At 41.2% G+C, this 72,089-nt stretch overlaps 2 protein-coding genes across 2 annotated transcripts; both read left to right on the plus strand.

Annotated features, from left to right (window-relative positions):
• The first annotated feature begins 18,384 nt into the window (after window positions 1-18,384).
• LOC127180795 (extracellular calcium-sensing receptor) lies at window positions 18,385-22,355 on the plus strand. Its single transcript, XM_051135102.1, has 6 exons — window positions 18,385-18,590; window positions 18,787-19,078; window positions 19,218-20,036; window positions 20,147-20,377; window positions 21,060-21,183; window positions 21,346-22,355. The coding sequence occupies exons 1-6, from the start codon at window positions 18,385-18,387 to the stop codon at window positions 22,242-22,244; spliced, it is 2,571 nt and encodes an 856-aa protein (XP_050991059.1). The 3' UTR covers window positions 22,245-22,355.
• A 15,042-nt stretch (window positions 22,356-37,397) lies between these two features.
• LOC127180792 (extracellular calcium-sensing receptor) lies at window positions 37,398-42,307 on the plus strand. The gene is made up of 6 exons (XM_051135099.1): window positions 37,398-37,615; window positions 37,841-38,132; window positions 38,570-39,388; window positions 39,510-39,740; window positions 40,576-40,699; window positions 41,409-42,307. The coding sequence occupies exons 1-6, from the start codon at window positions 37,398-37,400 to the stop codon at window positions 42,305-42,307; spliced, it is 2,583 nt and encodes an 860-aa protein (XP_050991056.1).
• Window positions 42,308-72,089: the final 29,782 nt, after the last annotated feature.

Consider the following 72,089-nt stretch of genomic DNA (forward strand, 5'->3'; position numbering starts at 1 on the left):
CTATATAGACAGAGTAAAAACGTAATCGTTCAGTCCGAGTGCTCAAATGTAGGCAAGTGAAAATGTATCCGTGCTGAAATTTCTTGTACACGTTTAACAAAAACACTGGCGAGTTAAATCTAACAATTTATTGGCCAATAGGTAACAGATATTATTTGTTGACTAGATTGAACGCACTTATGTTGCTGTCTGTTGTGCTGAAATGTCAATCACTTTTCATAGCTTCATTATGGCTTATAACTTTTGGCGTAATGTTAAGACACTTTATCATTTACATGACCAGAATAAGTTTAACTCTTTTTCCTAAATATCAGTAACGCTATCTGAATACTGAAAGAAATATAGTTAGCATTGCACCAAATCTGATCGCAAACTAACACTCAGTATGTGAACTGTCAGCTATTCTGTCCATTCAGTTTATTAGCAGAACAAATAAATCTCACATTGGACACGAAAATTATAGGTTTCGTTTGGATATTTACATATTTATCTGAGGAAAAACCAAAAGCAATACTCACGTATCCTGGCTTGAAGAAGAATAACGGCCCAGCGGTCTGTTCAGCTGTAAAATGCGCTTCAGAACAGTGACGAGTACATGTCGTACAGTGATTGTCCAGACAGCCTAAGCACAACCTTCAGCGATCCATGGTTGAATGACAACATTGTGACAATGCAGTAACAACCTTAACAACACAACGTAGAACCAACAACCATTTAGCCATGTTGTTACAACTGTGTTTGTTGGGTATAGCCTAGGCCATCTTTGTGGAGAGCAACAATTCTAATTCTCAAATCTTCAGAGAGTTCTTTCCCATGAGGTGCCTTGTTGAACATCCAGTGGTCAGTATGAGAGAATCGTACTCAAAGCACATACTCAAATTTTAACTGCTCTAATACAAGATACACAACTTTGTATGGTTCTGTCGACCAGACAAAAACATGAACATGATGAATAGGATATGTGGCTTTGCATGGTTAAATGACATAGTGCTGTTATCATGTTGCCAGCTATTTTGACAACAATAGCTGTATGTTGAGTTATGTTCAGGGGACAGTAAATATACACTGCTATACAAGCTGCACATTGACTACTCTAAAACACATCCAAGTTTAATTTCTATAACATTGTTCCTTAAGAAGATATACTAAAAGTTGCTGAAATGTGAGGGGTGTACTCAGTTTTGTGAGAATTATGAGGACTCTACCTTTTCTAGTGTCTTTGACAGAAAAGGGAGATTTGAGATTAATCTGCAATTAATTAATTTGTTGGGGTCAAGTTGTGGTTTTTAATGAGAGGCTTAATAACAGCCAGTTTAAAGGTTTTAGGGACATATCCTAATGACAATGATGAATTAATAATATTCAGAAGAGGACCTATGATACCTGGAAGCACCTCTTTTTTGTAGCATAGATGGAATAGGGTCTAACATACATGTTGTTGGTTTAAATGATTTAACAATTTTATACAATTTTTCCTCTCGTATAGTAGAGAATGAGTGGAATTGTTCCTCAAAAACTGCACTGTAAAAAATTGCACTGTAAAATAACAGTAATTTACTGGCAGCTGTGGTTGCCAGCATTATACTGTTATGTTATAGCTCTCTACCGTTAATTTACAGCTCTTGATTTTTACAGTATGTTACCCTTATTATACCATGTGGTAACTCATTTTATTTTGGAAACCAATTGCTTCAAACCATTTGAGTTTTAAAAAAACTATTGTTTATGTGGTGTTAGTACAGTGAACTTATTTAATTTGAGTCCACTAAGAAGAAATATTTCTTAATATAACCCCACAAACACTTAAAGTGTAATAAAGAAGCAATCGACTTTTACTCAAATCTTTATAGACTGTCATTAACTAACAATAGCACAAATTTGTGTAATAAAGTGCTTAGTAAAGAGATTGTCACTATATCAGCAATTCCACAATTACTGTCTTTAAATAAAGCAGCAAAACATCAGTGTTTGTGGCTCATCATTGCCTGAAGCACAAGCTCTACTCTCCAGCACAATGGTGACCCACAAAACTAAATTAAACTGACAGATCTCTCTTGTACAAAAACACATCAGTTAGGCACAATCAAATATTTACTCTCCCCACCAGTTAATGACTTTGCATAATTGTTTTTCTATGAACACTCACTAATATTTTAGTGAAAATAACTTGATTTGCTTGGTAAATTTGACAGTTATGTTTTACAGTATATTACTGTTTTTTCTTGAATTAACAGTAATCTACTGGCAGCTCGGTTGCCAGCATGTTACTGTTTTTCTACAGTGTGTTGCCGTAAATTAATTACAGTTTATTACTGTTAAATTACATATCATGCTGTTTTTTATTTTCTATCGTACATCTTTAACCCTTTAAAACCCACAGCAAAATCCTCAGTTTTAAATGAACACTTATAATGTGTCAACACTACAGAGTGTTTGAGTAATACTGAATTAGTGCTGAAGTTAATGAGATAATTATATGATTGATCACGTTCTGATTGAGCATTAGTGATGAACACCAGCTGTTAACAAACAAAATTGCTGAATGAAAGAATAACACAAGAACAACTGACTTCAGCCACAGCCTTAGATGACATCAACTGAAATAAAAGAAGACATTAAATCTCTCAAGATCTGATTAAACTCCTAAAACAGCATTACCAGCTTCAATTATTACCACACTGACTTTATTTCTGTCAGACGTCTACAGAAGAGAGTTGCAGAGGTTTAGGTTTTTTTTTTTTTTTCTTTTACTACCACGGTGGAGATCAGTGTTTACTTTAGTTGGGCTGTTGAACCGTGACATTTTAAGGTTAATTTTAGTTTAGTTGATATAATTGTGTATGTTTACAACATGCTTGTTATGAGAAAAAAAAATTAATGACTAAAAGAAATCTAGAATTATTTATGGTTTGGTAATAACACAGGTTTTATCCAGTGTCTTTTCTTTTATTGAATATTGATATGAAATTAAAAAAAAAAGAACTGGGTATGCAGATGTAAAAAAGACCACTCATTTAAAAAAAAAAAAAAAAAAAAAAAAAACTGTAGCATAACTTAGATACACACATCAAGAATCATCGTATGAATCTCAACAATGGTGAGAACAAGTCATAGGTGAGGTTTTGTAGTGTGCTGATACCCAGCATGCATTGCAGCATGAAGCTTTCGATTGTCACCATTGTTGAGATTCATATGCTGATTCTTCATGTCTCTATTTCCGTATAAATGCTACAGTAGTTTTAAATTATAACTATTAAATACTTAAATTTCTGGTTGCCACCTTATCAAAAGATCTCATGCTGTAACACACTTGGTAGAAAAAAATGCAACAGCAAACAAACACACTCAACAATAGACTCTTAATGAGTCTCACAAGACTCACAACCAGTTCAGTCAATGACATTCATGCGCAACTAGACATAGCTGACATCAACTGACCAGCATTGCTGTAACTAATGCATCATAAAAGCCCAGTTATAGCAAATATACCTATGTTTTAATGTCAAGAGTCAGGAGCCCAATTAAAGCAAACACTGATCTCCACAATGGTATCGTCAAACAAACAATAAAACATCATCATCTAAACATCTGTTCATTCTCAATAAGATCTTCTATAGACATCTGACAGAAATAAAATCAGTCTGGTTAGAAATGCATGAAGTTGGTAAAGCTGTGTGTTGAGTTGTTTTAAATTTTCAGTTGATTTCATCTAAGGCTGTGGCTGAAGTCAGTTATATAGTTCTTGTGTTTGTCTTGTTTCTCTTTCAATCAGTGATTCTGCTCATTAACAGCAGCTGTTCGTCAGTGTCTGACGTCACTCATTAGTTTTCATTATCTCTGTAAGGTGGACTATATTAGTAAACTCATGTAGGGAATAGTGAATGAGGGTGTAGAGTTTGATTTTAAACACAGTCTCTGAGTGTCGATTTTGAACACTGTTAATTCACGATACATAGCAGCAGGCTACTTTTTCGAAAATGACAAATAATACCCAGAATGCACTGTTTTAATGGAAAACAGCATGTTACTGTCAAAATTTGGCCATTTTTTTACAGCAATTTTTAACAGTGTGGCTGTTATAGCGCACTATCTGATGCGATACTGTAACTAACGGCTGCATGGTTACATTTTTTTTTTATCTCTAATAGTATCGATCTTGGAAGTAAAGTAGTTCATTGAAGTAAAGTAAGTCATTACTGCTATGCTGCTGGGAAAACGCCTGTTGTTTCTTTATTTTCCGTTAATTTAGACCTCTTGTTGGATGTCAAGAGGGTGAGTAAATTATCTGTAAATTTTTATTCTGGAAGTGAACTTATCCTTTAATACTTTCAGTTGACAGTTACTTCCATTTTGCCAGTGGCCTATTTGGGTTGTTCACACTGTGTGTTTTTAGCAATACAGCACCACCTCCTGGCTAGCTCACCAAAGTTTTGCTCACATGTAGTATCACTGTCAATAACAAACAGCGTTTAAACTTTGGGTTTAACACTTTGGTTGATATATGTGTATATAAACCAATCATGCACCAGCATAATAATGATTTAACATGAATTTCCTCCAAAATTAAATAGTAGGTCTTTTAAAAGAAAAACAACAATTAAATCAACAATAGGACAGCAAGTATCAACAAATAGATCATATTTGTTCAATGTAAAGAAAAATAAGAAATTCTTAAATTTCTCAGTTATTACTGGTTTACAGTCACCTGTTACCGTACAGTAATTTATACTATGAAAGTAAGAATCAGTCACTGATATCAGATTTTTTTTTTTCAGTCACTTATCTCAAATCCAACGATGCATCTGTCAAATCATAATTCCATCTGGGGGAAAAGAAAAGCATCCTTCCCAAGAAAGAAAACTTGACCTCAGTTTCTTCATCTTCTTGGTAACTTTATTCTCTTCCTTTCATAGTATTCGACTGGATAGCTCGGCATTAATGGAACTTACTGATGAATTCAACAAACCTGACCTAATAAAGTCAGAGATCAGAATACACCTGTTAGTTGTTTTCCTTGATTACTGCTTTATGTAACCGTAGCTTTCAGGGATTAGCAGATGTCATCAGGTGGTACCCAACCTTTCTTGAGTGTTTTGACCCTTAACCACAATACTTTCTAGGTGGTGGGTTGGAAGTGGTGGCCAAATCACTGCCAATCTTCTCCTGGCTTCCAGCTTTCTTTCTCTTCCTTGCACCATATCCAGCATTAAAGGGGTCATCGGATGCTAAGTTCACTTTTTCATGTTGTTTGAACATTAATGTGTGTTGGCAGTGTATGTACAAATCTATCCTATAATGATAAAAATCCATGCAGTGGTTTTTAATTAATCTGTAAAAATAATATGTTTTGATGCCAGAGCAGGGATGTAAGTTAGACAAGAATATCTCAGATTGAGCGACTGAGGTGTTGTGTTGCTGGATGTAATAATGAACATAGTGGTCGTCATTTACTCCCGACATCTGAGCCGCTGAACATGCAGTAGATTATGTTTGTTTGTGAATGGAATGTGCCTCCCGATCTACATATATCCGTCTATGTTCGCGCCAATCATTCATGATCCAGCTTCACTTACAGCAGAAGTGAATATAAGCATTTTTTTTAATGAATCTTTGCGATCGCCTTTCCTTATAACGCGGTAGTTAGGAAGTTTAGCGGCTAAACGCAGCTAATGTAAACAAGACCATCTTTCCACAGAGAGAAGAGAGGGGCGGGGTGAGCAGAGCTCATTTGCATTTAAAGGAACAACCCCTTAGAATGAGATGATTTTTGCAGAGCTGATTTTGGCAAGGTAAAAAGGGTGTTGTTTTACAAAACCACTGAGAATTTTTAATCAAAGTATATTAGAGACTTTGCATTAAGACCCTAAAGAATCATATTAACTTGTGGAAAATGGGCATCTGATGACCCCTTTAAGCTCACTTAGCCTCCTCTCCCCTCCTACAAGCAGCATGTTTCTTGCTCTTCTCTTCTATGCCTAAAGCTGACATCAGCCACCATACTGATTTGGCAGGAAAGCAAGCCTATTTTCGCACTGAACAGCCATGCCTGCCATCATTTGTCTTTACACTCCTGAACTAAAGGCTAATATTTCAAGGCCTTCCACCCGTGATTCTCCTCACCCTCACCCTCCTTAACCCTTGTGTGGTGTTCATATTTTTTTTTTTCAGCCAGTGGTCGTGGGTCTGGTGTTTTAGTTCAACACAATCAAACAATTTTATGTTAAAATACTCAACAGATCTTACTTCATCCCAATTACAAGCAATATAAACAGCGTATATGGTAAATATTTGCCCTTTACCTTAGTTTACCTTATCACATTTATGAATTAAAGTGCTATAACCTTGTGCAGGAACGGCAGGGGCAGAAACACAAAATTCCCACTTACACTCACACTCTCAAACACTGTCTCTCTCTTTCACACACGTTTGTTTTTGTGAATTGTGGGGACTTTCCATAGACTTCTATAGACTTTATACTGACCAAACGATATTGTCTATCCCCTAACCCAACCCTAACCCTAAACCTAGCCCTCACAGAAAACATGTTTGCATTGTTACACTTTCAGATAAACATCATTTACTATTTTTAATAATTTTTTAACATTGTGGGGACCGCAGGCCAGTCCCCACAATGTCAAAAATTTCAGGTTTTACTATCCTTGTGGGGACATTTGGTCCCCACAATGTAGCAAAAACAAGTACACACACACAGCAGGCCCAGACAGGAGGAGGACAGAGTGAAAGTACACAGTACCAACAATTTCCACACTTTTTTTATATTACATCCTGTATGTAATATAAATGTGTAGGGGGTGTACAGTGTGTGGTCATTGAAAATTTGTTTTGATATATGTTCTTCACAGAAGATGAGCCAAAGCCCAATGAGTCTGAGTTTTAAAAAATAATGAACTGTATAATTTTTATTTTGTTAAAAAATGAAAACAGGTCTCACAGACCCACACACCATACAAGGGCTAAAGGGCTAAAATGCCATCAGAATGCTGCCTTTTTGTTTTCTTTGCACACAAAAAGTTTTCTTGTAGCTTAATAAAATAACCTTTCAACCACTGATGTCACATGGACCATTTTAATGATGTCCATACTACATTTCTGGGCCTTGAACGTGGTAGTTGCATTGCTGTCTATGCAGGGTCAGAAAGCTCTCAGATTTCATCAAAAACATCTCTTATGGTCTTATTGGTTTGGAACGACATGAGGGTGAGTAATTAATTACATAATTTTTATTTTTTGTGAACTATCCCTTTAACTCAACAAATAAACTTACACAAAACAAAACAAAAACAACATGCAAACCAAATACAAATAACACATACATCTTACAATTTCAATAAACATTTGGAGTTAACAATTGTCTTGTGCTTATTTTAAAATAAACAGCAATTCAAACAATAATGCCATATCCTGTATTTACAGACAGTAATACGCAAGATTGAAATCTTTACGTAGAAAGTAATAACTGAATCTCTTCAATATAACATTCCACTGTTAGGGAATACCAGACTCGGAGACAAGATGACAAGTTAACCCAGCAGGTGTGTTTATTGACATTTGTGTTAAAATATATAATGGCAGGTGAGTTCAGATAAAGAGACATTCTTAAAGCAATTGATAATGAAACTGTACTATTGCATTAGAGCATATAGCTTGAATCGGAATCGTAAAGGGACATTAATTTTACAAGGCAGAATCAGAATCAAAATTCATGTAATTTGTGCACAAGAGTTTTATTAACTAAGAACTAACACATAACTAATCTAAACAAGCAAACATATAATCGCTCATGCATGGGAGCAGGACAAGTGAGAAGCAGTTGGAGAGACAAGAAAATGTAGCTATGAAAAGAGAGTCAGTTAACCACCTGATTGAAACCATCAGTGCCGTCTACATCTTATACTAAACCACTGCTTTGTTTAGTTAAATGTACGATACTTGCATTGCCTTGGTCGCTGAACAAGTGTCTGAATGCAGTCTCGGGTAAAGGTCTTGATGGTTTTACAGCAGTGGTTTTGGAATCGCGATCACGTTCTTCCAGATCTGAAGAGTGATGAACTCCAAAGATGTTCTGACTTGATGGTAACAGGGAGTTTCTTCCCATGTGGAAAATGAAGAAGAACTAAGAGCTGAGAGAGAGAGACCCCGCACTATATTACGGGTGGGGACACGCACTTGTGTTGTTTGTTTGGGAGCGAAGAACGCGGAATCAGCTCTCAAGGGAGCTGATTGCCTGCACTGCGAGCAGCTCCCGCTTCGCTCCCGGAGAGCTGTCTTTGAGGAGGGAGCTCTCGCCAGCGTGCCTTGCGGCTCTGGTCCCGCCTCTGCTGAGGCAGAGTGGCGGCTGCAGTCGTGGGGCTCCAAATGGATCTGGTGGAGGGAATGGAGACGAGCCAGTCCCTTTCTTCTTCTTCACCCACCAGATCGAGCGCTTTCACCGGGATGGAAGCACACTCTGCGGTTTCTTCCCCCCCAGGGAGAGTGCTCGACCCTCCATGTTTCATCCTCTGAGGAGGTGGATGTGGAGGATATCGATGAGGCTAGGGATTCGCCCCCCCAGTCCGTCCCCAGGAGCTCGTGGAGGTGGTGACTCACGCCAAGCTAAAATTAGATTGGCTGGCTGAGAAACCAAAAGAGCTGCCAAGAAGCAAACTTGATGAACGCTTCTTGCGGTCTAAACCACCACCTCTGCGACGGGGCTTGCCGTTTTTCCCCAATCTGCACACTGAGGTGTCTAGATCATGGGGAAAGCCTTTCTCGGTCCGTGTTCACAGCTCTGCCACCCTCCATTACAGCAATGTGGTGGGAACTGTTGAGCATGGTTATGGGGTGATGCCCCGGGTAGAACAGTCACTCGTAAGCTATCTGTCTCCCGGCGCGACCTCATCCCTTAAAGCCCCGATTTTGCCCACTAAGCCACTGCGTACCACGTCGTCGCTGGTGGGCAAAGGGTACTCGTCAGCGGGTCAGGCTGGTGCTTGCCTGCACACCATGGCGGTGTTGCAGGCATACCAGGCGGACCTGCTGAAGGAGCTGGATGAGGGTGAGGAGATAAAGGGTGGGAGTGGGAGCAGCCGCATACGAGTACCTCCTCCTCATACCGGGCCACCCAAAAAGAGAGCGTCGTTACCCGTACTCCCCCGCAGAGGGAGCAGGGATCTAGGCGGCGCTCTAAGTTGAAACCAACTGCGCCGAAAACGGACCTGCAGGCCTCGGCTAAGAAGTTCTGATGTTCGTGGCTCAGGATTTCTGAGGGCAGACCCCTCTGGGGAAGAGCAATTAACACCTCATCATACAGTGCCCGTCTCTCCTCAGTGCCCTCAGGAGATCGTACTGCCAACCCTGCCACCCATGGTGCTTCAGGGCGCAGCAGCCTCCGGCGAGCTCATCTCTCAGCATCCGCCCGGCAACGCAGCGGTGCTGGGAGGCTTGGACCTCTAAGGAGGTCCTTAGAATGGCCAGATTGGTCGGTAACACCAGAGGTCAGTCTCTCGAGACTGATTCCCTTAGTAGACCATCTGGCAGCATGCCAAACGTGTCTCAGTGGGTCCTGCACACTGTAGAGAGAGGCTACAGAATCCAGTTTGGTTCTTCTCCGCCTCTTTTTCGTGGGGTTCTTTCCACTCTGGTGGGCCCTGAGCAGGCTCTGGTCATGGAACAAGAAGTAAATGCTCTCTTAAGGAAGGAGGCCATCGAGGTGGTCCCTCCTCACAACAGAGAGTCCAGGTTCTACAGCCGGTACTTCATCATTCCGAAGAAGGATGGGGGGCTGCGTCCGATCTTAGATCTGCGTCTGCTGAACAGCGCAGTAATGCGTCTCAGGTTCAAGATGCTGACGCTCAGTCAGGTCGTGTCTCAAATTAAGTCAGAGGACTGGTTTGTCACGATAGATCTAAAGGACGTATACTTCCACATCTCCATCCTTCCTCAACACAGGAAGTTCATGAGGTTCGCTTTCTGGGGCAAAGCGTACCAATATTGGGTTCTTCCCTTCGGCCTAGGACTCTCACCCTGCTCTTTTACGAAGTGTATGGATGCAGCTCTGGCTCCTCTGCGACTCCAGGGTATCCGCATACTAAACTGTATCGACGATTGGTTGATATTAGCTCAAACAGAGCAGATGCCGGTTCAACATTGAGATGTTGTTCTCGCTCACATGAAAGAGCAGGGGTTGAGACTAAACACCAAGAAAAGTGTACTTTCTCCACTACAGAGGACCACTTATCTGGGCGTGGTGTGGGATTCGACGACGATGCAGGCACGTCTGTCTTCTGCTCGGATCGGAGTCAATCCTCACCTCAGTCAAGAGAGTCAAAATAGGCTGGTCACTCACTGTCAAACTGTTCCAGAAACTGTTGGGTCTGATGGCAGCTGCGTCCAACGTAATACCTTTTGGCTTGCTGTACATGAGACCCCTGCAGTGGTGCCTCAGGACCAAGGGGTTTTTCCCCGAGAGGAAACCCGCTTCGCATGATCAAGGTCATGCGGTGATGCTTTCATGCCTTAGACATGTGGAGGAAACCTTGGTTCCTGAATCAAGGCCCAGTGTTGGGAGCTCCTTGTCGCCGCGTCACGCTAGTTTTTTTTTTTTTTGTCAAAGATGTTAGAAAAGGTTGTATCCTCACAATTATCTTCCTTCCTACAGAAAAATCATATCTGTGAGGATTTCCAGTCAGGTTTTAGACTGTACCATAGTACTAAGACTGCTCTTATTAGAGTTACAAATGATCTGCTCTTGTCATCCGATCGTGGTTGTATCTCTCTGTTAGTGCTACTGGATCTTAGTGCTGCGTTCGATACTGTTGACCACAACATTCTCTTGAACAGACTTGAAAATTATGTTGGCATTAGGGGTAGTGCATTGGCATGGTTCAAATCGTACTTAACTGACCGCTATTAATTCGTGGCAGTAAATGAAGAGGTATCATATTGGTCACAAGTGCAGGGTGATATCATCAGGAAATATGGTGTTAGCTTTCTCTGTTATGCTGATGATACTCAGCTCTATATTTCTTCGCGGCCTGGCGAAACATACCAATTTGAAAAACTAACGGATTGTGTAGTTCAGTTAAAAAATTGGATGACAAGTAATTTCTTACTGCTAAATTCTGAAAAAACAGAGGTGTTAACTATTAAACCTAAAACCTCAGCGTGCAATAACCTAAAACACTGTCTAATGCTTGATGGCTGCTCTGTCAATTCTTCATCATCAGTTAGGAACCTAGATGTGCTATTTGATGACAATCTTTCCTTTGAAAACCACATCTCTAGTATTTGCAAAACTGCATTTTTCCATCTCAAAAATATATCTAAATTACGACCTATGCTCTCAATGTCAAATGCTGAAACATTAATTCATGCGTTTATGACCTCAAGGTTAGATTATTGTAATACTTTATTGGGTGGTTGTTCTGCTCACTTAATAAACAAACTCCAGCTGGTCCAAAATGCAGCAGCTAGAGTTCTTACTAGAACCAAAAAGTATGATCATATTAGCCCGGTTCTGTCAACACTGCACTGGCTCCCTATTAAACATCGTATAGATTTTAAAATCTTGCTAATTACTCCTCAGTAACTGAGCGAGCTCTTATGGCATTATAGTCCCTCACGTCCGCTGTGTTCTCAAAACTCTGGCTATTTGATAATACCTAGAATATCAAAATCAACCGCATGCGGCAGATCATTTTCTTATTTAGCACCCAAACTTTGGAACAATCTACCCAACACTGTTCAGGACGCAGACACACTCTGTCAGTTTAAATCTAGATTAAAGACCCATCTCTTTAACCTGGCTTACACATAACACATTAACACATTTCTATAATTCAAATCCGTCAAAGGATTGTTAGGCTGCACTAATTAGGTCAACCGGAACCGGGAACACTTCCCATAACACCCGATGTACTCAGTGCATCGTAAGAAGAATGGCAACTACACTAATATTAGTCTGTTTTTTTCTTATTCCGAGGTCACCTTAACCACCAGATCCAGTCCGTATCCAGATCAGATGGTCACTGCAGTCCCCCCGGATCCAGTCCGTACCCAGCCCAGACGGTGGATCAGCACCTAGAGACAACCTCTACAGCACTGAATGTCAGTGGAGACCACGTCAACTAGATAAGCCCCAGAGACGGATCCCCAGTGAAGACCTCGTCACCTAGACGGCTGTCGGTACAAGACCACAGGAACCTGGTGAGTCCTCTGTGTCTGGCCAGAGGAGAACTGGCCCCCCGACTGAGCCTGGTTTCTCCCAAGGTTTTTTTTTCCATTTGTCACCGATGGAGTTTTGGTTCCTTGCCGCTGTCGCCTCTGGCTTGCTTAGTTGGGGACACTTTATCTTCACACAATATTGTATTTTATTTTATTGTATTTGATTAACTACCTTTACCTGAAAATTGAGTGTTTACTGTTGCCCTTGGCATTGTTGATGTACTATTTCCTATTTAATACTATACAGCTGCCTTGTCACAATTCTGTATTGTTAAAGGCGGTATATAAATAAAGGTGACTTGACTTGACTTGGCTAGCGACATATGCGTCCCTCACCGGTTGGGGAGCGGTCATGAGTGGAGCGGCCACCATCTCACTTGGCACATAAATCGCCTAGACATGCTGGCCGTGTTTCAGGCTGAGAGACCTGAGAGATCACCATGTGTTGGTGTGCACCGACAACACATCGGTGGTCTCTTACATAAAGCACCAGGGAGGTCTGCGTTCGCGCCCCTTGTACAAGCTGGCGCACCAGATCCTGGTGTGGTCCCAAGGAAACTCCTCTCGCTGAGAGCAGTCTACATCCCGGGACATCTCAATCAGGGAGCAGACGTCCTGTCGAGACAGGGGCCGAGGCCTGGGGAAGGGAGAATCCACCCCGAGGTGGTGGAGCTCATTTGGAGAGCTGGCTCAGGTGGACCTCTTTGCGACTCAGGAGACCTCGCAATGTCCCCTCTGGTTCTCTCTGAGTCATCCAGCTCCCCTGGTGCCATGGTGCAGACGTGCTCGAGGCTTCGTCTGTACGCCTTTCCCCCGATCGCTCTGCTCCCGGGAGTGCATCTCTCTACTGTTAGTAGCCCCATTCTGGCCAGGCCGAGTATGATTCTCGGACCTGATTTCCCTCCTCAACGGCTCTCCATGGGAGATTCCCATCAGGAGGGATATCCACTCACAAGCGGGTGACATGATTCTGCATCCTCGCCCGGAGTTGTGGAAGCTGTGGGTGTGGCCCCTGAGGGGGCGCATCTCGTAGCTTCCGGTCTCTCAACCGAGGTTGTTGAGACCATCCTCCAATCCAGAACTCCCTCAATGAGGAAACTGTACGCCTGGAAGTGGAGACTCTTCACTTCCTGGTGTGGCGTCCGCCAGCTCGACCCATTCCACTGCCCAGTTGGTACAGTGCTGGAGTTCTTGCAGGCCCGGTTCGCTGCAGGGTTGACCCGCTCCACCTTGTAGGTGTACGTGGCGGCCATAGCTGCTTTCCACTCCCCTCTTGGTGGTCAATCAGTGGGAAAACACCCCTTGGTTACACGTTTCCTTCACGGTGCGCTGAGGCTGAGGCCTCCCGTATGATCCCGTGTCCCCACATAGGACCTGGCTGTGGTGCTGGAGGCACTCTGCAAACCTCCCTTCGAGCCCCTCGAAGAGGTTTCAGACAGGACGTTGACCCTAAAAACAGTCTTCCTCCTGGCCATCTTCTCTCTGAAGAGGGTGGGCGATCTCCAGGCCCTTTCTGTGGCCCCTTCACACATTGACTTTGCGCCTGGTATAGCCAAAGTCTTTTTGTACCCCAGGCCGGGGTACATTCCTAAGGTGCCCGCATCTGTGCCACGGCCAATCGTACTCCAGGCCTTCTGTCCTCCTCCCTTCCGGGACCAGGAACAGCAGAGACTTAAACTTTTGTGTCCAGTGCGAGCACTGGACACCTATGTCCACAGAGCTGCCCTGTGGAGGAAGTCTCCCCAGCTGTTTGTTTGCTATGGCCCTCCCCAGCTGTTTGTTTGCTATGGTCATTATAACACAAAATATGCTCAAAGTGAGGGCTGTTCATCTCGCTCTCAAAGGTCTGTTACCATTTATAAACTGTGCGTGAGACATTGACCTTTCTGTTCAGGGATGGAGAGAGGATATACTTCACCTCTGGGCACTGGTTCACTGGGCAAGATGTTGATGGCACAGTCTCATGGTATGTGAGGTAGTATTTGAGAGGCTTGTTTCGGGAATAAAATGTCACTGAAGTGACCATAACAGGATGTAATATCTCCTGAATATTTCTTGACAGGACTTTCAATATAGGTGGAGTACAGTGGGAGGACTGGAGATGGAGAGACTGATCGTGGCAGCTGAGGGAAATACCTGACGAAACAGTTCTTGCCCCACTTTGGGACTTTGGCGGCGGTCCACAAGATGGAAGGATCATGCAAAACAAATCAGGGCACCCTAGTATGATCCCATTTGCAGAGTTCTCCAGAACTAACAGACAGATATCTTCAGTATGGAACTGACTGATTTGGAGTTTAAGTGGCCCCACACAGTATTGCACTTTTCCCCGGCAGAGAGGACCACTAGTTACAGACTGGGTCTTGTACTGAATGTTGTTTATTTCCTTTTTGAGCTGGAGCTGTTTGTAAAGGTCGTCGTTGCTAGCTGACCCAGAATCAGTGAGGGCATGGACTGAAACTGAGTGATGGAGAATAGTGAGCTAAACAATAGTGGTGAGTGGATGTACATTCAGACACTCACCATGGGTCTAGAACAGGCATGGGTAAACTCGGTGTCCCTGCAGAGTTGAGCACCAACCCTGATCAAACACACGTGAACACACTGGGCAGGTGAGTTTTATCAGGGTTGGAGCTAAACTTGTCTTCCATATAGCACCTCACTCGGTTAGCGACTCTGATGGAGAATTGGATGAAACACTTATGCCCAAATGTGTCATCGTAAGCTGAGAGATGCAGTCGCATAGAGGTTTCCAGTTCTTGAGAGACAGAATAAAGAAGGTTTTAGCTCTCACAGTCGGGGGAAGCGATGCAGCAGCATCTTCAGGAGCTAGCTAACATTGCAAGAGGAATCCATGGCATTCATTGGCTGAGCCAGAGTGGGGCGATGGGCCTGGCAATGTAGAGTGGAACCAAAGGAGACACTGCTGTGGAAACTGGTGCTGTGGGTGTGCGAGCTGGCGTGGTGAGGATTTTATAGAGGGAATCCACCAGCCTCTGGAATGGATTCATACCTGCCGGATTCCTGCTGTTATGGTCTCATCTTCTGTTACAGAATACCAGACTCAGTTTGCCCTCAATCGCTGTCCCAGTTAAGTGTGTGCTAAAATTAATCGTCTGATCTCATGATCCTTTAATGCTGCTGCATGTGCAGTTTGTATAAGCAGTCCTCTTAGCATCCCTACAGAAAACAATAAGGGTCACATCTTTCATCCAGACTCTCAGGAGGTGCTGGATAGGGCCGAATGTTGCATTACAATGAAGGAAATTTTGCAGTGGGCTTGCCACAAACCAGCCCCAGTTATCAGAGAAAGAAATCTATTTTAGAAATCCTAAATGGTACAGAAATCAGTTTTTTTCTAGGCATATGATTGGTAATTTCAAAGGCAGAGCTTTCGTGTCCATAAACAAAATCCCGTCACATGTTGCCAGAAGAGACTGCAGTATATGGGGGAGGCCAGCAGAGAAGCTCATGGACAGGTGCAGGCTGTGATAATGGACCTGCATAAGGGTTAGGAGTGAGTCATCGTCTGTTCCTCTTAACTTTCACAGGCCAGCTGGTAGAGAGTTGTTTCAGTTTCAGGTTTTATCCACAAAAGTTCATGGATATCGGCTGCAGTTTCAATGGTAACCCCTCCCCCCCTTCAAGGGTCCTAATGACTGCTGTCAAAGACCCACTATTGGAGTCCATATTGACAGACAAGGCGCAGAAACGTTTACAAAAAAGAACAATTTCAAAGGTGCTTTTCACAGCAGACTGGCTTTTATTCAGCCTACTATATAGTCCTGAAACAATCACCTTTACAATCCTCATTCAAACCTTAAAACCACCTTAAAATTCTCCCATTCAAAATGATTCATACTCAGAAGGTAATGTAGTCCATGGAATCATACCACACTCCCCAGAGAATAGACAGTCTGAAGAAGGCATTACAGTAAGTCACTCCCAGAAAGGGAAGATTGTGACAGCTCACAGTTCAGAAACTGTTAGGAATGATAGCAGCATCAAGAGTGATTCCCATGGGCTGCTGAGGGCACACCCCATACAGCAATGGTTCACAACAGATGCATCACTGACAGGATAGGGAGCTGTTTACAGAGGGCAGGTCAGTGAGTAGCCCATGAGACCCTGCTTGGTCCTTGTAACACATAAATATGCTTGAACTGAGGACTGTTTATCTCTCTCAAAGGTCTGTTTCCATTTATAAGCCACAGGCACGTGCTGGTTTGAACAGGCAGTACTTCGACAGTTTACCACATGATCTCAAGACCTGGTTCAGCTGGTTCAGGGTCACTCATGGCAACTACCATCACAAGCAGATCTGCTGTCACAAATAGATGTGTAGATTTGACATCAAAACCTGATGGCCCTGGACTTGTGGGTATGGCCTCTGCAGAGCCTGTCCCTTAACAGCTAGATGAAACTGTGCATGAGACAGTGCTACATCTCCAATGGTACATCTCCATCTACTCATGCTAATAACTCTATAAAGTAATTTTTTTTTTTTTTTTTTAAGAATGGTGTTTGGGCACAAATGTTGATCCAATAACCTGCTCGGTGCCACTTGTTATTTATTTCAACTGGATCAGGGCAAAGCAGCCAGTACAATCAAGGTTTATGTTTCATCTGTTTCAGTATTTCATGGGGGGAGTGAATGGTCAGCCAATAGGCCGTCATACCTTCGTATGCCAGTTTCTGAAGGGAGCTTGTCACTGGTGTCCAAACTGCACTTTGCAGGCACAAAATTGGAACTTGCCTCTCTTACTAGACTCTCTCATTAAGCCCCCATATCAGCCTATGGCTGATGCAGAGTTAAAAGCTTGTCTCTCAAGACTGCTTTTCTCTTGGCTCTCTGCTCTGCAGGGAGGGTGGGAGAATTGATGGTGGGATTCTGTAGTTCCTCACAACCTTGCTGACACAAGTCATTTTTTTTTATACCCCAGTGACAGTCAGAGTCAGGTTGAAATAAGACTGTGAGTTACAGATGAAACTCTGGGTCTTTGAGACCAAAGAATGACCATTCCTAATCCTTGTTACTTGGAACACTGAGATGTTCAAGGTAAGAGAATAAACCGGAAGTTAAACCCACTTTTATAATTGCAGGAAGCTCCTCTCCTGGAGTCATGGGCATGACTTTGTTTACATAAGGTCTCCAGAGAAGACAGAACAAAGTTTTTACTTCATCTTACTTAGACTGTAGTGAGGTTATCCTTTGGTCTCACAGATCCACAGTTACAACCATAACTCATGTTCACAGATAATGTTCTTTACTGCATATTTGAAATTTAAACAACTACATTCTCACCTAAAAAGAAAAGTCTTAAAATTACATACCATAATATAACAAAAGTAGCATTTGTAAACTACAAAAAAGTGATACATATGGCAAAATGGTTCCTGTGGTGATACTTGTAAAATATCTAATTGCTGGAAACCTTTCAGACAGTCAGATTTGAGGACCAGAAGTCTATAATGAAATGTAATAAAATATAAACATTATTATATGAAAACCTTAAACTTCAACTTTCCACTTTTTCGCTCAACCCAAAGAATTTCAAAGTGACTTCAAGAGAACATTTTACAAGTTTAAAAGCCTGGTGTTAAACACAGGAGTTATTAAAATGTCTGATCTATTACTAAACATTAATTATGTATGTATGTGTGAGTGCACACAGCTCCATAAAACAGAATGTTTACCTCTGGTGTCATAGTGATTGCTTAATTTGGTATAATTACCTCAATTTTCCCTGTAGGCTGAACAGCTTCCTCAATGGCACAGACAGACAAAATGGCTTTGAAGGCCAACAACACCAAATAATTGTTTTTATGTGCTATCAGCATAAAATTGATCTTGTAGTCTTTTATTATTGTCTTTTTTGTTCTAAATGCGCTCATCTTCAAAATATCAGTTCTAAAAGCTGTGTTTTTACCCCATTCTCCATGACAATTACTCTTCACAAGGGCTTTCAGCAATTATGCCCCCACTCACCTGTTTTCCTGTTGCATGTTCTTTTGCCCCAGGCATATTAAAGTCTACAAAAGTGGAGTTATCATCCAACCCTTCTTTCTTTGCAGGGAAAGTGTGAGCCTGCACTTCTTCACTAAGCCTTTCTCTCTCTCTCTGTCCCTGTATGTGTGTGCAGGATTGTGGTAGGATTGATTATGTGGTTTTGGCTGGTAGCATTTATTATTCAGATGATCAGGATTTGTGATGCAGGTCTGTCCTGTAGTCTGCAGAGCAGATCTGTTTCAGAAAACTTGTATAAAGAGGGAGATGTAATAATTGGTGGTCTCTTCCCAGTTCATGTTGAATCACCAGAGTTTGATCATGCTTTCACTCATATACAGCATCGTTCTCGCTGCCAGGGGTGAGTATATTGTCAAAGAGTGTATAAATGAACTAAAAGGCAGAGCTGTGGAGAAACTGTTTTTACATTTAAAATACAACGTTACGTACTTTTAAGGTGTATATTTTAACATGATGTCAAGAATCATATTGTGGAGGAAAAAAAATCTGTATTACATTGTGTCTCATTAAAATTTATATTTTTTGTTTTATCTCAGTGTTGACCTTCGTTCATACCGCTGGCTCAAAACTATGATCTTCACAGTAGAGGAGATTAATCAGGACCCTATCCTGCTTCCAAACGTTACTCTGGGGTACCTAGTAGCCGACACCTGCCTAGCTGAGGGCACAACATTGAGTGCTGCTTTAACTCTGGTAACGGGGCAGGAGGAGACAGTGTCGGGAGCAGAATGCAACGGGGCCCCAATGGTGCCTGTCATTATCGGTGACGCTCGTTCCTCTGCCTCAATAGTGGTGGCTGACACACTGGGAGTGTTTGATATCCCCATGGTAAAATGAAGTATTCTGTTTTACAGATGAGATGGGTTTTGTTGTATTTATTTATTATATTCTTTTTGAGCAACAATTTCAGTGATCAGAAATTACTGAGTTTCAGTGAAATGCTTGTCTCTGTGCTTTGTCTGTACAGGTGAGCTATTTTGCATCCTGTGCTTGTCTTAGTGACAGTCGCAGATTTCACTCGTTCATGCGCACTGTTCCCAGTGATGCTTTCCAGGCCAAGGCCATGGCCCGTCTACTGCGCCTGCTGGACTGGACCTGGGTGGGGGTGGTTGCAGGAGATGATGAGTATGGTAAAAGTGGCTCGCAGCTGCTTTTGAAAGAGCTTGAAGGTACAGGGGTCTGTGTGGACTATGTGGAAGTCATTCCTAAATCACATTCCCATAGCAGGATCAGGCGGATTGTGGAGAGGATCCAGAGTTCCACAGCTCATGTAGTGGTGACCTTTGCCATTGGCCCAGACCTTGAAGTTGTATTCAAGGAAATGGAGGTGCAGAATGTGACCAACAGGCAATGGATAGCCACAGAGGCCTGGAGCACCTCTATTCAGTACTCTGTCCCAGCAAGCATTCCTCTCCTGGCAGGTACAATCGGTTTTGCCCTGCGTCGGGCAGATATTCAGGGTCTTGGTGCTTTTCTTGCCCAGCTGAGCCCTGTGAAGCAGCCAAATGAAGCATTTGTAAAAGATGTTTGGGAAGAAATTTTTGGGTGCTCGCTGGCACAGGACTGGCAGCCTTCATCTAAAACTCCAAAGTGCACAGGCTCAGAGAATGTGGAGAAACATGGCCGCATCTACACAGATGTTTCACAGCTGAGAGTCACTTACAATGTGTATAAAGCTGTGTATGCTATTGCCAATGCTATTCACAACATGATGACCTGTCAGCCTGGCAGAGGGCTGTTTGAAGATGGAGAATGTCCTGATGTGACCCGAATAAAGCCCCGACAGGTACAGAAAGGAGAGTCACCTTAAAATATTCATTTTGAATAACATTTCAAATTTTATAAATAAAATACGCATTAAGATAATATTTTTTATTTTGCTTTTGCTTATTTCAGCTTCTGCACTACTTAAATGCAGTAAACTTCACAACACCAGTGGGTGAGCTGGTCTATTTTGAAGATAACGGCGAGCCATCTGCCTCTTATGACATTATGAACTGGCATGTAGATGAAAGCGGAGCAGTGAATTTCGTCCAGGTTGGACAGTTTGATGCAGCCAAAGGACCAGGCCAAGAGCTGAACATAAACCTTGAAAAAGTTATTTGGGGAGGAGGCTGGGCTGACCAAGTAAGTGATTTTATCTATCTATCTATCTATCTATCTGACTATCTATCTATCTATCTATATATCTATCTATCTTTCACATAAATTAATATAAATAAATAAATAAATGGCATTTGTTGTAAATAGGTACACTGTTCACAATTAGGACAATATATATATGTGTGTGTGTGTGTGTGTGTGTGTGTGCACAAATGTCCATAAGTAATTTGAAAAATGGACATTGTAGATTAGAAGAAGTAGAAATGGCCTTAGCAGAAGTAAAAATGGCCTTGAGTTTTAAAAGTCATTACGCAAAAATTAAATCTTAACAAAAATGTAAAAAACAGTCTATATGTCGTGTTACTTTTGTGTTGGTGTTATGTGTGAGATGTGTATTTTATTATGCTGTGCATTAACCGTACGTATATATGTATTCTGTAATTTCATTATTCAGAAAACATGAATGTATTAGTTCATGTGCATGTTTCCATTATCCTCTCAGTAACGGACACAGTGGATAAAATACCTTAATGGACAAGGAGATATGCCATGGGAATGAGTCTATGATTATGTGTCTGCCTTGTATATGTGAGAGGAAATATTTTTTGTTGTTGTTTTGTTCTTCTTTATGTGTTTGTTGTGCTGATAGATATTGTGCTGTTGCTGAGGGTTGCTGTGAGTCTGACAAACTTTCTCAATCATTCAGGTTCCTGTATCTGTGTGCAGTGCAAGCTGTTATCCAGGCACTAGAAAGGCTGCACAAAAAGGAAAACCTGTTTGTTGTTTTGACTGTCTCCCTTGTGCAGCAGGGGAAATCAGCAATATGACAGGTATTAATATTCTCGGTATTTAATAATCTCATTTATTTGAATAAGGTCAAGGTTATTAAGGTATTATGAGTCATGATTCACCAGCTGAGAACCACTGGCCTTCTAAATGTAAGACCACACTTACCATATGCAATGTCTTCATCGGTATCATTCTTTCTTTAGACTCTACAAAGTGTATGAGATGTCCTGAGCGTTTCTGGTCAAACAATGAAAGAACAAGGTGCATCCCAAAGGTTGTGGAGTTTCTGTCCTTGCAAGATACCATGGGAATAGTCCTGACAGTCTTATCAGTCACTGGGGCGACACTAACGACGACTGTTCTGGCAGCCTTTTTCCGTCATCGTGACACACCTCTTGTACGGGCCAACAACTCAGAGCTGAGCTTCCTGCTATTGGTGTCGCTTACCCTCTGTTTCTTGTGCGCACTGGTTTTTATTGGCCAGCCTGCACCGTGGAACTGCATGCTACGTCACACCTTGTTTGGAGTGAGCTTTGTGATCTGCATCGCTTGCGTCCTCAGTAAGACTGTGGTGGTTTTGGTAGCTTTTCGGGCCACTCTGCCTGGATCTAACCTGATGCAGTACTTTGGACCCATCCAGCAGAGGGCAGGCATCTTCCTTTGCACTCTGGTTCAGGTTGTCATATGTTTACTGTGGCTGCTGCTGGCTCCCCCTTTGCCCACAGAGAGTGCAGGAAGTGAGCTTGGTGCTCGAGTGATCCTGCAGTGCACAGTGGGATCTGTTGTAGGGTTTGTACTAGTGCTGGGCTACATTGGTCTATTAGCAGTGGTCTGCTTCCTGTTGGCCTTCTTTGCTCGAAAGCTCCCAGACAATTTCAATGAAGCTAAATTCATTACTTTCAGCATGCTAATCTTCTGTGCTGTGTGGATTGCATTTGTGCCAGCATACGTCAGCTCACCAGGGAAGTATACGGTAGCTGTGGAGATTTTCGCCATTTTGGCTTCTAGTTATGGCCTGTTGCTGTGTATATTCACCCCAAAATGTTACATAATTCTGCTTAAACCTCAGAAAAATACAAAAAAGAACATGATGGTCAGATAAGGCAAATGAAATTATTAATACAAATGAAAGACATTTGTGAGGAGGCAGCATTTTTCCTGAGAGCAATATTTAAATGTAGAGATTTACATATCTCAATAGCAACAACAAAAAATGTGCAGTTTGATGAAACATTCTAATCTAAATATTACAGATGTTTTGATTGTATAGTTGGGTATATGTATTTTGATGTACTGTGTATCAGTAAACAATATGATTTAAATAAAAAGAGAAAAAATATATATTTTCAAAATTTTTAATCCCTAAAGCGTCTTCACCCCAAGAATATGGGATGATAAGAAAAAAAAAAAAAGAGGGGGTCTCGGTTAGCCTAACACAGCACGCATAGCAAGGTTTATACAGATATAGATAGATAGATAGATAGATAGATAGATAGATAGGTAATTTATAGATAGATGGATATATTTTTATAATAAATAAAATAAAACAAATAGATAGAATAGAAAAAGAATAAAGTAGCTAGAAATCAAATAGAGAGAGCCGTATCTTGAAGATGGCTAAGCACTCTGCTCAGATTCGGTTGGGCAGGTCATTCCAGGAGGGAACAGTTAACATAAAAGTCTATGAATGTGATTTTATGCCTCTTTGGAATGGCACTATAATTTACTGTTCACTTGCAGAATGCAAGCTTCTAGAGGGCCCATAAGTCTGAAGTAGTGAATTTAGGTAAAGGGGTGCAGAGCCAGTGGTGGTTTTGTATATCAATGTATTGAATTTAATGTGTGCAGCTATTAGTAAACCTGCCAAGAGAGCATTGCAATAATCCAGCTTGGATAAAATAAAAGCTTGAACAAGGAGTTGAGTACACTGTCAGAAATAAAGGTACTGCAGAGGTACAATTTTATTCCTAGGGGAACAAAACATATATTTGGTACTATTAAAGGTACACAATAGCTCCTTAGGGTACAATTATGTACCCAAAACGTGTTTTAAAAGTACAACTTGAGGAAAAAAAAAAAACAAAAACTGTACACTGTATCACTCCAAGTAAAGATTTTATAGTTTTGATCCTTTTTTTTTTTTTTTTTTTTTTTTCTGAGAGTGTAGCATTTTCTGAAAAAGAGGGTCTGATCTTCCTAATGTTGTATAAAATAAATCTGCAGGACTGGGCAGTTTTAGCAATGTGGTCTGAGAAATTTAGCTTATCATCAGTCATAACTCCAAGGTTTCTGGCTGTCTTTGAAGGAGTTATGGTTGATGCACCTAGCTGAATGTTGAAATCATCAAACTTCAGTATCTGCATTGAAGGCATCACAATTGCCAAAATGGCCTGACACTTCAAACAATCCCCCATACAGTCCAGATTTCCACCTCCTGCAACAGCAAAGCACCCCATAAATAGACTGGTCCACCTCCATGTTTGACCCATGTAAAACTGATCTTCTGCTCATAAGCTTTGCCTTTTTTTTTTTTTTTTGTTTTTTTTTTTTGCACTAGACATGCCGCTGATCTATGGGTCCAACAATTTCCTATACAAACACATTCAAGTTGTTCTTTGTTCTTCTTGGTCAAGAGTGGCAAGATGTCCCAACATGAAGACCATAGTTGTCATGTATCTTGTCCTGATCTCCAGTCCGCTCACCACCAGAGGTCGCCTTGCCATTTCACATTACACAGGCTGTTGCACTACACCCCCGGACTACATTTCCCATGCTCCACCTCACTCACAGCTGCAGCCAATCACGAACGGTATAAATGTGAGACCCTTCCCACTATTCTGGGTTGAGTATTGCATTGTGTTTAGCCCTCGTCTAGTGGTAGCTGCTTTACGGAGCCTCTTGTTAGTTTCTTAGTCTAGTTCAGTCGTGTTTCTAGTTAGTTTATACCATAGACTGTACAAAATATGGACGTAGTGTCTGTGATGTCACCTGTAGGTTTCTGAAGAGCATTTTTGAAGCTCTTAGTGGGCGGGTGTCGGCCGTCGCCATCTTGGAATCGTGTCACTGCACGTCACTCTCGGATAATCGAAAATGGGCAAAGAGGCAGGACGTGGGTGGAGCTGGTTGCTGAAACCACGCCCGCCTAGCGCAACGGTGGTGACAGCAGCGGCAATCCACCTGTCACTCAAGTGGCCATGCCCTAAATTATGCAGAACTTTAAGGCTTAATATAAATTAAACGGATGAGTTATAAAAAAAAATCACCCCCCTCACAGCTGACATCAAATCACCTTTATTTATATACCGCCTTTAACAATACAGATTGTGACAAGGCGGCTGTACAGTATTAAATAGAAAATCAGAGTACATCAACAATGCAAAGGGCAACAGTAAACACTCAATTCTCAGGTAAAGGTAGTTAATCAAATACAACAAAATAAAATACAATATTGTGTGAAGATAAAGTGTCCTCAACTAAGCAAGCCAGAGGCGACAGCGGCAAGGAACCAAAACTCCATCTGTGACAAATGGAGAAAAAAACCTTGGGAGAAACCAGGCTCAGTCGGGGGGGCCAGTTCTCCTCTGGCCAGATACAGAGGACTCACCAGGTCCCGTGATCCTGTGCCGACAGCCGTCTAGGTGATAAGGTCTTCATTGGGGATCCGTCTCTGGAGCTCATCTAGTCGATGTGGTCTCCGCTGACATTCAGTGCTGTAGAGGTCGTCTCTAGGTGCTGATCCATCATCTGGGCTGGGTACAGACTGGATCCGGAGGACTGCAATGACCATCTGATTTGGATACGGACTGGATCTGGTGGTTAAGGTGACCTCGGAATAAGAAAGAAACAGACTAATATTAGCGTAGATGCCATTCTTCTGACGATGCACTGAGTACATCGGGTGTTATGGGAAGTGTTCCCAGTTCCGGTTGACCTAATTAGTGCAGCCTAACAATCCTTTAACGGATTTGAATTATAGAAATGTGTTAATGTGTTATGTGTAAGCAAGGTTAAAGAGATGGGTCTTTAATCTAGATTTAAACCGACAGAGTGTGTCTGCGTCCCGAACAGTGTTGGGTAGATTGTTCCAAAGTTTGGGTGCTAAATAAGAAAATGATCTGCCGCCCGCGGTTGATTTGGATATTCTAGGCATTATCAAATTGCCAGAGTTTTGAGAACGCAGCAGACGTGAGGGACTATAATGCGATAAGAGCTTGCTTATCTGTAGCTAACACCAGCTCAGATATAAAATCAGTGATTCTTTAAGAAAATCTGTATGGTGGCCTGTATACAGTAGCAAGTACAAACGTCACGGGGGATTTATCATTAACACTTGTTTCTCTGGATAATGTTACATGAAGCACCATTACTTCAAACGAGTTATACTTGAAGCCCGCTCTCTGAGAAACACTGAAAATATTGCTATAAATAGTAGAAACACCTCCCCCTTTACCTTTTAGACGTGGCTCATGTTTATAACAGTAATCATGAGGGGTAGACTCATTTAAGATAATGTAATCATCTGGTTTTAGCCAGGTTTCTGTCAAACATAGCACATCTAGGTTATGATCAATGATCATATCATTTACAAAAAGCGCTTTTGTAGAGAGGGACCTTTTATTCAAAAGGCCAAGTTTTATCATTTGTTTCTCTGTATTATGTACATTTTTTATTTGTTGAACGTTGATTAGATTGTTACTCTTAAATTGGTTTGGACGTCTTTTGTATTGTCTAGCTCGGGGAACAGACACAGTCTCTATAGCATGATATCTAGGTGAAAGGGTCTCTATGTGCTGAGAATTAACTGATTATGGTGACGTGAGGCGGCTAGCAGATGGTCGGATTAGCCAGTCTGTCTGCTTCCTGACCTGGGCCCCAGTTAGTCAAGTGCAAACTCTAAGACTATATGCCATATAAAGCCGTATCTGAGGCCCTCACATTCTTACTATCCTCGATTAAAGTTTGGATGCGTGTCTCTAGTTCTGAAATCTTCTCTGTCAGCCTAACTATTTCCCTGCATTTATCACATGTGAATCCCTCGCTGCCGACAGAGATTGATAAACTATGCATATGACATGTGCTGCAGGTTACCAGGAAAGGAGAAGAAGCCATTACTCACCGTAGCTGTAGAACGATTTCAACTCACCACTGTTGTTTGATGAACTTTTAAAGAAAAAAGCAGGGGGAGAAAGCAACAACGGTTGTAGAGGCAGATAAAAAAAGTAAAAGTGAATGGCAAGCTAACCGGCTAACACACTACAGGCACGCTGCACTCGCGGTTGTAGAATAAAAACGAGCGATCAACGAGAGCGAGGGGAAAAAAAGGAAAGCGGTAGTAGACGTGAATAGAGACGTGAGTGGGAACACAAATGGCAGGCTAACCGGCAAACGGAATGCGAACGTACAGCACGGCGTTGCACTCGCGGTTATAGAATAAAAGCGAATGATCGGATTAGTTTGATGTATAATATCAGAAATCTGGTGGGAAAAAGCTATATTTTATCACTTTAAACAACAGAAAGTAATAGTAAAATAGAGATTTCTTCAGAAAAACAAAACTCCAGGGAGCTACAAATGCACACCACTCTGCAACACGAGACTGGAAACACTCGCACGTCCCAGTTGACATGAAGGGCAAAATTAGCTATATAGACCAAAACCACTTTTTGAACCAGGCTGTAAACCTATTTTTTTCTGCTGTGAAGTTGGGCATTTTAACATGGGGAGTCTATGGGATTGACTCCCTTTTGCAGCCAGTCTCTAGCGGCCAGTTGATGAATTGCAGTTTTAGTAACTTCCGTGTTGGCTTCAAGAGGGAGACCGGGAGGTTGCCGCTTGGTTTATCCATGTCTTGTATCCTCGCCTTGTTATATCGTCTTGTCTGCCTTCAGCCTGCCCTGGACTTTTCTGCCATCGTAGATTTAACCCTTTGCCTTGTTATTCGGACTCTGTTTGCCCCTCGTGTGAACTTTCTATTTGGATACCCGTTTGCCTCGCCCCTTGGATTAAGTTCGCCACACTCTCTCGACCCTGTTTAACGGACTACTCTTGTGTCTTGTCCTCACATACCTGTTTGCCACTGTTCGACCCTGCCTGTATTTGACCGTGTCTTTGTTTAACCCTCTGGGGTCGAAAAACGCGCCGGCGCGGTTTGTGGCCGTTTTTCTGATAACGCCAAAAAGAACTTCAATTACTCCGTCATTTTTGATCGTACAGATAAGAGTAATACATCAATGGAATCTGTAAGGAATTCACTTTTATCTGTGTACACTCATAATAACAACAACACTCTGTGGTTTTGTGAAATAAAGCAAACAAACAGGGTATGCAGTCTGCCGCGTTGTTCTCTGTGATCGTCATTAAGAAATGCGTCACTAAAATGAACTAAAACTCAGCGAATAGTCAACACAGAGACATGAGAGAGATATCTATAGAAAGCCTGATATGTCTACTTTTAAATGGAGTAAGTCTTATCGAAAACAAATATCGTGTTAAAGTAATCTGTATGAAACCAACCCCATGTCCAGTCTTTCTCGTCCGACCTAATTATTTTTAATTTGATCACGCCCACGGGCTACTTTCGGTTTGTTATTATAATCAGCCACGTAGAGGCGCAAGCGGCGAACCGCCCACATCAACGTCAACAAAGCGGGAGACCTCACTTCATTGTTCATCTCAGCTACTTGCATCTTGTTACTGGAATAAGACGCCCTGTGAGGAGTAAGATTTATATTTCCCTCAGAGGAAGAGCGCGATGTGACGCACGGCAAGATCCACCGACAGAGTAAGTCTTTCTTTTATTAGCCTACTTACATTAGTTGTTGTGTTACTGTGATATAACTTGTAGACATTATAGTAGTTAGATTTTTTCCAAACTATAATTCCTGACTACATGTGCAATCAAGTGAAACGTTATGAAGTATGTTTCATTTCATTGCATCGAAATGTTTGACGACGTCAGGCTGTTTTTAATGTTCTATAAAATAAAAATGACGCAATATAAAAGTAATAGTGTTTACACTGTAAAACTGAATAATAGAGTCTAAGATTGTTTAGATAAAACTACTGTCATATACTCTGTTCACGAATAGATCTTGTGAACGGGCTCCGCCGTCGCCACCATCTTGTGAGCGCGCGCCGGCGCCGCCGCCATCTTGTGAACGGGCACCACAGTCGCCGCCATTTTGTGAACGGGCACCACTGTCGCCGCCATTGCTCGAGCACGCTCCGACACGGCCGCCATTTCACGAGCGATCCAGGCGGCTAGCGTGTTCGTGGCATCGTGCTCCGGCATGACCACCAATTTGCGAGTGGGACGCGCGGTCGCCATTACCGCGTTGTCGTGTTCCCTCTGCGCGACCCCCACGGTGCACGGCGAACCCACACACAACAGCGCAAAGTTCAAAAACGCCTCCAGTGAGTGCGGGCCCTCGCGTCTCAATTGTGTACGGAGGGGCTAGTTCACGCCGTCACAAAAAATCTCAATTTTTATACAGTCCGGGAGAGTGGAATAGTTTGAAATTGAGAGAAACTCACGGGTGTATTGATCCAGTGTGTGTGATCTCTGTTTGATCCTGCAAAGAATTATGTCCGTGTCCATATCAGATGAATGTCCGGGGTGAAAGCTGCTGGATCCTTTTGTGACGGATTGTTCTGTTACGGGGAATGAGAGGCGAGAGGCGAGCGGATCCGTACGCGAGCTTTTATTGGAGGGGCGAGACAAAGACATGGTCGTACAGGCAGGGTAAAAGCAGGAGCAGACAGGAATATCACAGGCAATCGTAGAGAATAATCCAATAACGAGAGATAGTCCAAAAAGGCAGGCGGCTAGACAGTCGAAAAACGAGATAACCAGGCAGGAGAACAAAACACTGGGAACTAGGAACTAGGAAATGCTAAACTATGGGAAAACAACAATACAACAATCCGTGACTTGCACTGGGAAAGTCCGGAGCTTTATAGGAAGCCTGATTGGTCACGGGGGCTGACGCAATCAGTGCGGTGGAGGATGGGAGATGCAGTCCGAAGTGCAAAGTAACAGTCAGAGTGAAATGGAAAGGTGAGAGTGACATCTGGTGGTGAGCGGTCCGCAGAGCACCGACCAGATTGTGACAATATGTATATATTACAGATGCTCCTGATATTAACCCCCTGGGGTCGACGATCACGCCGGCGTGATCAGCTCACGTTTTTTAAGATCAGTGCAAAAGACACTAAAAATACTCCGTCAATTTTGGTCACACAAATAAGTGTTATACATCATTAGAAACCATTAAGTGTATACTTTTTTTTTGAGCACACTCACAATAAAAACTGAACTATGTGCTGCTTTAAATTAAAGAAAATAGCCACGTGCACGGCGCAGCGTGTTAGCGCCCACATCATCGTAAACAAAGCTTGACAATTCATCAAGTTCATCTGGGCTACTGTTCATTTCTGGAAGACGCGCTGAGAGAAACAGCAGAATTTACCTTCAGAAAAAAGACGCGCTGAGAGGAAAAACACAGAATTCACCTCAGATGAAGAACAACACGACGTGTGGCTGATCCAGAGGAAGAGATCTGTCTGACGAGTAAGTGATGTTTCTTTTTTGCATTAGTTAACGTTTTATTTTGACATAAGTTTGAACACATTTACTAGCTTGGGTTTTCCTAAACTATGATTCCTGGCTAAAATGTTTGAAATCGAGTGAAATATTTTGAAAATGATAGGTAGCTCATTGTATCTAAATTTCTTACGACGCGATGAAGTTTTCATGTTCTATATAATATGAAACAAAATACGATATAAAAGATGAATGCTACGAGTCGAAGTATGTCTAGATCATGTTTATTATTAATAATTTTTTCCCAAATAGAGTTTTATAAGGTGCCAAACCATAATTTGTTTCTCAGATATAAAATGTCCTTTTTACATTATACAAAGTTGGCGTGAATCTGTGACTACAAGATTGTTATATACAGATTCTTCTGATATTAACATGCTCAGATGTGTTTTTTGTTTTTCTTTTTTAGTGATCTGATACCTGCACCGCAGATGAATATTGCTGATTTTTACTGGAGTCTCTTCAAACTTCTGAGAGCGCTGTACCAACATCAGATGTTATTCTTCACTGATTTTCAGTAACATAAGCTCTGTGACTGTTTTTATTTTTTATTTTTATTTTTTTTTATCTTGAATCCATGGAAAGAAGCAGCAAACACTTAAATATCAGGTATGGTTTACTAGTTTGACTTGCTGAACAGGAATGACACAAGGTCTGTTCACATCTCTGTGGTTAGATCAGTGAGTACAATAATAATCTTTGACCATCATTATGTATGTTTTGATTATATTGTGTTGTAAATAAAATACAAACGACCAAAACCCCCCATTATCTTACTTTCCTCTCATTCTTTGTTACCTGCCTCATAGTGACAGCCACAGTGATGGGCCATTAGGGGACGGCCTTTTGTCTCTCAGGTGTGAATCACTAAATATTCATGGCCATTATCCCTCTCTCGCATATGGCTTTCTATCACAAAACATGTCTTAGAAAATTTACATCAATATATTGTTTTCTGTGAAAGAGTAAGCACGGTCATTTTCACATCATTTTGAAGTAAATGTTCTAGCCTACAAGAGTGATTACTCAAAAGCCTTCCTCAGAACTATTGAGTATGAGTTTTATGGCCTTATTTCAGCTACATTTATTTTCCCAAAACTTACTAACCATGCATAATATTTTTTTTCTAAAAAATGCAAACATGTACATCCATCTTGCTCGCATATTATTGTAGCACTGTTTGTGCTGAATACAAAAAAAATTATATGTTGGCCAGTAGTATGTTATAAGTAGCTGAAATAAGCACAAATGTCAGGGCATGTCTAAACATCTAAAGGGCCCCAAAATCACCTCAGACCCCAGAGGGTTAACATGCTTACAGATGTTTTTTGTTTTTTTTTTCTCTAGTGATCTGATTCCTGCACCACAGATGAATGCTACATGAAGAGTACTGTACCAACATCAGATGTTCAACTACACTGATTTTTTTATTGTAAAACAATTTCCTGGACTACTGATGATGAGTTTTGTTTCTTAAATCCATGGAAAGAAGCAGCAATCACTTAAATATCAGGTATAATTTACTTGTTTCACTTGTTGAACAGAATTCAGAAAACAGTTTTCAGGAATGACACAAATTCTCTTCACGTCTCTATGGTTAGATCAGTGTAGTCAATAATGTGCTTTTGACCTTCATTATGTATGTTTTGATGATACAGTGTTGTAAATAAAATACAAATAGTCTAAAACTCCATTCTCTGAATCTCTCATTGTTTCTACCTGACAGTCACAGTCTCATTGATGGGCCATTAGAGGAGGGCCTTTTGTCTCTCAGGTGTAAATCACTAAATATTCATGGTCGTTGTCACTCCCTCGCATATTCCCTTTCAGTCACAAAACACGTTTTAGAAAATTTAAATCAATATATTGTTTTCTGTAAACGCGTGAATGAGATGATTTTCACATCTTTATGTAGAAAAAACTCTAGACAACCACATCCAGTTCTCAAAAGTCTTGTGAACTAATGTTCTGAATGTGTTTCATGGTCTTATTTCAGTGACTTAAAGATTTTAGTTTTTCAGTAACCACGCATAAATGTTGTTTTCTCAAAAACACAAACATGTACATTAATGTTGCTTACATATTATTGTAGCTCAGTTTGTGCTGATTACAATGTAATCAGACTTTAGCCATTAATATGTTTTTAAGATACTGAAAAAAGCACAAATGTGAGGGCATGTCAAAACTTCTCCAGGGCCCCAAAACACCCTCAGACCCCAGAGGGTTAATAAAGCTATGCGTTTGGATCCGACCGCTTCCCGTCTCCCTCGCTCCGTTACAATAGTGTTCTTCTTATACTCTGCATTGAAATATATTTTTTCCTCCTTTCACTGGGTCATTGTAAGTCTTTGTCAGGTTTTTTTTTTTTTTTTGCTCAATTGCTCTGTTCAAACATTTTATTCTTGTTTATGCTTGTTCTTCAATCCCCTCAAAGATTTTTTTGCTACAACACATTTTAAACTTATTAATGCCAGTTTTATCTCTAGGAACATTTCTGTTTTGGAAATCTTCTTGTAGCCATACACTTTCTAAAGTAATAAAACAATTTATTTTCTGTAGCTTTGTGAGAGCTCTTTTGACTTGTCCACAATTGCTAAACTTTAGCATATGCATGGGCTTCTGTGTAACAACTCAAGCTAATTCAGTTTTGTTATAAAACTTTGTTTCCAGTGGTTAATTGAGTTTTAGAACAATTTTATTCCATATCATACAAATAAGTGATTCTAAATTCTAAATTCTGTAGTGATTCAGTACTCTAAAGTGTTACCACAAAACATTATTTGGTGTGCTATTTCTGATGTCTAATAGTTTGGTTCTAGTAAAGCTAATCAGAAATAAAGTTACTTGAAACAGGACAAACAAGCACAAACAATAAAAAAATACCAAGGAGTTACAAACAGATCATAATCTTGGATTTCATTGTGTTTTTGTGAGTGAGCTTTAAACAATTCCTGATGAGGGAATTATTGTGCTGGTGATTGAGTCTGGGGAGAGTGAGCAGACTGAGGATGCTGGTGTGGGAGAACAGAGGGAACATTTCTCCACATATCAGGAGCAGTACAAGAATGTGCAGTGCATCAGAAAATGAATGACATCTGTATATTGTTGTAACGTGGAGTGAGAGGCGAGAGGCGAGCGGATCCACTTGCGAGCTTTTATTATAGGGGCGAGACAGATACATGGTCGTACAGGCAGGGTCAAAGCTACAGTAAACAGGAATGTTAGAGGCGAGACGAGAGAATAGTCCTTAAAGACGAGCGAAGGTCTGAAGGCAGGCGGCGATCAGTCGAAAACGGGGAGCCAGGCGAGGAAACTAAACACAAAGAACTAGAAACAAGAGAACGCTAACAATATGAAAAAACACTAACAACAATCCGTGACTTGCATGGGGAAAGACCGGGGCTTTTATGGTGCCGCTGATTGGTCACATGTGTTGACGCCATCAACATGATGCATGACGGGAGATGTAGTCCGGGGTGTGGAACAACAGTCAGAGTGTGCAGGTATGGTGAGAGCAACCTCTGGTGGTGAGCGGACCGCAGGTCACCGACCAGATGGGTAACAATTGTACTGTACTCATGTTACTTTGCATACAACAACACTTCTTTTAGAGAGGAATGTCTGAATAACAAATAAATTGGAAACTACACTCCTAAAAATAAAGGTGCTTTAAACGGTTCTTTACAGCGATGCCATATAAGAACCATGGTTCCACAAAGCACCATTCAATCAAAGGTTCTTTAAAGAACCATTTCTTTCTTACCTTTTTATAATCTGAATAACTTTATTCTGCCAAAAAAGAACCTTCTGTGAAACAGATGTTAAAGGCTGTAGTCAAAAAAGGTTCTTCTATGGCATTGTGAAGCACCTTTATTTTTAAGAGTGTAGAAATGTATTGTGTTTCCCTCTATCAAAGGTTTGCATTCCTGTAACTTCCCTGAGGTATTAATCTTAATGTCATTTTAGATTTTGGTTCTTAAATAACTTTAACCAACATAAAACAAAGGGAGTTAGGGTTAAGTGTTCATATCATCAGTTGTCTTCCTGATTGAGATCATCCTCATGTTCTATTTATGAGCCATTTTTCCCTGTCTTTACTTAAGCCACTTTTTCTTATCTTTAAAATATAAATATGTTAGTTTTTCCATTTTGAAAATTTCTTGAACTATTGTTTACAATTCTGAGTACAATCTATAAGCCAATAACATGTTATAGCCTTCTTACAGGCCACAAGCAATATTACATAGATAGCAGTCATCTTTTGGAATTATTGATTTAATATTCCTGAGGATAAATGAATGAATGAATGAATGAATGAATGTTTAAGGATTTTGCAGCAAAACACTTTGGACATATTCACCTGAAGAGAGATTGTATTTTACAGCTCTGAAAGATGTGTGTGTGATCTGCTTCCAAATGTCCACCCTATCGCCAGGATGCATCTTGCCTGGAAGTTTGTTTACTTTAAATCTTTGGAGTTACACACACACACACACACACACACACACATAAAACAACAACCTTATGACACAAATTCCTTCCTAACATCTTGTTTTGTTGCTTGATATTGCAAATTTAAGTGTCTTACCATATTATTTTAATGTATTATCTTAATTATTAACACGCTGGTTTGTAGCGCAAACAGTTTTACCGCTTACTTGTTACATTGTTACACTTGTTACATTGTTATTCTTCTCGTTATTTCCCTGTAGCGGCTAATGAACTGGAAGGCTCGCCCATAGGCTTACTTCCACATTGAAGAATAAGGTGTATATATAGTGGAGAAGTTACAGCAAATCATCAGTCACTGATAGAAAGAATATATTATTCTAGACAGTTTATGGCTGTAGACATTAACATTTTAATGAGGAGGTGGATTTCCTGGATCTCTGGAATCTCAGGTAAAAATGATAATTTTTGACCCTACAGTAGTGGATTACCCAGTAAATATTCATCTATGACATTTATTATAAATTACTTTTAATTTAATTTAACAGTTGCTGTTCATCATTAATTATGTTTGTCTTCTATACTTTGAAGGCTACATTTGAAGACTGAATACATCATAGTTTTGCAACAATGGCTGTCCCAATTTAGATGCTCCTTAAAAGGTGGCCACACAATACAACAGGGCCATGATGGATTACAATAAAAAATGCTGGATTACACTTTATTACACTTTTAAATATTTTAAGTTATTGTGTTCCAACTTCTAAAAAAAGGAAAGTAATTTAAAGTATTTAAACTACACTATTTGCATTTGTTTACAGCATTTTTATACTATTTTAGTACTGTTTGCCACCCTCACCCTCAGTACCACGATAAATCTCAGTTCTAAAAAAGAACATTTAGACTGACAACTTATATTAATGCAGAGCAGCATAGGCTTGTCTGTCTGCATCTGTGCATAGTTCTGCAAAATCACAGCCAAACCCCTAAAATTACTCTAGATTGATGTGTGCATGCCCAGTAGCCACATCTGTATACTATCTAGCCTTAACCGTGTTAACAAGTAGAGAAATTTTTATAAGCATTTAGTAAAATTCTGTTTTAAATTGAGCGAATGTGTCATGTTGCTATTCAGGTGGATTAAGCATTATGTAAATAATGCAAGTGAGTCACAACCATGCAAGTGCATGGTGGAGCCCAACAGAAAGGAGCGCAGTGACATTTACTAAAATTGTATGTATTGTATGTATATATTTTGTGTATACACACACACAGACATATATATATATATATATATACACACACACACACACACACATGTCTGGTTTATTATCCTTGTGGGGACTCTCCATAGGTGCAATGGTTTGTATACTGTCCACACTGTATTTTCTATCCCCTTACCCTAACCCTACCCCTAAACCTAACCCTTACAGAAAACTTTCTGCATTTTTACTTTCTCAAAAAAACTCATTCTGTATGATTTATAAGCTTTTGTACCCATGGGGACTGCAGGCTGGTCCCCACAATGTAAAAAATTTCAGGTTTTACTATCCTTGTGGGGACATTTGGTCCCCACAATGTAGAAAAAACAAGTACACACACACACACACACACACACACAGTTGTGCTCAAAATTATTCATACCCTTGGTAAATATGATCAAAGAAGGCTGTGAAAATAAATCTGTATCATTAATCCTTTTGATCTTGTATTTTAAAAATGTACAAAAATCTAACCTTTCATTGTAAAAAATAATTTAAAAATGTGAGAGAAATCTCATTATGAAAAAAAAGAGAAAAGCTTTTTTTTCTAATACACATTGGCCACAATTAATCATACTCTTTTATTCAATACTTTTTGCAATCTCTTCACCTATAATGACTTAATGAAGTTTAGTTTAATGTTGAGCTGGACTTGCCTTTTATAACATGTTTCCGCTGTTTGACTAATTCAGCAAGCAGTAGCACATCTTCCCGCCAGTTCGGTTTTCTTTTAGAATCCATCGTGGCTAATTATATCATAAAATCTTGGCTATATATCAGTTAACAGCACGCTGGTTTAAAATTTGGACATGGTGGAAAACTTGATTATCTGTATATCATAATGAATTCTCCTGAAAAAATGTCTTTATTGTCAAATGTGTGTTGAATGTAAACTGCTTTTAGGAATTTCACATGTGAATTCATCTGAGAATATTGTTAAATATGGAAATCTATTCAGTGATTGGTCCATGCCTAAGTTATCATCCAAAATCCCGTTTGTGGCTCAGCAAAGTGTCATTAATCATCTGACTGATACTTAAGATTTAGTCATACATGTCACTTAAATTATGACTGAGATGTTTGATACCTAACTTATAAGCGCAGTTTTAAGCCAATATATTTTTTTTTTTTACTCTTAAGTCAATTCTTAGCAGTGTTCTTGTGAGTAATTCTCAGAGGCTTGATAAATATGGGCTCTGATTTAGACTAGTTAGCATGGGCCAACAAGCCCCTTCTGGTATATTTTGTAACTACACCATCTGACTACAAAAAGCATCTAGTAAACTCAATGAATAAACATCACACAAATCAGTAAACTACTGCTCCAGTCTCCTAAAAGAGAAGGTTGTTTTCCTGTCATTTCATTTATTTTGGACCCACTTTATATTAAGTGTCTTTATACTGTGTACTTACATTAAAAATAATAATTTGATACCATGCACTTATTGTGTACCTACATGTTTTTACATTGTACTTCTACCTAAAAGTACGTTCCTGTAGTTACATATAATTGTTTTCTGTAGTTCTGTAGTTACATCTATAATTAAAGCCTTAAACCTAACCTAAACCTAACCATACCATGTATCTAATCTTAAATTCAACAAGAATATGCAAACCAATGTCATTTCAGTACCTATGCTGTTAATACCCAGTATTCGTGCTCTTGTGCACATGAGTCACTGCCATTAAGATGATGAGAATTCTAGAAGATTTTGTCAGCTCTGCCAGAAGAGGGCAGACAAAATCACATCAATTATCAAAGCAAAGCAGTTTTTGGTACTCTCCACTAGGGCTTTCTAAAATTACCCCCACCCCTCCATCAGTGTTTTTCCCTTTGTTATCTTGCCTCAGGCAAATTAATGTCTACAAAAGGGTAGTTATCACCCAACTCTTCTTTCATTGGAGGAAAACTGTGAGCCTGCATTTATCTCGGTATATGGTGATGATATTGCTTGTGTGGTTGTGGGTTGTGAGATTTATTGTTGAGATGGTCAGGGTTTGCGGTGCAGGCCTGTCTTGTAGTCTGCAGGGCAGATCTGTTTCAGAGAGTCTTTATAAAGAAGGGGATGTGATAATTGGTGGTCTGTTTCCAGTTCATGTTGAAGCACCTCTGCCTGATCGTGCTTTCACTCAAATACAGCACGGTGCTCGCTGTCAAGGGTAAGTATAGTGTGAGTATTTAAAATGAACTAATAGACAAGTTATAGAACAACTGTTTAGACATTTAAATACCACTGTTGTACATAGTTTTTAAAAGGTTTTTTTTTTTTTTTTTTTTTTTTTTTTTTTTGGTTAACTATAATTGAGAATAAATTGTAAAAAGTAAAACTATGTGTACCTAACCTGAATCTGACATATATTAACACATTCTACATTCTCTTTCAGTGTTAACCTTCGTTCATACCGCTGGCTCAAAACTATGATCTTCACAGTGGAGGAGATTAATCAGGACCCTGCCTTGCTTCCAAATGTTACTTTGGGATACCTGGTGGCCGACAGTTGCCTAGCTGAGGGCACAACATTGAGTGCTGCTTTAGCTCTGGTAACGGGGCAGGAGGAGACAATGTCGGGAGCAGAATGCAGTGGGGCCCCACTGGTCCCTGTCATTATCGGTGACGCTCGTTCTTCTGCTTCAATAGTGGTGGCTGACACACTGGGAGTTTTTGATATCCCTATGGTATTATTGAGTTATTTGGAACTTACTTGTTATAAAAGTTTTTTTTTGTTTTTTTTTTTTATGAATCTTTTCCCAAACTTCTTACTAAGAAAGGTTTTTAAACTAATGAACTGGGAGAGTTAAGCTCTATGTTGAAACTACTCTAACTTCTCTTGGACTCTGAAGTTTCAGTGGGCTACATTGAAAATCATTTTAGAGTCTATTATTTCTAAAGTAAATTTTTAAAGAAAGTAAATTTTCACACAAAAGTAAAATTAATTTTTCTTTGAATTATGCAATTTTTTTGTCATTAAAAATTGTGAAAAAGTAAATAGTGAGACAGGTAAATTATCATGTTTTATTTATTTTCCAAGTGAAGTAATAATCAGAAATTTCAGTGAAATTATTTTATCTTTTATTTTTTCTTCAGCACTTGTCTCTGTGTTTTGTCTGTCCAGGTGAGTTATTTTGCATCCTGTGCGTGTCTCAGTGACAGTCGCAGATTTCACTCGTTCTTGCGCACTGTTCCCAGTGATGTCTTCCAGGCCAAAGCCATGGCCCGTCTGCTGCGCCTGCTGGACTGGACCTGGGTGGGGGTAGTTGCAGGGGATGATGAATATGGTAAAAGTGGCGTGCAGCTCCTCTTGAAAGAACTGGAAAATGCAGGGATCTGTGTGGACTACCTGGAATTTATTCCAAAATCATACTCACAAAGCAGGATCAGGCGAATTGTGGAGAGAATCCAGAGTTCCACAGCTATTGTTGTAGTGACCTTTGCTATTGTCCCTGATATAAAAGTTCTGCTAAAGGAAGTGGTGGTGCAGAATGTGACCAACAAGCAGTGGATAGCCACTGAGGCCTGGAGCACCTCTATTCTCTTCTTTGACCCAGCAATCCGCTCTCTCCTATCTGGTACCATTGGCTTTGCCCTTCGCAGGGCTGATATTAAGGGTCTTGGTTCTTTTCTTGCCCAGCTGAGTCCTGTGAAGCAGCCAAATGAACCGTTCGTAAAAGATGTTTGGGAAGAAATTTTTGGGTGCTCGCTGGCACAGGACTGGCAGCCTTTATCTAAAATTCCAAAGTGCACAGGCTTAGAGAATGTGGAGAAATATGGCCGCATTTACACAGATGTTTCACAGCTGAGAGTCACTTACAATGTGTATAAAGCTGTGTATGCTATTGCCAATGCTATTCACAACATGATGGCCTGTCAGCCTGGTAGAGGGCTGTTTGAAGATGGAGAATGTCCTGATGTGACCCAAATAAAGCCCCAACAGGTACAGACCTCCTTAAAAATAATAATAATAATAATTTAAATTAATGTTTTATGTAAGCAAATCTTCTAACAATTCAGTTACTACATATGATGATCCTCTCTGCACTGTTTTCCTTTCACAGCTTCTGCACTACTTAAATGCAGTAAACTTCACAACACCAGTGGGTGAGCTGGTCTATTTTGAAAATAACGGCGAGCCATCTGCCTCTTATGACATTATGAACTGGCATGTAGATGAAAGCGGAGCAGTTAATTTTATCCAGGTGGGGCAGTTTGATTCAGTCAAAGGACCAGGCCAAGAGCTGAACATAAACCTTGAAAAAGTGCTTTGGGGAGGGGGCTGGGATGACCAGGTATGTGTCCAGTGACTTTGCTTCATTATATTAGGTAACACTTTATTTTGATAGTCCACTTTAGACATTCTAACAGTAAGTAACTTTGCAACTGCATGTCAACTAGTCATTAGAGTATTAGTAGACTGTCTGTTTAATATCTTCTAACACTCTTCTAAACTTTGCAAGTATTTGTCAACTTATTCTGCTAACCCTAAACCTAACCTAACACTCTGCTCTGAGAGTTAGTAGACATCTAGTTGCAAATTAATGGAAATTAGTTGACATGTAGTTGCAAAGTTACTTAGTAGAGTGTCTAAAGTGGACTATCAAAATAAATGTAACCTTACGTTATTTCAAATGTTGTTTCAAATATCTGTTTTTAGAGATGCAAATACAAAATGATATTAAGAAGCCCGGTCTGTCTTGGGTTCATCCCCAAGTGAAATACACATATGGACGGGCTCTCTTGCAATGTAGACAAAAAGGGAGAAACAAATCAGCAGACGAGAAACAGGAGAACAGAATTTCATTGTCCTCTCATATGAAAACAGTCTGTCTATGTGGTGTTACTTGCTTTAGCTTTAGCTTTATGGTTATGTATTCTGTACTCAGAATAAAAGTGTCAATATACAAGTTTGTGTGCATTTGGTATCATGTGAACTCAGTTTAAAGGGTATAAGTAAGTGAATGTATTCATTATCTAACCTCTCTTTTTTTAATGGACAAAAAAAAGGAATTGAATTGTGTTAACAAAAAACAAAAAACAAAAAAACTTAATTTCTTTATGTGCTTATGTGGTTGTTAGAAGGTTGCTGGGAGTCTGATATAGTTTCTTTCTTCATCATTCATTCAGGTTCCTGTATCTGTGTGCAGTGCAAGCTGTCTTCCAGGGACTAGGAAGGCTGTACAAAAAGGAAAACCTGTCTGCTGTTTTGACTGTCTCCCTTGTGCAGCAGGAGAAATCAGCAACATTACAGGTGTGTGGTAATTAGCTTTCCACTGATGTAAGGTTTGCTATGATAGAACAATATTTGGTTGAGATACAATAATTTGAACATCAAAAAAAAAAAAAAAAAAATACTAAGAAAATCACCATTAAAGTTTTCCAAATAAAGTTCTTAACATTGCATATTACTAATCAAAAATTAAGGATTAAGTATTAAGGATTTCACTTATAATATATAAATATATGACTGAATGATAATGTTTCAAACATTTTAACCTTAAAGACGCCCTGTGATGAATTCATTTTTTACCGTTGTTTATGTCTATGTGGTGTTTTCAAGTTAAACCATGTGCAAATTCATCAGTCAACACCATTGTCAGATATTTTTTTTTCTTAAAACTGCAGTGTCTCAAATCAGAGGTGTTTAAGTTGGTGAGAATTCACTCCATGCTTAAACTGTTTTTTGTTCAGTGCTGTTAAATCCTCTCATTATAACAAAAACAAGGTGTATACAAAATGTAAATAAGAAATTAATTGTGCAGTGTAGAGCTTCAGTGATTAACACTGATTAATTTTGTGAGATCACAATGAACTAAGACAAGTGACAGTGATAATCCGTGATTATAAGCGGATGACATAAGGATATGGAATAATATTAGTGACTGTCTTTAAACACTGTGCTAGACATTGCAAGAGCCTTGTAAGAGCAAGTCCTAAATACATGCCATTGCATTCTTTAGACTCTACAGAGTGTATAAAATGTCCAGAGAGGTTCTGGTCAAACACTGACAGAACAAGGTGCATCCCAAAGGTTGTGGAGTTTCTGTCCCTGCAAGATAACATGGTGATTGTCCTGACAGTCTTATCTGTTACTGGGGCAACACTAACCATGACTGTTCTGGCTACCTTTTTTCATCATCGTGACACACCCCTCGTACGGGCCAACAACTCAGAGCTGAGCTTTCTGCTATTGGTGTCACTCACCCTCTGCTTCCTGTGTGCACTAGTTTTTATTGGCCGGCCTGCACCTTGGAACTGCATGCTACGTCACACCCTGTTTGGAGTGAGCTTTGTAATCTGCATTGCCTGTGTCCTCAGTAAGACTGTGGTGGTTTTGGTGGCTTTTCGGGCCACTCTGCCTGGATCTAACCTGATGCAGTACTTTGGGCCCATTCAGCAGAGGGTAGGCATCTTCATTTGCACGCTTGTTCAGGTTGTCATATGTTTATTTTGGCTGCTGCTGGCTCCCCCTCTGCCCACAGAGAGTGCAGGAGCTGAGCTTGGTGCTCGAGTGATCCTGCAGTGCACGGTGGGATCTGTTGTAGGGTTTGTACTAGTGCTAGGCTACATTGGTCTATTAGCAGTGGTCTGCTTCCTGCTGGCCTTCTTTGCCCGGAAGCTCCCAGACAATTTCAATGAGGCTCAATTCATTACTTTCAGCATGCTGATCTTCTGTGCTGTATGGATTGCATTTGTGCCAGCGTACATCAGCTCACCAGGGAAGTACACGGTAGCTGTGGAGGTTTTCGCCATTTTGGCTTCTAGTTACGGCCTGTTGCTGTGTATATTTACCCCAAAATGTTACATCATTCTGCTCAAACCTGAGAAAAATACAAAAAAGAACATGATAGCCAGATAATCCACCAGTGCATAAATCAGTTTGATGACATCCTAATATATTTATTCTCACAATAACAATGAAACTGTGCATAGTTTGATTACATTCTAATCTAAATGTTATAATATTATTGCCTGGTTTCACAGACAAAGCTTAAGCCTAGTCCCTGACTACAATGTAAATCTGAGCTGTTTCAACTGAAAGAAACTTGCACTAACTGATCATAAAATATATCAGTGTCTATGCACACGAGTAATGCTATTTTCTAAGGCATGTTTATAAAAATTACTTAAATGTCCTAATTTAACTATGGCCTAATCCTGACTTAGTCTAAACCCTGTCTGTAAAACCAGGCCTATATGTTTGTATAATGTTTATTTCAGTGTAAATTTTGTGCTGTGTTAGTAAACAATATTATATAAATCCTGTTTTACAATCCTTAATACTAGCAATAAAGAGATATTTCACCCCCAAAATGTTGTCATCGGTTGTCAAAATTATGTCATCAATTACTCATTTATAGATGGATTTAACAGAATGCTTTCATCATGTTCATCAAATTATTAGATTATGCCAGCATTATTAGACATCTAGATTAGGATCCAAACTGGAAAAGAGAAATCCAGAGAAGAAAAAGAGACCTTAACTGCTAATATTAAATTCCTATAAGACTATGGATTTACTGCGTAATTACATGTTATTCTGAAAAATTCACACATTTACTGTAAAAAAGTTTAAGGTATGATTTGGGATTATGTGTAAGTGTACACTGAAAAAAATAAATGGTTTGCTGAAATGAAACAGATGATTTAAGATTAATGACTGAACTGAATGTAACCAACCTGGGGGGGGGAGAGTTTTGCTGAAGCATAACTGTCAGTAGATGTATTCTGATTTCTCTAACTAGGTAAAATTACTTAATAAATTTGATATAATCTTTTTTGTTTTATATGGTGAAAGTCCTTTTCCACTTTAATGTAACTCTTATTATTACATGTTCAATTTTTGAATGAATCGTTCTTTTGAGCTAGTTCTCAGGAAGTAACCAGCTGAACTGAATCAAACTTTAGTTCCAGGTTGATGATACAAGATGCATACCCAAAGTTGCACGTCCAGCTCAAAAAGAACCGAATGAGCCGGTTCAACCAACTGTAGAAGTTTACTGAGGATTATCAAAGACTCAAAGAGAACCAAGTGAGCTTGTTCAACCAACTGTCAAAGTTTGCCAAAAATTACAGATGATTTTGATGAGTGAGTTGACGAGTAGCCCCAGAGTGCAGCCTGGACAATGGGGTGGGGCAAAAGTTAGGGCGGGGTGTCAAGTGTCGCTCCGCCCATATCAAATTTCATTAACTTCACCTTATTCAGCCCTGCCCCTTTTTAGTGCTGCGTTTGCTGTCTTCTGTTTTCCGGTTGTATTTCCACAGTGATCTGATGGATTTATGAATGAACCACTCATTTTAAAATCTTCCTGGTCTAATGACATATGTTAAGTCATTTGCTTTAAGCATTACAATGCTCATGATAACTTTAGTTAACTCTACAATACATAAATCCACTTTAATTACTCTTAGACAGCAATGCCATAGGAAAATACAGAGCTACCACACAAATGGAAGTTCAAAGACATTATTCTAAAGATGTGATGTGCTTGCTTCTCTGGAGAATAAGGTCAATTCGCTTGTTAAGTCTGACATCGCGCATCACTGCTTCCGGGTTCAAACGCTCATACCACAAGAAAACAACAAATGGTGCTAATGTACAAGCATGATGTGGTGTAATACTATCAAACAATTCTAATCATAACCTTTATCTCCATACCTAAATCCCAATACACTGCTCTGCACATTTTGCATGTCTCCTAATAAAGATGCAGTCAATAGGGGACTGCACTACATCCATCAACATCTGGACAAACCAGGGACCTATGCAAGGATCTGTTTGTGGACTTCAGCTCTGCTTTCAACACCATCATTTCAGATATCCTTCAGAATAAACTGACACAGCTCTCTGTACCCACCTCCATCTGTCAGTGGATCACCAGCTTCCTGACAGACAGGCAGCAGCTAGTGAGGCTGGGAAAACTCACATCTGGCACCTGCACCATCAGCACTGGAGCTCCCCAGGGCTGTGTTCTCTCCCCACTGCTCTTCTCCCTCTACACAAATGACTGCACCTCTAAAGACCCCTCTGTCAAACTTCTGAAGTTTGCAGATGACACTACAGTCATCAGTCTCATCCAGGATGGTGACAAGTCTGCTTACAGACAGGAGGTTGAGCAGCTGGCTGTCTGGTGCAGTCAAAACAACCTGGAGCTGAACATGCTAAAAACTGTAGAGATGACAGTGGACTTCAGGAGAAACCCCCCCTGCAGAAGCCTTCCCCCTTTCACCATCATGAACAACACTGTGCAGTGGATTCTTTCAAGTTCCTAAGGACTAACATCTCCCAGGACCTGAAGTGGGACATTCACATTGACTCCATTGTGAAAAAAGCCAACCAGAGGTTGTACTTCCTTGTGAAAAAAAGCCCAGCAAAGGTTGTACTTCCTTCGTTAGCTGAAAAAGTTCTACCACAGGCACTGATGACACAGTTTTACACTGTTATCATCAAAGACCCCTCTCACCCGGGACACAATCTGTTTGCACTTCTCCCCTCGGAGCACTAGAACATCTAGGCATAAAAACAGTTTTCCCCCCATGCCATCTCCAGCTTAAACAGCTAAAACATGAATCATTACCTGTGTTTTGCAATTAATTTCTGTAATTTTACTCCATCTCTAATTATTGCCTCTTTTTCTAGTATTATTATGTAAATACATATGCACATCTATTTATTTATACAGCTGTATATAGAGTAAATAATGCACAAATCTGTACATAAATCTTCTGTTTCAGATTCATACACATTAATATTTAGTTTAAGTTTAATTCTGATTCTGATTTTAGGAATTTACTCCATATAGAGGACTTCTATGGTGTCACGGTTGTTGTCGGGTGCGAGGGATGAAGCAGGAGGAAAGCGGAGATCCAATAAGTGTAGTTTATTTGAAAAGTCAAAGTGAACATAAACCAAAAACAACGCAGGGAAAACAGTAGGGAACAGCAACCACGAAAACAAAGACTGAATGACAATGTAATCACCGACAAGACACCATGGGGAGAACCAAACTTAAATACACAAGACAACCAATAGAACACCACAGGAGACAATGACGTAACAAACGAGGACAGGAACAGGAAGACCATAAAAGGACACAACCGGGAAATCACCCACAAACAGCCCAAATGGCACACACAGGTCTGACATTGACACAGGGCGGCCATGGCGGGTCAGGGAGCCATGGCCAAGGGTATAGTCCGGGCGGCCATGGCAGATCGAGGGGGTAGCCCCCCCCAAAATTTTCTTGGCGGAACTTAGGGTTCCGCCCGTCCTGGTGAGCGCAGGATGGTGTGCGGGCTCAGGAGGGCGCGCTGGAGGGCGCGCTGGAGGAGGAGCCGACTCTGGAGGGCGCGCAGACTCTGGAGGAGGAGCCGACTCCGGAGGGCGCGCAGACTCTGGAGGACGCACTGGAGAGCGCGCTGGAGCCCTCCAGGGCAGAACGGGTAACTGCATCACAGATGGGGACCTGGGGAGAGCAGGGATAGAGGAGGTAGACTGAATAGGGGGAGAAGCAGATCGGTTATAAATGAACGCCGCCACCCCAGGAGGTTCTACCGCCTGGGCGGACACCTCTGGTGGCATTAGCGCGGCTTCTCTGGCAAACAAGGTCTCTGGAACGAACTTGAGCCTAGATGAGAGCTCTGCCTCTGGAGGGTGTACTGGAGGCAGCTCGGGCTCTGGAGTGCGCACTGGGTCTTGACTTGACTCCGTGAGCGCAGCAGCAACTTGACCTGACTCAGGAGACGCGGCTACCACTTGACTTGACTCAGGGAACACGGCTGAAACTTGACTTGGCTTCAGCAATGCAGCGGTCACTTGACTTGACTCAGTAGACACAGCTGAGACTTCACTGGACTCAGGAGACGCGGCTGCCGCTTGACTTAATTCAGGAAACGCAGCTGCAACCTGACTTGACTCGGGAAACACAGCTGCAGCTTGACTTGCTTCAGCAGATGTAGCTGCAACTTGACTGGACTCAGGAGATGCAGCTTTAACTAGAACTGACTCTGAAAACGTAGCTGCAACTTGGCTTGACTCGGGGAACACAGTCGTCACTTGCCTTGACTCAATAGGCGCACTGGGAACTTGATTCGACCCAGGAGATGTAGCCGTGACGTGACTTGACTCGGCCGTGACGTGACTTGACTCAGTTACAGCAGCTGTCTCTTTATTTGATACAGGAACGACAGCAGCAGCTTGACTTGGTACTGGGACCACAGCTGCAACTTGACTAGACACAGGAAACGCATTTGCAACTTGACTTGCTTCGGGGAGCGTAGCTGTTCCTTGACTGGACTCGGGAAGCGCCGCCGTAACTTGACTTGACTCCGTAAACCCAGCTGCAACATGACTTGCCTCAGAAGACGCAGCTGCAGCGGGACTTGCCTTAGACGACACAGCTGCAGCTTGACTTGATTCTGGAACAATAGCTGTCACTTTATTTGATACAGCAGCAGCTTGACTTGACACTGGAACCATAGCTGCAACTTGACTTGACACAGGGAACGCAGCTACCATTGGGCTTGATTCAGGAAATGCGGCTGCAACTTGACTCGACTCAGGAAGTGCAGCTGCAATGTGACTTGACTCAGGAAACACAGCAGTAATGTGACTGGACTCAAGAACCCCCGTTATAACTTGGCTTGACTCATGGGGAACAGCTGTGACTTTACTAGCTTCAGAAACGACAGCTTTGGCTGGACTTGACTCAGGAGACGCACTAGGAGCTTGACGTGACCCAGGAGACGCACTAGGAGCTTGACGTGACCCAGGAGACGCACTGGCCGCTTGACTTGACTCAGATTCAGCCTCTTGACTTGACTCAGATTCAGCCGCTTGACTTGACTCAGACTCAGCCGCAGCTTGACTTGATTCAGGGAACGCAGCTGCAATTATACTTGACACGGGAAACGCAGCTGCACCTTGACTTGACTCGGGAAACGCAGCCATAACTTGACTAGACTCAGAAGACGCTGACTCTGGCATGGCAGCCATCTTGCGTGCAGACTCTGGCGTGGCAGCCATCTTGCGTGCAGACTCTGGCGCGGCAGCCATCTTGCGTGCAGACTCTGGCGCGGCAGCCATCTTGCGTGCAGACTCTGGCGCGGCAGCCATCTTGCGTGCAGACTCTGGCGTGGCAGCCATCTTGCGAGCAGACTCTGATAAGGCGGCCGGAGGTACTGGGCTGAGGACCATAGTGGAGCTATGGATGACTTGGGGACATGCGGGAGACAAGGAGGGTGTGAGGTCGCTGGAGTGATATGTGGAGGGCCCTGGGTGTTGGTGAGATGGGGCGACTGCATGTTTCCAGTTGGGAGGAGGATTACCATCCTCCACTATGACTTGGAACGGGGAACCACATAAATCGAGAACAAAATTTATAAAATCTGCTACAGGACGGTAGCAATCATTAGGACTTATCAATTGAAACAAACTATCATTTTTGAGTCCCATCTGGAAACATGCGTTAACCATTTTGTCACTCCATCTCACCAGATGGTAAATGCTCAGAAACTCCTCCACATACTCCTCCAGCGAACGCTCACCTTGTTGCAGGTTCAATAGGAGGTCCTCAGCCCAGGTCATCTTCTGTTTTGGTCGGTGATTCTGTCACGGTTGTTGTCGGTGCGAGGGATGAAGCAGGAGGAAAGCGGAGATCCAATAAGTGTAGTTTATTTAAAAAAAGTCAAAGTGAACATAAACCAAAAACAACGCAGGAAAAACAGTAGGGAACAGCAACCACGAAAAACAAAGACTGAATGACAATGTAATCACCGACAAGACACCATGGGGAGAACCAAACTTAAATACACAAGACAACCAATAGAACACCACAGGAGACAATGACGTAACAAATGAGGACAGGAACAGGAAGACCATAAAAGGACACAACCGGGAAATCACCCACAAACAGCCCAAATGGCACACACAGGTCTGACATATGGAGCCTGTGTGTTTGAGCGTCCAAAATGCAGTTTTAAATGCAGCTTCAAAGGGCTCTAAACAATTCCAGACGAGGAAAAAGGGTTACAATTTATATACTTTTTAACCTCAAATGCTCGTCTTGTCTAGCTCTGCGATGCGGATGCGTACTCTTTGCACTCTGGTTCAATACAGTTAGGGTATGTTGAAAATCTCCCATCTCATTTTCTCTTAAAAATCGTCCTACATCTGCTCCCGCCTGGCCATTTTGATTAGAGCAGTCAGGCTCGCGATCCCACTCTCCCGCTGCTGCCGAGACGGGCTCGTCCTTATCTCGGTCCTCACCTACGAGATCCGCGGCTCCCTCTCAGCGCTCGGAAGCATGTGCAGACCCAGACCCAGAACAGAGCATTGCACTGGGCTCAAGGGAAAACAACTTTTACTCAGAGCAGTTACATCCCTGGGCACCTGAATCAGGGAGCAGACATCCTGGGCTGGACATAACGGTGCAGACAAGACCGAGGTTTCGTCTCTACACTTTTCTCCCGATTGCTCTGCTCCCGTGAGTTCTAAAAAGAGTACATCGAGATGGGTTCTTTTAAGTGTTAGAATTTTTACCTGTCGCATTCTGTACAAAACTTTCTCTTTCATCTCTATTACCTCTTTTCCACTAAGGCAGTTTCAATGCTAGTTCAGAGCCAGAGCCTAGTTTAAAATCGATTCTTTGTTTTTTGAGCACCCAAATCACCAGCTCGGAAACCAGGAAAAGTGCTTTGTAAGTAGCACCAAAACATTGCTGGTCTAGAAATAAGAACCGCTTGCATCAGGGGCTGGTGGCAGGGTTACTGTGACCAACAAGGCGAATGACTCTAGGTTGTGTATGGTTATCCATGGTTCCCTAAGGGGAACGAGACGCTGCACTGAAACGCTTTGGGAATGCCTTCCGCATGACTGCGTTTTGAAGCATGTGTGGAATCAATGGAATCGTTACTCATTTCCTCCATGGCACCCAGAGGCTGAGGACAGTACAGCACACCAAGGTGCTCCATAGTACTGCAAGCCTTCTGTCCTCCTCCCTTTCAGGAAGCAGGCCAAATGTGCAGTCATAGCCTATGTGTGTGTGTGTGTGTGTGTGTGTGTGTGTTTTCACTACTCACTGCTGTGTGTATGCACTTGGATGGGTGAAATGTATGGGTCACCATACTTGGCCACAAGTCATCTCCTTTTCCTTTCCTTGTTGGGCACGGTAACCCTGCCACCAGCCCCTGATGCAAGTGGTTCTTACTTCTAGACCAGCAATGTTTTGGTGCTACTTACAAACCACTTTTCCTGATTCCGAGCTGGTGCTTTGGGTGGTCAAAAAACAAAAAAAAAAAGATTTGAAACTAGGCTCACCTAGGTGCATATGGGCCCAGGCAGACTGGGGGCCCACTGAGGGGGACCTTTCAATTAAAACAAGGGAACAAATTCTTAATTCGTGGCCACAATAAATATATTTCTTTCGTTTTAATTCTCTTCTCTTACTGTGGCCTCAACAAAGCGCTCACTTTCAAAACTTAAGCTAATAAAAAATTATGTTCGGATCACCATTGCGCAGAACAGACTATCGAAACTAGTTATTTTTTGCATTGAGAATACACAAAGCCTAGATTTAAACACCAAAGACACTGTGGATGAACTGGCCAAAAAAAAGGCCCAGAAAATGCAACTAAAGTGAGTAAGTACCTTTGTTTGTTTGCTTGTTTTTTGGGCCACTGTGCCAAGATTGTGTTTGCATGCAGTACTAATACGGCGGCATTTTAGTGCCACGTTGAAAAATCGAAATAAATAAGATTAACGTCATACTATTTTTAGAATAAAGTCAAATTATGATAATAAAATCATATTATATTGCTTATTAAATTAATGTGAAAATTCCACACTGAAAAAAAAACGTTCTAAAGATTGAAGTAGGCTCCAACTAGGTTTACTGAATGATTTATGAGAATAATAAAACAATGTTGTAAAAATGTATTGCATTTGGGTCCGGGGCTGACTTGCAGTGCCACTGGGTTCGAGAATGGGTTCTGAGGTAGAACACAGAATAAAAACCTGTAACCACTGTATTCAAAGGATAGCTTTACCCCAGTAGAGTTGCACCTTCAGTACTTATCTAAGCATTGAGACCGCTTGAATGTGTCTGTATAGATTTTCATTCCGATGAGCCTTACAAAAGCAACAATCGGATATTCTTGTAAGTACAGACTTTTTGACCAGAGATGCTGTTCCTTTACTGACACCTAACCAGAGAGCCAGAACTGCTAAATGCTTATGTTTTACTTATATCCAACTGTTACAGAATGTTAAAACATTCACTGATGCGTCAGAAGGAAACACAATGCATTAAAAACTGGGGGGTGAAAATTTTTTAATTCGAAGATCAGGGTAAATTTAACTTATTTTGTCTTCTGAGAAACATGTAGGAATCTTCTGTAGCAGAAGGGCAGTACTAAATTAAAAAATATATTATATTTAGGCAAAATAAGAAAAATGTAAACATCATTCTGTTCAAAAGGTTACACTCCTGGCTCTAAGTTCTAGTAAGAACTCTAGCTGCTGCGTTTTGGACCAGCTGGAGTATTGTTTATTATGTGTGAAGAGCAATCACCCAATAAAGCATTACAATAATCTAACATTGTGTTATAAACCACTGTGATAATTTTTGGCTAATTTTTTACCACAGCAACAAACTGATATTGTTTGTGTGAGATCACCAGATCACACCTGATTCTAGAGGTAGAGTCGATAGATCACTTGAGAGTTTATAAGCCAGGGCAGGCCCAAAAACAAGGTGAACTGCACCTGGTCGCTTACCACACTATTAACTCTATCCTCTTCTGGCATATATCTGAGGTTGTGGTTTAAAATAAATAAATAAATAAACAAGTGAAGGTTAGCAGCAGAGGTTAGGCAGTGTTCGAATTGTGTCAAAGCATCAAATTCTTATATTTAATCAATAAATTTAATTCAAATATTAAGACATTTTAGACTGCTGCCAAACAAATAAAATTATTATCAACAAAAATCATCTTTTCAATGCAGAGAAACCACAGACAGATGTATTACTCACTGTCATTCAAACGGTTGATTCATTCACGAAAGAAAAACCATCATGTTGTTCAGAGACGTAAAACAGTGTTGTTGCTGTGTTTGGAACCATTTTTGTTGGCGAAATACAGCAAAAATAAGCAATATGGTGTCTAAAACGTAACGTTAATATTAATTTATAGTTTATTGAACTGTTGTGTTTAAAATCACTATTGTGTATAATATCACATTAGTGATTTTTGTGGGAAAAAATTGCATTCTTCGTGTGATTATATTTAATTAGACTGAATCACACAGTGAAAGAACGCGCTCTTAAATGAGCACAGTCAGTCTAGCTATTATTTAAGCAATCATAACTCCTCTTATAATAAATTAAGCTGTCCATACACTGTATGATAAACAAATCTCTTACTTACATAGTATGTACATCTGCAATTTGTTGAGGGAATTTGCGAGATTCAGTCTGAATGGGACCCCCCCATCCCCCCTCAATTCGAACACTGAGGTTAGGGCAGTACAGGGACAGTCACATCTGTGTCAGTTTAGTATGCATACTGTACTTTTAAAAAACAATATATTTCAAAATAATGTACTTAAGTGTGACCTGAATGTAATGTTTTCAAGCACATAACTGTATGTTATTTGCAAATAAATTAAAATGCACTGTAAGATTTAATTTATATTAAATGTAATTTGCTGAACTTAATGCTTCTTTGACTCACTTAAGTTGGACTTAAAGGAATATTAATGTCTTGATGGATTTGTTTCTTACAAACATGCAGCTTTTCGCTTCCCAAATGCTAACTGATGAACTGGAATCTTGTTGATTATGTGATGCTTTTATCAGCTGTATGGACTCTTATTCTGATGGCATCCATTCACTGCAGACAATTAATAAGCGGGAGATCTGTTCCAATCTGTTCCAATGAAGCAACAAATTAATTTACATCTTGAATGACCTGAGGGTGAGTGTCACGGTGCACTGTCGTAGAAATCACGATGGAGATGCGGAGACATGTTAAACAGTCTTTAATGAACAAATACAGGGGATCATCCACAATAGGAGCAGACACTGGTTGATCGCTTCTCTCCAGCTTAATTCGGTGGTGTCTGGGAGGTCATCGGGGCGGTGGTAATTCACTCCAATCCAGGTGGGAGGGCAGCATTTGTGAGACTCTGGGCTCTTGGGGATGCCCTTAGAAACAAAGTCACTCTTTGGGTTAGCCTTGGAAACAGGAGCCCTCTTTGGGCTTAACACAGGAACGGGAGCCCCCTCTAGGCTGGACGGGAAAGTCAGAACCCCCTAAAGCGTGATAGGGGAAAAGGCAACGAAGAAAGCCTTTTTGTGAAAAAGGTCATAAGAGAAACCCAGATGCATACATCCGTTCCTGTTCTATGAGACATGAATTTTTTCCAATATACTCAGCACACAGACTGATATTCGAATATCCTAGCTAACTCTGATTTGGTGCCCAGCTACCAAGCTGTGTTTAATTAGTGCCTCAATTATCTGGTTGTGTCATGCAGCCTCATAAAATACAGCAGTGTTTCAGCAGTGCAAAACATATTTCACATCTGCTGATTGATCAAATTAATGTCAATCTGATCCTGCATTTTTATGGCTTTTATGATTTAAAATGCTTTATGCATCTAGCAAACATAATATATTGACCCTGAGGCATGAATTGTGCTTACCTCATATTGCATAATTCAAAGACACAAAAAAGTAGTCATAAAAATGTAGAGGCTATTCAAATTGGAGAGCTTTGATTCATGTGAAGGTATACAGATTTTCTTAGAAATGTTAATATATCTTTTTGCAGACAAATCTAAAGCATCATAGGAAAAAAGGCAACGAAGAAAGTCTTTTTGTGACAAAGGTCAGAACTCCTGTTATGATGTAGATTTTCTGAGGTGCACTCTTGTCATAAATTAATCTATTACTTTTCCTACATAATTTGTAACACAAAACAGTGGTAAAATATCTATTCAGGAGTCTTAGACCGACCTTTCCAACGATATGATTAGTTTAGGATTTATCTGTAATATGGTGAAGTAAATGTAGGTATCCCATATACAGGACGGTGACAGTTAGGGGGTTAAACCATGAGAAAAGATTACAAAAATAGTTATTTTAAAATGTATTTTAAAACACTTGAAAAGTTTACTTAAAGGAGAAGTCCACTTCCAAAGCAAAGATTCACATATAATGTACTCACTCCTCTGTCATCCAAGATGTTCATGTCCTTTCTTCAGTCGTTAAGAAATTATGTTTTTTGAGGAAAACATTTTTGAGGAAAACATTTCTGCATTTTTCTCCATATAATGGACTGGTATGGTGGTCTGATTTTGAACTTCCAAAAGGCAGTGTAAATGCAGCTTCAAACGATCCCAAATGCAGTTGTAAACTATCCCAGCCAAGAAAGAAGGGTCTTATCTAGCATAACAATAATAATATGTTTATGCTATGCAACTGAAAGGTGCACAGACCTCCGGAGGGTCAGGGAAAAAACCTAATATTAATATATAATGTCTAATATTAATGTTAATATTAGAATATTAGGTCTGCCATTTAACATAGATGCTCCATATAAATGTTTTCTATTATAAATATGTCTTTAACAAACTACTATCTTCATCACATATGCTTCATTGGTTCAGTATGTTCCTGCGTGTACGGTATCTCTGCATTTTGCCTCTTCATTTCTTCTCAACACATGACCATTAATTTCCAGTGACATTTAAAAAGATGGTGGGGTTGCATAACATCCTTCAGCTGTTAAAGAACAAGGTGCCTCTATTGCAATACAGTAACATGAATGTGGCTGTTTTGTAACAGTTAATGATCAGCAAGATTAACACATGCACACACAACAGCTACCCGTCACTCTGAAAGAACAATGTTCTCTCTCTCCTTCTCTGTCTGGCTGTCTTATTGAGTGCTGTTGAACTTAAGTGATCATGAGAGTGCTTGGGGGACTGCAGAGGTCCAGAGACACATACTAAACATCAGGTGTTGAGAGGGATGCTGTTGCTATGGTGACACGTGGGACCAGTGGGTTATTTGAACATTTTGTTCTGTAAACATCAGAGTTTTGAGATGCGTTCAGAAAGCCTGGTTCTAACTGTTATATCTACTAATATTAATGCATGATGGTGTATATGAAACAATGAAACTTATATAAGTTTAAGCATAAGTTATAAAATGTATTTATTGGTAAGACTATGCTGTCATTTCGCAATCCTTGCAGAAAGAGGGAATGCTCAGAAAGAGCATTAAACGGAAGTTGCAATCATCTTTTCTGTCTTCTCTTCTTTATTGTGACATTTATCTGAGTGAAACAGGCACATTTCTGCAGAAGAGAAACCCAGCCGCATACATCCATTCCTGTTCTTTGAGTTCTATGAGACTATTTATACTAATATTTTCCAATAAACTCAGCACATAGACTGATATTCGAATATCCTTGCTAGCTCTGATTTGGTGCCCAGCTGCCAAGCTGTTTTTAATTAGTACCTCAATTATCTGATTGTGTCATGCAGCCTCATAAAATACAACAGTGTTTTATCTAGTAAAAGTATGTTAGGTAAAATATTTTAAAATATTTTACATCTGCTGATTGATCAAATTAATGTCAATCTAATCCTGCATTTTTATGGATTTTATGATTTGAAATGTTGTATGCATCTAGTGAACATAATACATTGACCCCGAGGCATGAACTGTGCTTTCCTCATATTGCATAATTCAAAGACACAAAAAAGTAGTCATAAAAATGTAGAGGCTATTAAAATTGGAGAGCTTTGATCCATATGTAGGTATACAAATTCTTTTAGAAATTTAATATATATTTTTGCAGACAAAATTGCACATCTGATGTTAGATTAAAAGTTTGTTAGGCATTAATTTAGTGAAGTGCACATTTATGTAATTCCATCATTATCTGCAATACCTTATACAGCCACAAGATGTTGTTGCATCATCCTGTGTTGTGTATCCAGCTAGTGTATTTAATGTGAAGAGATAAGGAAAAGCACAAGCAAAAACCACACAATAAATAAATAAATAAATAGCATTACTAAATTAATAAAGAGCTACTGAGTAAACAAAATTAAACCTAAAACAGAAATGTAACTGTGGAGAGAGAAAAGTATTATATTATATTATATTATATTATATTATATTATGTTATATGTAAGTATAATATAGTAAGTTGTGCCCCTTAAGTTTGTTTGTTGCTAAATTACTAACTCCTCTTCACAGACCAGAATGTTTATTCACAGATATTGAGACATTTTAAAAAATGTCTTTCTTATGAACAGGACTGGCAGTGGTCGTTATATAGCGTATGCTAAATCATAGGGATGGGACAATAAATCGATTCGTGGAGCAATTCTGATCTCTTCCTAATGCATCGTCATTCTCTTTGGAATCGATTCTGAGCTTAGATTTTAACAGCAGGGCTGAAGAGTGCTGAAGAGAACTTGTGCGTTCGGCTGAGTCATGCAATTTCACCTCGGCTCAGAATGCTTTTATGACGCGAGATTATTGTAAACACAGCCCACTGTGAACACCCTTGTAATTCGCTTCAATCTTTTCAAATTGTATAAATGATTATTTTAGTTTCAAGTGCGTGTAAGGATTTGGAAACAAGCAGAGCACGGCTGTTTTTAAAGCAAGCAGTGCCATCTGCTGTTCAAAACTAAGCTCAGAATCGTTTTGAGAAAGAATCCCGATGTATTCGGAAAATCTGGAATCGGTGCTGAGTCATTTCTCAATTCACGTTGCAACGATTTATCGTCCAGTCCCTACTAATTCAAAGCATCTTGTTCATTTTAAAGGAGTATTTCACTTTCAAAACAAAAATGTACAGTTAATGTACTCACCCCCTTGTCATCCAAGATGTTCATGTCTTTCTTTCTTCAGTCGTAAAGAAATTATGTTTTTTTGAGGAAAACATTTCAGGATATTTCTCTATATAGTGGACTTCTATGGTGCCCACGAGTTTGAACTTCCAAAATGCAGTTTAAATGCAGTTCCCCTTCAGTCGTACTCTACGACATTACGTCATAACTGACGTATTTGGGGTCCTACTTGGGAGCCCAGTCGCCTCTGAGCTTAAGAAGAAAAGGCCAATGAACATTGCTGAGTGGAATTTGCATGCCAAGCCACTCCCCCCGTACATGCAGGTATATAAGATGGCGGTGTGCATCAACTCATTCAGATTTTTGCTTCGGAGCTGATCGCTTCATGAGCTGCTTCTACAAGAAGAAAGAAGATACCTTCATCGCTGCGGGAGTTTCTCAGCTGTGTGGAACATCCTTTCTTTGCATTTCAGTGGAGAGATCGCCCTGCTGCACTCAGATGAGTGTGGCGGTCCTCCCCTGGGCAATTCAGCCTAAAAGAGCAATTTCCTACAGCATACTCGGTCATTGAGAGTGTCTTTTTCAAGACGCATCTCAGATTGTGTGCTTTTAGGGAGTGATAGTTTCCTTATTCCTCATCACGGTCACAATTACTGTCTCACAGGTCTGGGATGTAAATAAATGAACATTAAGACGCCGTTTGTGAATGGGTTATGCCTGCGCTGTGTGGGCAGGCCCATTATTACACTTGGTCATAGCTTACATTTAATATGTGGTCTGCCTTTGCGCTCTACCCTTTCCAGTTTCGCGGGTCACTAGACTCCCGAGGCTGCATTGGCTGGAAGCATGGGAGACCTGAGGATTATAGTCTGGATTGCTCTGTCAGGTAAGCCCCTGCGGAGTCCGGCTCCTCTCAGCATATTACCGTCGAGTTTCTGAATGTTGATGCCGGTTCGTCCTAGCACGAGCCTTGCGTCTCATTTAGTACTCATGAGGAAGTTAAGATGTCTATTGCCGCATCAGTGGAGGGGCTATCTTCTGACGCCGGAGATTCTGCCGAGTGGCCGCCCGTTGTGGCGACCGCCAGGCTCAAGGTTGGGTTCCACGCCTTCCCTGCTCGCAAGACGCTGCCACCTGGTGGGGCTGTCCGTGTTTCCCATGTTGGGTTTGTTTGTGAGTGACGCATGTCTTCCTCACACCCAAGCTCAACACATGGTCTCACCGTCTAAGCTGGGGATGCAGGACACGTCACTTCCTCGCACTCTAGTTGTGACAATGCGGGATTAAGGATCAGGTAAGTGCTGCCTCAGCAGCCTGGCGCTACTTTGGAATGTTTGCTTTCCGGGTTGAGCCATCCTCAAAAAAAAAAAAAAAGAAAAAGAGAAGCTGGTTGCCTGTGTCATCCCTAACAAATACATCAGACTGGTCAAAAAGCATCTCTCTGACTATTTTCTGTTTGTCCTTAGTCAACCATCATGATATACTTTATGAGTAGTAATAGTGTAAAAAGCATAATAAATAGTATAGCTTGTAATAATAGTATTTTACAAAAATAGTAAAAGGGTTCAAATGTGTAGTAAATAAGAATAATATGTACAATATACTTCTAATAATAACGAAACAGACACTAATAACAATGACCTGTTCTGCAATAATACTTGAACAGTGCTTTTATTTTGTAAGCAAAATATGCCATTATCTGCCATCTTTTCTGACGCACAGACCTTCAATGACAATGACATTGAGGTCTTTTTGTATTGTTAAATCATTTATACACAACAGTTTAAGATCGTTTTTCTACAAAATGTACAGCTTAACCGTTAGGTAACCTAGCAACGATTCACATTACGCTGCCTGTCTGTCCGAAACTGTTTCTAGAGTGGCCTTCGCAGCCTTCGAAGTCACTGCCTGATAGGGCAGCGAGGCAGCAAGTCAGCAAGTCAGCTGACCAGGTTTTAGTAGGCAGCCCTACGTCTTTCCACAGCGTCTGTGTCTGTCATAACTGAATAATTCAATAATTTTGGCTATGTTTTTAATTTTTTTTACATAAACTTTTTTTTCGTATACAGTCATACTTTAACAGATATTAATATAAGACTGCAAAAACAGTTTACTGTGAAGCTGTTATATATATTTCTTGTCTAACATTCCCAATTTTCTGATGCATGTCCTTAATTTAATTTTATATGCTGGTATTAATTCAGCATTTATAATTCTAATACTTAATAGGAATTTCAGCTGAAACTGACATGGTTTCTAGAGAGCAAAGATGAAAGACGAAGTCTGTTTTTGATGATCAGTCTAGTAATTGTTTCGTTATTCTGCGTTGTCATAATTTTTTTATTGCAATAATAACAAACAAAGATTATAGTACGTACAAAACATACATGGTTTAATACATATGGTTTAATAGTTAACAGAAGTACCAAAATTCTTAAGAAATAAACGGAAAGAAGTAAAAAAAAATGTTTTTAAAAAAATGTTGTGATCATTCAGGTTCTGTAATTTAGCTTTAATGTACGTTTTTTTAAACAAAGCAGCTAATATTTATACCATTAGCTGAAAAAGCTAGTGGGAAAGGAGACCAGAGGCTGTTTTCTTTGAATGGATGTCAATGGAAGAGAGGCTTCACTACACTGAATAAACAGCTTTTTAGAGGACTTTTTGCGACAGGTGGGATTCAGCTTACGGCATTTCTTATTCATTCCTATGGTAACTGTAAACAGTGATTAAGTCGCTGTTTGTCGCACAACTCTAACTGAAATTCAATGACATCAAGGCTTTAATGTGATTGGTTATTAATGGACATGTGATCCAGGTTAGATGTTACGCTTTCCCCAATAGTAAGTAATACAGACCCTCTCATCTCCCTATAGTAAGAAAATCTCTGGTACTACCTCGCGAGCAGGGACTTTCTGAGGGGCAAATTTTTACCTGGAACTTTATTTAGATCCTGGTTCCTGCGGTGAAAACACACCGAGTACCAAAAGTCCAAAAGCCCAAAGTCCCTAGTTCCTGGAGGAGCGTCTTGAGTTCCTGGGGAAAGTTCCTGCAGTGGAAATGGGGCTAAATATATAAAAATAAAACCTGCTGCAGTCCATTACTAGCTAGATTAGTATTAATTTACTGATCATCTTCTTCTAATAAATTCCCTCACAGACTGCTAATGGCTTTTGTAGGACTGTTCAACAAGAAGTTAATGTTGAGGAACTTACATTTTAACAGCGCACAGTATAGTTGCTTCCCTTGGTAGGAACTTCAGTGCTGTGTCAGGAGCTAACACTATGGGAAATGCATCAGGGTGTGTCAATGTCTGAAGCATGTCCCTTACCAAAAAGTAGTATACTTCAAGTTTATTTTATTAAGTATACTTAAGTAAAGTTCAAGTATATTTTTAAGTATACCTTATGTAGTAAGTATAGAAATATCAGTGTACTAGTAGTATACTTTTAAGTGTACTATTTTAGTACTCCTTGGGACTAAATTGGCCCACTTTCTGGTATATAAAAGTATACTTTTAAGTATACTTCAAGTATAACAGTAGTAAACTAGTAGTAAACAGTAGTTTTCTGTTTGTACTGCAAGTATACTAAAAGTGAACTTATAGGTATACTGATAGTTTACTAATTACTTTTTATGCATTTTTAGTACACTTCTAAGTATAGTCTCAGTAAACTACTAGTTTAGTAGTTTTATACTGCAAGCATACTAAGTTTTATTTTTTATTTTATTTTTTATTTTTTTTTTTCAAGTGAACTTTAAATCATACTTTAAGTATACTACTATGTCCCTATTTAGGTATTAATTTGTATATATTTTGTTATATGAAAACATTGCAAAACATTAAGAATAACTTAGTCTAATATGTAGACAACCTTGTGTTTCTTTGTAAAGCATTTTACAAGTCTAAGATATCCAGGAAACGGATATAAGTGGTTGAAAAATTTAGGCCTCAAAACTCTTTGTCACAATACAAAAAATAACTAACAATAATAACAAAACAACAACAAAGAAGTTTAAATGAAGTCAGCAAACAACAAAACAATAATCCTATAACAGCAGCTAGATAATTATTCATGCTGCAATGCATGCTGGGAACTTACAGCTCTTAAAAGTCTTAAAATGTCAACAGTATGAAATTCTTTGTTCAGACAACTGTGTTTGACTAGTTGGTACAACATTTGGGGTAATTTTGTTGGTCTGACAAGGGTTTTTATATAGTTTCAAGAAAATAGCATTTTTTAGTATTTGAGACTCAAAATGTTTTGTAAAATGGGAAATATGTATTTGCATTTTTTACAGTGTGGAAGCATCTGTTTTGGTTTCTTCTTCACTTGTGTTTTGGAAATTCTGTACAGAAGATGTGTAATAGCATCTCTCGTGTATAACAGTGAAAACACGGATTCTAAAAGCACAAGTATAGCTCAGATATATTTAGACTTTTTCTAAGTATAAGTCAAGTATACTTAAATGTCATTTTAAGTATATTTCTGATAAGTATATACAGCACATTTCTGAGAAGTACATAAAAAGTAGACTGAAAGTATACTTTCCTATTTTTAATTTAAAAGAAGTATACTAATAGCAAACTAGAATTAATTTCTTTTTCGTAAGAGGTGTGCAGTCATGCCAATTTCATTGGCAGACAAATAGGTCAGGTAACATTGCTTCATGTCACAGATCATAAAAGGGCATCATGTGCGTTATCACATCCTCAGGGTTCTTTGTCTTCAGAAAGACATCATTCTATATTTAGGGGTACATTTCATGTCAGCTAAAAAGTCAGGAAATAAGTCTATTTTTTTTTTTTTTTTTTTTTTTTTTTTTTTTTGATAAATAAACTAGGTGGTTGAATAATATATCCCCTTAATGTGCTAAATTAATTATTTAGCAAGCTTAAGCTTGACTTTTTTTTAAATATGTTTAGAGATTTTGAGATTATCTGTCTAACTGAATTGAAAATATGAATTTGGGGCTTCATAATGGCCATTCTGTGGAATGTTATCATGAAGGATAAAAGTTTTCTTCAACTTAAATGCACAGTATGATGAATTTAGTGTTCATCATCCCCACCCAAGACTTCCATCTCCAGAGATATCCCCATATTTTTTCTGATGGTTTAGTTCACATTTAAAAAGATTTATGACATAAAAAACACACGTAACAGAGTTGACAGACAAAGTATCACAGTTGACATCAGAAAAAAAAAAAGAGAAAACTTTCTTTAAGATTAAAACTTTATTTTTATTCAACAAATGTAAGTACAAGCAAGGAACCTGGTTCTCTATCACTTTCTTTCTCTTTCTGCTCTTCTCCAGTATGCTCTTTTCCTTCTCTTCTCCCTCTCACTTAAATCTTTCATTGTCTTCACCTTTCCTAGATTTCTATCATCATGCCACTTCTCTCTGAGTTTCTGTAAATATGCAGCCCTTCTCTCAGGATCAGCATCATGCCAAGCCCTATACTGGTGCTGTTTCTCAGCAGTAGATAAACCAATCTCCCTAAAACACAAATCACTCTGTTTATATCAAGGCTCATTTCAAATCATGGAGTCATTGTAATATATAGTGTTTACAGTAAGTATGAACTCAAAGTTATAAATATAACATGTGACGCAAGTTCACCAGAACATGTTGATAACGCAGATGACGGTCAATTAATCTACTCTATGTGCAGACAATAATATAAATAAAATATTGAAGAGGAGAAGTTATGACTTACCACACTGTCTTCAAATTTCCCTCTAAAAAAGGAAATTACATCACGTGATGTTGGACATGTGACTTTACAACAAACCATTGCTGATTTATAGTGGGTTTTATAGGGAGTAACACAGCTGACATACACAAAATGGATGACTTAATGTAGATACATGATCAAAATATTTTTTAAAACACCTTTCTCATAATTTAATGATTATTTTGGACAAATATTTATAAAAAATATATACAGAAACATGTATTTTAGAGCTAATCTGAAGAGCAAAACTTCACATTTACCAAATCAGAAGGCACAAAAACAGCAAATTCCAGTGTAGAATATGCCATTTTTGCAAGATAGAAGAAGGGTATCTGTTGGATTTTTGTATTAAATGAATGTCCCCTGATATAAAAGTGATCATTGCTTGAAATGAAAAGTCAATGAAAATTTTGTAAAATTGATAAAAGAGTTCATGGACATGACATGTACCCCTAATTATAGAATGACGTTTGCGCATGAGGGTCCCATTTAGTTCAAAGGAAGGAAGAGTCAGGCAGATGGCTCAAGCCATCAGCCCATCTATGGCATATATGGTTGCTATAGAGCAGCAGGTGAGGCTCAACCTCTTGGGGAAAAAGTTAAAGTCTTTCTTTTATTCTGGTCTCTTTAGAGCAGCAAAAAGGGCAAGCCCCGTCAGGGGAGAATGTTTCACACCACAACATTATGTGCTCACTTTTCTATAATGCCCTCAAGAAGCTGTCTTGCTAAACTTGTCACGTTTTGCGTTACAGGAAGCATAATTTTAATTTTTCGGGATGAGCTATCTCTTTTTGAGAGTCTAGCTTTTACAGGCGTTATTTCTAGCTCCCAAAGGGTTGGTTGGTGCAAGGTCGCATTCAATACTGGATTTAGATTATCTGAACCATACAGGATACTTAAAGGTGCAAGATTTTCAATTACATTTTTTCTCAGAACCAATCAGGAGACAAGTTTATCACACTCTAAAAAATGCTGGGTCATTTTATTGGGTTGTTTTCAACATTTTTATCCAGGTGCTGGGTTAGTTTTTTTAACCCAAATCTTGGGTTCAACTTGTTGGGTCATTTTATTGGGTTATTATTAATGTTTTGTTGTTGTTGTTGTTTTAACCCATTTGCTGGGTAGTTTTTCTGTAACTAAGTTGCAGGGGGCATTTTGTTTTTAACACTGGGTTATTTTTTCTACCCAACTGCTGGGTTAAGCCTGTCTCTGACAGAATAACCCAGCTGCTTAGTTATAGTCAGAGCGCTGGCTTTTTGAGTCCTCTACAGGAGAGAGCGGTTCTCAGCGTCGCCGATTTGGTGCACTTCTTCAGCTAAATAAAGGTTGGTATACATTTTATTTAATTTATAAAGTCTTTACTGTGCTGTAAATTGTAAACATTTTACGCAGCGCAACATAAGGACGAGATGTCAGTTGCGTCAGCAGCATCACTTCACATGATGGAAACGCCTTTTGACTTGCATTTTATTCGTTATAGTACTGAGTTTAATTTAATCTAATGTTAAAATATGTTCTCTAATGTTAGTACTATTTTTGGAGTCACAAGTGAAACGGAAGGCCGCGATTACAGTGATTACAGAGAACGGTTGAATACAATAAAATTAAAATGCTAAATGTTAAAATTTTTGTCTAAAATGCTTGTTAAACGAGTTTAAATGTATGTAATATTGTAAACTATGCTGTATTCATCCAAATAAATTCAATTTGTCTTGTATTTTGTCAAGGTAATTGCTTAATAAATCTTTTCTGATTGTTGCTGTTGCCTCTAGTAATTCTGTGTGTTTTTTATACGTTCCAGTCTTTTTTAAGCCAGCAATATAATGTATAATTATATAAATTATGTATAATATATAATTATTATATAATATATGATTTTTAAACTTAAATTAAAATATTTGACTCAAATAAAATAACCCAGCATGTTAGGTAAAAAAAAATTTAACCCAACCAGCTGGGTCAAAATAACCCAGCATGTGTTCTGTCCAATATTTACCCAGCACTGGGTTGCCAAGTAACCCAAGTTGGGTTGTTTTTAACCCAACATCTTTTAGAATGCATGATCAATTTAAAAGATTTCTATTCCCACATAGAAATATTACCCAATGACAGGAAGTGTCTTGCATTCGGGGATGAAGCATACTAATCACAAAAAATAAACAGATGACGGCCCTGGCTCTTCTGCAACTCCAGGGCATCCATGTACTGATTGACCTCAATGACTGTCTAATCTTAGCTCAGTTTGAGGCTTTAGCTGTTCAACAAATGGCAGCGGCAGACATGGTCATTACATTAGGCTTGCTACATATGAGACCATTACAAAGGTGGCTCAAATGCATGGGGCTTTCACCTTTACTGCAGCCCTCTGCAAGTCATAAGGGTTATGCACACATGTCTTGAATCATTCTTCTGTAGAGATGACCCCCAGGATGTCCCACTCGGGGTGCGTTGTCATCTGAAAACTTATGATGCCTTAATTACAGGCTGTGGTGTAGTCCTTGAAGGCCCTCCAGCCCATGGACTCTGAGGGAGCTGTGATCTCTCTTAGCAGACAGTATTTCTCAGCTTGAAGTGCTTTCCTCCAGACCAGAGGTGCTACCATATGACTGTCTGCATGGACAGGTGTCTTAGTGTCTTATATCGCCAAGATGAATTGTGTTATTAACCCACCCGCAGGTGGTGAAGTTAATATGGCAGTGCAGAAGTGGAATTGTTCAACTCGGTCGAGTCAACCTATTGTTCCCCCTGATTGGACATGTGGGAACTGTGGGTTTGGCTCCTAAGGTGGCCCATTCATAGATGGTGATGTTGTTGAGAGTCCCCCTACAAGGAGATTGTACAGTCTGAAACTGTTATTATTACACAATGCAATTCTTTGCATTGTGTAATAATAATTAATAGCGTTATTAAGACCAAGTCCACTGTCCGACAAACATCAACAACTGGTGAATGGAGGATGCCATGATTGGAGCTGTTTTTGTTGTATGTCATGGGTTTTGTGATAATAGAATGTAAACGCACAATTTACGTGATTGAAAGATCATTAAAATTATCTATGACAACTTCCAGTGTTTACATATCATCAAGGCTGAGAAAAGAATACAATGCTGCAGACAACAGGTAGCTAAATGCAGTTTCCGCAGTTTTCTATGTTCATGGAGTAAATATTTTTACATGGCTTTTTAAAAATGCCAGGTAGCCGGTGTTTCATATGTGTTAGGCCAATCAGCATACAGTCACATCACTGATATTTCTATAGAACTGTTTTAGACCATACAAAATGGGGCCTTCGCACCGAAAAAACCTTTTCAAAGTTCCAAGAACTACTGGCAGAAGTACAGCAGGAACTAGGAACGTATATAGTTGGGGGAACTAAATTAGCTTTTACTTTTTTAATAGGAACTACCAGTGGCATAAGTGTATGCTGATTGACCAAACGCATATGAAACACAGACTATCCAGCATTTTTAAATAGCCATGTAAAAATGTTTACATCAAGAACATGGAAAACAGCGATAAGGGCATTTAGCTACTTGTTGTCTGCAGCATTGTGTTGTTTTCTCAGCCTCAAATATATATATAACTCTGCAAGTTGTCATAGGGGATTTAGTCAGATTTTCATACTCTTCTAATCACACAAATTGTACATTTACATTCTGTTATGTACGCTATACTACAATAACGAGACAGACACCAGTGATGCTCACTGCTGAATGTTTACTGAGGAACTGACGTCATGAGAAAACGTGTCACACCCTTATTGGTCCTTACAACATCATGAATCTCCTCTCAGTGTACCCTTTACAGAACACCTCCCCTTTTAAGTAAGAACTCTCTTTTTTTCACATGTAAGTGCGATTTCTCCTTAACAGTCCTTCATCACTGTGTATGATGTAAGACCCTGGTGTTTCCGCTGGACGAATGACTGTCTCTTGTGATTCCTCTCTTGGCAGCCAGACTTTTTGCCTGGGCTGCAGTATTGTCAAGGGCTCTGTGACGCATGTAATACTGGCATCGCTGTTTCTTTTCAGACTTCCTGAAACCCTTGATTCCCCTTCAGGAACTCGAGCCGCGTCGAAACGCTATGGGAACGCCTTCAGCATGACCGCGCTCTGAATCACGTGTGTAATCAGACCAATGGAAGAGCGAGACGTCATAGGCGGGTGACATCACTGACCAGGAAGCATAAAAGCACGTGCGCCAGAACGAGCATCAGCTTCTGTCTTTCAGCAGTGCTCTGTGTGTTTGTCTTGTTGTGCTCTTTTGGTTGCTAGTTTGCACCACTTTCTTTTTGAGTACAATGTCTAAGAAATCAGAAAAGACCAAGCATGTTAGTAAGTCAGGTTTTAGAGTGTGTGTTCCTCCCTGCTCTCGTTACATCACGAGTGGGGATACACACGCTCTATGCGTGGCTTGCTTGGGAGCGGAGCACGCAGCGTCGGCTCTCAAGGGGGCCGACTGCCCGTACTGCGAGCATCTCCCTCTGCGTACGCTCCGCTCCCGGAAGGATCTCTTCGAGGAGGGAGCCTTCACCAGTGTTCCTCGCGGGTCTGGTCCCGCTTCCACCGAGGCGGAGCGGCGACTGCACTCGTGGGGTTTGCAACTGGATCTGGTGGAGGGTATGGAGACGGGTATCTCCTGCCTCACCCGCCAGATCCGCTGCCCGTCCGCTGGGATCGGAAGCCCGCTCTGCGGTTTCTTCCCCCCGGGGGACGGGCTCGACGCTTCACATATCTTCCTCCGAGGAGGTTGATGTTGTGAGCGTCGACGAGGTGTCGGCACCTCAGTTTCCCCAATATGAGGAGCTGTTGGAGGTGGTGACTCAGGCGGTGGCCAAGCTCAACATCGAGCCACAGAAAAGCAAATTGGACGAGAGATTTCTGCAGTCTTGACCACCTCCAGCACGCCGGAGCCTTCCCTTCTTTCCCGATCTCCACACTGAGGTGTCGAGATCGTGGAATTCACCCTTCTCGTCCTGCTTCTTCATCCCCGCTTCCTATAACTACGGTTACGTGGCGGGGCTGGATGAGCGTGGGTACAGAGCGATGCCCCGGGTGGAACAGACGCTTGCGAGCTATCTGTCCCCCGAGTCGGCATCGTCTCTGTGAGTCACCTCAGCGTTGGTGGGCAAGGGGTACATGGCTGCGGGTCAGGCTGGTTCGTGTCTGCACACCATGTCGGTGTTACAGGCGTACCAGGCTGACCTGCTTAAAGAGCTGGACGAAGGCGAAGAGATCAAAGATAGCGATATCTCTGAGCTCAGGAGGACCGCCGATTTGTCTCTCCGTGCCACCAAGGAGACCGCCCGTGCTATTGGGCGGTCTATGGCAGCCCTTGTGGCAGCGGAGAGACATCTCTGGTTGACCCTGTCCGACATGAAAGAGAAGGACAGGGTCTTCCTTCTGGACGCCCCGCTTTCGCCTTCTGGTCTGTTCGGCGACGCTGTTAATTCCGTCGTCGACAGATACCAGGAGGCTCGTAAGCAAGCGGCGGCGTTCCAGCGGTTCCTCCCTCGCCGCCATCCAGCTCACAGGGCTGCTGGGCGGGAGCAGCCCCGGCCGTCTACCAGCTCCTCTTATAGGGAAACTCAGAAGCAGAGCGTGGCCAAACGCTCTAGGTCGAGGGCTTCCCAGGCTAAGCCCGACCCGACCGCTGCGCCCATGATCAAGTTGACGCGGCGATGCCTACATGCCTTAGACATGTGGAGGAAACCCTGGTTCTTGTCTCAGGGGCCGGTGCTGGGAGCTCCTTGTCGCCACGTAACGCTAGCGACGGACGCATCTCTCACCGGTTGGGAAGCGGTCATGGACGGCCACCCTGCCCGTGGACATAAATTGCCTGGAGATGCTGGCCGTGTTTCTAGCTCTGAAACACTTTCTCCCAGACCTGAGAGACCGCCATGTGTTGGTCTGCACCGACAACACAGCGGTAGTCTCTTACATCAACCACCAGGGAGGTCTGCGTTCGCGCCCCTTGTACAAACTGGTGCACCAGATCCTTGTGTGGTCCCAGGGCAAACTCCTCTCGCTGAGAGCAGTCTATGTACCTGGGCATCTCAATTTGAGAGCAGACATCCTGTCGAGGCAGGGGCCGAGGCCCGGGGAATGGATGCTTCACCCTGAAGTGGTGAAGCAGATATGAAGAGTGTTTGGTCCAGCCCAAGTGGATCTCTTTGCCACGAGGGAGAACACGCAATGTCCCCTCTGGTACTCTCTAGTTCATCCAGCTTCCCTGGGGCTGGATGCTATGGTACAAACGTGGCCGAGGCTTCGTCTGTACGCCTTTCCCCTGATCGCTCTGCTCCCGGGAGTTCTAGAGAGAGTGCGCCGGAACGGGGTCCCTTCTTCTAGTAGCCCCGTTCTGGCCGGGCCGAGTGTGGTTCTCGGACCCGATTTCTCTCCTCGACGGCTCTCCCTGGGAGATTCCCGTCAGGAGAGATCTCCTCTCACAGGCAGGGGGTTCCATTCTTCACCCCCCGGCCGGAGCTGTGGAAGCTTTGGGTGTGGCCTCTGAGGGGGCACAGCTCTTAGCTTCCGGTCTCTCAACCGAGGTTGTTGAGACCATCCTCCAATCTAGAGCTCCCTCTATGAGGAAACTGTATGCCTTGAAGTGGAAGCTTTTCACTTCTTGGTGCGGACGCCACCAGCAAGTTAACTGCCCAGTTGGCTCAGTGCTGGAGTTCCTGCAGGATCGGCTATCCGCAGGGTTAACCCACTCCATCTTGAAGGTTTACGTGGCGGCCATTGCGGCCTACCACGCCCCTCTTGGTGGTCTTTCAGTGGGTAAGAACCCCCTTGTTACACGTTTCCTCCACGGTGCACTGAGGCTGAGGCCTCCGGTACGACCTCGAGTCCCTACCTGGGACCTGTCTGTGGTGTTAGAGGCTCTCTGTAGGCCTCCTTTTGAGCCTGTTGAGGAAATTTCTGACAGATTTCTATCTATTAAAACTGTCCTTCTTCTTGCCCTTTCCTCCCTAAAGAGAGTTGGGGACCTACAGGCCCTCTCTGTGGCCCCTTCCTTTCTGGAATTTGCGCCAGGCCTATCTAAAGCCTTCCTTTACCCTCGTCCTGGTTATGTTCCTAAAGTCCCCTCCTCGACACCGCAGCCTGTCGTACTGCAGGCCTTCTGTCCTCCTCCCTATCGGGATCCTGACCAGCAGAAGCTTAACTGTATGTGTCCGGTGCGAGCACTGGACACATACGTCCACAGAGCTGCCAGGTGGAGAAAGTCAGATCAACTCTTTGTCTGCTATGGCCCTCCTAAGAAAGGCCTCCCTGCTTCCAAGCAGACCTTAAGCCGTTGGATAGTGGACGCTATTTGTTCAGCTTATAAGTCCTCTGACCTCCCTCCTCCTTTAGGGGTCAAAGCCCATTCTACTAGGAGCATGGCTGCCTCCAAGGCCTTTCTTGCTGGAGTCTCCATGCAAAATATTTGTAACGCTGCGGGATGGTCCACGCCCCTTACTTTTGTAAGGTTTTATGACCTCGACTTGCGAGTCTCTCCTGGTTCCTCTGTCCTTCGCCCTAGCATATTCTAGGCAGGGACTGGGGTCTGGCGGCGTGGGCATCTCGTTCCCATAGCGTTTCGACACGGCTCGAGTTCCTAAAGGGGAACGTCTCAGGTTGCGTATGTAACCCCGGTTCCCCGAGGGAACGAGACGCCGCGTCTCGTAGCCATCCTCCTGCGTCCCTGCGAGTGCTGCTTCTCTCCTTGGAAGCTGACGCTCGTTCTGGCGCACGTGCTTTTATGCTTCCTGGTCAGTGACGTCACCCACCTATGACGTCTCGCTCTTCCATTGGTCTGATTACACACGTGATTCAGAGCGCGGTCACGCTGAAGGCGTTCCCATAGCGTTTCGATGTGAAAAATAGTCCACAACCAGAAGATATGTAGTCTTTCCCAGAAAAATAAATCCGTTCCCACCCGCTGCCAGGTTCTTTCAGGCACTGGGGTGGTCAGCAAGGGTTCTCTGTGTTCTGCTCTATGCTGTGAACATGTGCTGCTGGTTTCCACGAGCTGACTGATGTGTACAGACAGTCCTGGCCACCAGACGGCCTGGCGAGCCCTAGCTTGACACTTGACTATACCCTGGTGACCACCGTGTATCTTATGAAGAAACTCTTGCCTCATGCAATGAGGAATCACAATCCTTTGGCCCCTTAGGAGCAGCTCTCCAGCTACAGTAAGATGTTCTCTTTCAGGCCAGTATGGCCCCAACTCCTGAGGAAGGACATGTTTCTCTGGCCACTCAGTCTCACAGTATTGGATGAGTTTTGCACAGAAGGGATCGGCTTTCTGATTCTTAATTATTGTGTTCAACCTTGCATCAGTAGCTGGGAGGGTCTGAACCACAGCATCCACAAACACCTTAACATCGTCCTCATCCTCTTTCTCCTCCTGTGTAAATGTGTGTTTCACTAGAGCTTTTGATAATGTGTCAGCAGTTTTGAGCTGCTTACCAGGCATGTGCACAATGTCGAATGTGAACTTCATCAGTCTCAGACAGAACCGCAGGATTCATGGAGGGAGCTCATCCAGTGCTTTGGTGCTCAACAGTGAAAGCAGTGGTTTGTGATCTGTCTCTAGTAAGATCACAGACGTTCACTTGCCCATGTGACGGCAAGGGACTCTTTTTCTATTTGTGGATAATGTTTTTCTGCTTCAGACAGGCCTCTGGAGATGAACACTACTGGTTTCCATGTTTCCATTTGACATGCCCAGCAGTCTCCTCACTCCTTCTACCCCAGTTGGTTCAGGCATCTCCATCATCGCCCTGACTTTTCCAGGGTCTGGTGCAACTTCTTTTGCTGTAATGTGATGACCCACGAACATAATGTTGTCTGCAGCAAACACACACTTCTCGTTCAGTCGACCCTCTTCTTGCAGTCTTTTAAGGACACCACACAGTCTCTCGTTGTGACTGTGCATATCCTCATTGTATACTAATATGTCGTCTGCATGACACACAACTCCTCTGCACCCCTCCAGCATTTTCGAAATGCGCCGTTGAAGGTGCTCTGGGCCGGAGGAGATCCCAAATGGTAAACGGTTGAATGCATATCTCCCAATAAGGGGTGATAAATGTTGTCAACAGCTTGCTCTCCTGGGACAATGGGATATGCCAGAACCCAGATGTTGCATCGAGCTTTGTGAAAACTTTGGCACCGACAAGCATTGTGATTGTCTGGTCCACTGCTGGGAGTATATGTCTTTCTCGCCGCACCCACTTGTTTAGATGTGTCAAATCGACACATAGCCGAATCTTCCCTTGGGCCTATAGTATATATATACTTTGTAAATAACGCCCATGTCCTCCATGCGCTTCAGCTCAGCACACACCTTATCTCTCACGGGAAGGGTTACCCGGCGAGGAGATGAAAGGGCATATGGCACTGCACTTGGTTCCAACTCAATTGTATATATAATTGAATTGTATAGGGCTCCTTTAATTTACCCAAGCCCTACAAAACTGAGGGGTATTTGGTTCTGATGTCGTCTTGTCGTTCATGTACTGTGTAAACATGCTGTATTAGGTCCAAAAGGGGCTTAGACAGTCCAGCAACAAATAAATATATTGTTCAGTAGTTTTATCTTTAACACTTAGCTGGCTTTTAAATCGCCCCTTTACATCCAGCTTATGATTACCTGGACCAAACAGCACTTTCCCTGCGGCATGCAGAGCACCATGTTTCCAAGCTGCTGCTTGGAATTGCTGTAACAGCAGCTCCTGTGTCCAACTTGAAAATGTTTACCCCATTCAGTCTAATGAGTTAATTCCACCAATCATTCTAAAATCATCCTCCTCTTTGGTCTCCACTTACCTCTCTGTAATGTCATTAACCACCCTTGTAGACTTACATATTTTTGCAAAATGTCCTTTTCGGTGACATTTCCTACAATCAGCATCTCGAGCTGGACAGTCTTTTCAGTGATGTTTCTTTAAATTTCCACATCTGCCACATCAAGATGAGTGTTTCTCTGTTTTCTTTTTAAATGGCGCCTGCATTTTTCTGTCCTTTCTGTGTAT

This window comes from Labeo rohita, chromosome 18 (assembly GCF_022985175.1).
Source record: "Labeo rohita strain BAU-BD-2019 chromosome 18, IGBB_LRoh.1.0, whole genome shotgun sequence".
Taxonomy (NCBI): domain Eukaryota; kingdom Metazoa; phylum Chordata; class Actinopteri; order Cypriniformes; family Cyprinidae; genus Labeo; species Labeo rohita.

Bases quoted from the DNA above. Each gene is read 5' to 3' on its own strand.
- LOC127180792 (XM_051135099.1), top strand. From the start codon at position 37,398: ATGATATTGCTTGTGTGGTTGTGGGTTGTGAGATTTATTGTTGAGATG. The intron at 37,616-37,840 runs GTAAGTATAGTG...ATTCTCTTTCAG, and splicing joins CACGGTGCTCGCTGTCAAGG to TGTTAACCTTCGTTCATACC. The intron at 40,700-41,408 runs GTGTGTGGTAAT...TGCATTCTTTAG, and splicing joins AGAAATCAGCAACATTACAG to ACTCTACAGAGTGTATAAAA.
- LOC127180795 (XM_051135102.1), top strand. From the start codon at position 18,385: ATGTGGTTTTGGCTGGTAGCATTTATTATTCAGATGATCAGGATTTGT. The intron at 20,037-20,146 runs GTACAGAAAGGA...TGCTTATTTCAG, and splicing joins CCCGAATAAAGCCCCGACAG to CTTCTGCACTACTTAAATGC. The intron at 20,378-21,059 runs GTAAGTGATTTT...TCAATCATTCAG, and splicing joins GAGGAGGCTGGGCTGACCAA to GTTCCTGTATCTGTGTGCAG.